General features: G+C 46.2%; 1 protein-coding gene across 2 annotated transcripts; it reads left to right on the top strand.

The window, feature by feature from the left end:
• The first annotated feature begins 1,937 nt into the window (after positions 1–1,937).
• On the top strand, positions 1,938–18,871 carry LOC106564071 (zinc finger protein 239). Of its 2 annotated transcripts, none has more exons than XM_014130055.2 (3): positions 1,938–2,220; positions 16,381–16,774; positions 16,977–18,871. In XM_014130055.2, the coding sequence occupies exons 2-3, from the start codon at positions 16,387–16,389 to the stop codon at positions 17,750–17,752; spliced, it is 1,164 nt and encodes a 387-aa protein (XP_013985530.2). In that variant the 5' UTR covers positions 1,938–2,220; positions 16,381–16,386; the 3' UTR covers positions 17,753–18,871. The 2 variants fall into 2 exon arrangements, with proteins under 2 accessions (XP_013985530.2, XP_013985528.2); XM_014130053.2 differs by having other exon boundaries at positions 1,940–2,220; positions 16,378–16,774.
• Positions 18,872–60,948: the final 42,077 nt, after the last annotated feature.

The raw sequence follows: 60,948 nt of genomic DNA, 5'->3' as shown, positions 1-60,948 counted from the left end.
ATCATTAATGCCCAAGCAATTTATACATGTACATTACTTATGTTAATAGCACAGTTCTTGTTAAGTTCTCTTGGTAGAGATGTTCCTAAAAAGGTAACAGGCTTCTCTTGTTTTAGGTCAGTGAGTTGGCTTTTATGAACCAGCTATATTGTTCATTTGACACTTTGCCAGATTAAATCTTTTCAAATGGAATAGTGTCCAAATAAAATAGCCAAAAAAGGGCGCTAAAATGTGATGCAATAGCCTGTGGAGCTGTAGACTGTGGAGAAAGGGACAATGGATGGAGTGGGATGGAAGGATGGAGAGATGGATGGATGAAGGTGTAGACTGTTGTTTTACCATGGGTCCTGGTGGTCCTGTTACACCTGGTGGTCCATTTAAACCTTGTTCCCCCTGGAGAGAGAGAGAGAGGAGACAGACAGTCATTAATTTTTTTATTTTATCTGTATTGTCATTGATGAAGTTGGTCAGTTTTGCATTCGCAGTATAGTACATCCGGCTTATGAGGTTGTGTGGTGATGAGTTGACAGGTCAGGGGTCAGGGTGTGTGTGCTCACCGCTGGGCCAGGGATCCCTCTGAGACCACTAGGACCTGGTTTATCTTCGGGCTCCACTGGGTAGAGGTGAGGCTAAATGTAAGATCAGAGCCTTTTTGATAGATTTGGAAGAGAGCGTTAGTAGGTCAACGGGGAAATGTCCTCCTGGGGATAATTCAGATTTTTTTTGGGTGTGTCTGCTGGGGCAGAAGAAGTGTGCTTTGCGCCTCAAAAAGACACTTGAATGTAATGTGTACAGATTTCCAAAGCAGGGCACCTGTCAAGGAGGTTATCTCTAGGGTGGCGCATGCAGATTATATTTTTTTATTTAACCTTTATTTAACTAGGCAAGTCAGTTAAGAACAAATTCTTATTTTCAATGACGGCCTAGGAACAGTGAGTTAACTGCCTTGTTCAGGGGAAGAACAACAGATTTTTACCTTGTCAGCTCAGGGATTTGATCTTGCAACCTTTCGGTTGCTAGTCCAAAGCTCTAACCACTAGGCTCTAACCACTAGCCTCTAACCACTAGCCTCTAACCACTAGGCTTCCTGCCTCTAACTACTAGGCTCTAACCACTAGGCTACCTGCCGAGGAAGCAGGTGAAGTGATTGGTGCACGTCAACTGACGGGTATGGCGGATGGAGTAAGGAAATTGACTTCATCCATACTACTGTTCTTCGATGAAAAGTCTCTCCCTTCTCATGTAAAGTTAGGATTTGTAAAATATCCTGTAAAAGCTTTTGTGCACAAACCCCTCTAGTGTCGTAAATGCAAAAAGATTTGGTCACGTGTCAAGTGTATGCAGACGGGAAGAATATCGTATGCCAGCTGAGGTAATGCTACAACTGTAAGTGGCGAACATGCACCTTCATTTCCCGGGATTGTCCCGTTAGGGGGAAGGAGACAGAGGTGGCAAGAGTGAGGGATGTCCAGTGTGTCTCCTATCTGGAGGCGATGAGAAGAGTGGAAGGGGCGAGTGGCGTTGAAGACGCAATGGTAATAGAGCCTGCACCAGTGAATGTTTCTCGGCAACCAAGGGATCCTGATATATTGCACGTGAAAAAGTTGGTCTTTGTAGCATTTAGTGCCTCGTCGTAAACTACGCAGCACACAACAAAGAAGAAATCAGAGAACATTTTAGTCATTGTTAGTGCATACAGAACGCTCTTTTGTGACTCTGAGTTTACAGCCGAGGCCTTGCAAGAAATCCTGTCACAGAATGTTCTGTCCTCACAGGCCGCTGAGCTTGAATTGGACTGTGACAGACGGAGTAGGATAGGTTTTTAATGTTTATTTTCCAACAATTGAGTTTTTTCCTTCTTCTATCGTTTACCACTCGTACAGTAGGTGGCGGCATGCACCTGACACTTGTTTGCGGACCGCCATAATACCGTAGAAGAAATAGAACAACAACAATGCCAGTCAAAGCGGAAGTTGATACCTTGCTAGAGAGTAGCTGAAACGTTCGTGCTTGTAGCCTACTATAAATATATCCTATTTTCAATCTCCAAAATGCAACAGCCACAGGACAACTTTGTTTGAAAGTCATAAAGGATCATTAGACAAAACTGACGAGATAAAGCTTGCTAGCTACCTCGTTTTCCACGTGGAAAAAAAGGAGGACAGGGACTTGCTAGCTGCGTTAGCTTGCTAGCTAGCTGGCTTTTCTACAAGGAATTTGGTGAGTTAAATAGCTAGCTTCTGTTCAACAACAGCTGTAGGCGGATTAATGTTTTGTGCACCTAAGAACGACGAATGTTGACAGTCTATATATGACGATATCGTCAATAATTCCAGTTTAGTGGTTCGTGAACAAACACGGCAGTGCAGGCCCGTCCGCAGGGTGAAACTCCTGGACAGCAGGTGTGGGTAGCCTGATTTTTAGGATGTAGTATTTGTTAAAATGTCATTCACACTGAATAGCTTTTTTTATTGCCTCAATTTTGTTTAGGCTATTTGATCGGAGAAGCGTGCATGCATGATGTAAAAAGTGTATGTTTCACGACATTGTCATAGCGGTGCATCTCTCCAACAGCACCCTGGAGAAGCACGGACCAGCTAAATATTTTGCGAAAATAATTAATTCGTTTGTCTGCCACCAATAAGAATCATAAATGACTTAAAATGACTCATTATAAGTCATAAAATGTATCAGTTTAACTGACAGTCAAGAGGGTTGACAACTAAGCCACATAAAACAGATCTTTGATGTCCCAATACCATGGCAACGGGTTTGTTAAACAAAACAGATGCATCAATTCTTCTTTTAAATTTAAGCTATAATATAAAATTCTCTCCAGAAATAATTCTCAGTATATATGGGGTATTGAACAGACAGACCGGTGCAGACTCTGCCATGTAGACAAATAATCAATAGCATGTCTCTTTGGTCATGTCCTTTAGGGCTGGGCAGTCTGGTTCAATAGTGTGTCTAGGGCTGGGCAGTCTGGTTCAATAATGTGTCTCTTTGGTCCTGTCCTTTAGGGCTGGGTGGTATGGCTCAATAGTGTGTCTCTTTGGTCCTGTCCTTTAGGGCTGGGTGGTATGGCTCAATAGCCTGTCTCTTTGGTATTGTCCTTTAGGGCTGGGTGGTATGGCTCAATAGCCTGTCTCTTTGGTACTGTCCTTTAGGGCTGGGTGGTATGGCTCAATAGCCTGTCTCTTTGGTATTGTCCTTTAGGGCTGGGTGGTATGGCTCAATAGCCTGTCTCTTTGGTATTGTCCTTTAGGGCTGGGTGGTATGGCTCAATAGCCTGTCTCTTTGGTATTGTCCTTTAGGGCTGGGTGGTATGGCTCAATAGCCTGTCTCTTTGGTATTGTCCTTTAGGGCTGGGTGGTATGGCTCAATAGCCTGTCTCTTTGGTATTGTCCTTTAGGGCTGGGCAGTCTGGCTCAATAGCCTGTCTCTTTGGTATTGTCCTTTAGGGCTGGGCAGTCTGGCTCAATAGCCTGTCTCTTTAGTACTGTCCTTTAGGGCTGAGCGGTATGGCTCAATAGCCTGTCTCTTTAGTACTGTCCTTTAGGGCTGAGCGGTATGGTTCAATAGTGTGTCTAGGGCTGGGCAGTCTGGTTCAATAGTGTGTCTCTTTGGTCCTGTCCTTTAGGGCTGGGTGGTATGGCTCAATAGCCTGTCTCTTTGGTACTGTCCTTTAGGGCTGGGTGGTATGGCTCAATAATGTGTCTCTTTGGTCCTGTCCTTTAGGGCTGGGTGGTATGGCTCAATAGTGTGTCTCTTTGGTATTGTCCTTTAGGGCTGGGCAGTCTGGCTCAATAGCCTGTCTCTTTGGTACTGTCCTTTTAGGTGCTGGGCGGTATGGCTCAATAGCCTGTCTCTTTGGTATTGTCCTTTTAGGTGTGGGCAGTCTGGCTCAATAGCCTGTCTCTTTGGTATTGTCCTTTAGGGCTGGGCAGTCTGGCTCAATAGCCTGTCTCTTTGGTATTGTCCTTTTAGGGCTGGGCGGTATGGCTCAATAGCCTGTCTCTTTGGTATTGTCCTTTAGGGCTGGGTGATATGGCTCAATAGCCTGTCTCTTTGGTACTGTCCTTTAGGGCTGGGCGGTATGGCTCAATAGCCTGTCTCTTTGGTACTGTCCTTTAGGGCTGGGTGATATGGCTCAATAGCCTGTCTCTTTGGTACTGTCCTTTAGGGCTGGGCAGTCAGGCTCAATAGCCTGTCTCTTTAGTACTGTCCTTTAGGGCTGGGCAGTATGGCTCAATAGCCTGTCTCTTTGGTACTGTCCTTTAGGGCTGGGTGGTATGGCTTAATACTCATATCTCCGTTTATGTTCAAATTTATGGGCGACTCATGATATATCTTGATAGTCTAAAATGTTATCCTCTAAATAAGCTTTGTTGTACAATTTTAAAGGTAAAATACACTGCATTTAAAAACGGTCAGAAATAATTGAATGAATTCAGAGCTTGTGACATTATACCAAGGCTGAATATATTCCTTCCACAACCATAAGACCCACTAATAATTTAATAAAAATAGTTTTACCTGCTTTTTTATGCTATCACTGATCTGGCTTTCAGGTCTGTCTATACAAATGCCCTTTTTGTTAAAACTTTAACCAGAACCATGCATAATGCACATTCACTAATAATGTAGCAGGCATTCTAGAACATTAACCCTGGTCTCATAAACAATCTCTCCAGCACAAGCCCACATGCTAGTGAGTAGCCAGCTCATATTTATATTTCAAGTTTAGAATATATTTGCTAGCTAACAAGGCATAACAGTTGAATTGTTATAAAAACACACCTTTCAGTCAGTCTCCAGCTGTTTGAACAGCATGCTAGCCTGTCCACTTTGTTCACATGTTGAAACCAAGTGGCCTACCTTATTTCTCAGAATGAGAAAGATTTGCCAATTCCTTATATCATTGTTTTATTCTTATTGCACATTCCTAAAACACAGACTAAACAGCCAGTATAACAGTCTTTATTTGAGTAAAATGCTGCTAGCGGTACGTGGTACTGTAATGCGCTCGCGACAAAATGAGCATTTTGGCATCTGTTTTAGTAGTGTCTGCTCGCTTGAAATGTGAGGAGTTGAAACATAAACAGGGATTGGTTCGAAAGGTTAACGTCTCCTCTATTACAGTAAAATAATGTCTCCGTGTGTTTCAGTGTCCATATGACCGAGTGTTAAGACCAAACCTCAAATGCAAATAGCGAGTTGAAACTGCTTGTCAGCGACGAAGAAGTGATCTCTCATCTTTGTTGTTGTGAGTGGTAGGGACTTGGGAGAAAGAAGCCAAGAGAGAGGTTTCACTCTCGCCAAAATAAGCCCAATGTGTTTCTATGTGCTTATTTTGAACCTAAGCTTGTTGCCTGCCTTCACTTTGGGACAACAACTCCTGTTGTTAGTGGAGGAGACATGAGCATTTTGTCATTATATACAGATATCTGATGTAAATGGAGAAAGTGCACTCAGCACAGAAGGACCAAAAAGACAAGATGAGAACAAGCGGACAAACGCTCATAAAAAATAAATAAGAAACTTGATTCTGCAATACAGGCATTTGTAATCTTTTGCAAAAACATACATTAGAATAAATCAAATGAAATTGATATCGCCCAGCCCTACTGTCCAGTAGGTGTCTAGTTTCTGGAGTCAGGTTCAGGAACAATATCAGGGTGTGGTTGGTCCTGCACACCATATTGCTGGGAGACTTGAAGGACCACCGTCAGTCAACAGGAAATATCATTGTGCTCTTGGGTTAAATGTTGATTTTTTTTGGGGGACGTTTGCAGATGGCGGGGTTGAAGTCCCTAGTGAGACACCATGGGAGAATGGAAGGATGTATTGCGAGAGGAAATGGTAGAATGATGATTTCCTGGGAAAGATGGGTTGATCTGACGCTGTGTGAAGGGTGGAATTGATGAGTGTTGGAAAAATTATAAATGCAAATGTACATTATAAATGTTTGAGGTCCTCCATTCGGGTGTGAGGGTGGGATTATTGAGGTCCTCCAATCGGGGTGAGGGTAGGAATGGGATTATTGTATGTTTTACATTTAGCTATTTATGTTTTGTGTTTTTGTTTCATGCTGTGAGCGGTCTGTCTGGTCCTGGTAGTTTCATGCTGTGAGCAGTGTGTCTGCTGGTCCTGGTAGTTTCATGCTGTGAGCGGTCTGTCTGCTGGTCCTGGTAGTTTCATGCTGTGAGCAGTGTGTCTGCTGGTCCTCTTAGATTCATGCTGTGAGACGTGTGTCTGCTGGTCCTGGTAGTTATGGGTGCGCTCACTTCCATGCCCGCCTGGGTGTTCCAAGTCCCTTGAAAAATCCCTTTGGGCCTTGTTGATGTCTCGGGGTGAGTGGGGGCATGAGCACCCACTGACCAGAACACCTTCTGACCCTCTGATGTGTCCGGCCATTTGTATTGTCTGTGTATTGTTGTTTTAAAGAAAATAAGAAAATCTATCTATATACAGTATCAGTCAAAAGTTTGGAGACACTTACCCATTCCAGGGTTTTTCTTTATTTTGACTATTTTCTACATTGTAGAATAATAGTGAAGTCATCAAAACTATGAAATAACACACATGGAATCATGTAGTAACCAAAAAAGTGTTAAACAAATAAAAATATTTTATATTTGAGATTCTTCAAATAGCCACCCTTTTCCTTGATGACAGCTTTGCACACACTTGGCATTCTCTCAACCAACTTCATGAGGTAGTCACCTGGAATGCATTTCAATTAACAGGTGTGACTTGTTAAAAGTGAATTTGTGGAATTTCTTTCTTTCCTTAACTTGTTATGGATAGGGGGCAGTATTTTCACGGCCGGATAAAAAACGTACCTGATTTAATCTGGTTATTACTCCTGCCCAGAAACTAGAATATGCATATAATTAGTAGCTTTGGATAGAAAACACTCCAAAGTTTCTAAAACTGTTTGAATGGTGTCTGTGAGTATAACAGAACTCAAATGGCAGGCCAAAACCTGGGAAGATTCTGTACAGGAAGTACCCTGTCTGACCATTTCTTGGCCTTCTTTGTCATCTCTATCCAAAACAGAGGATCTCTGCTGTAACGTGACACTTTCTAAGGCTCTCAGAAGGCGCCAGAACGTTGAATGATGACTCTGCAGTTACTGGCTGAAAAACAGTAGCGCATTTGGTAAGTGGTCGATCAGAGAACAATGAGACGGGTGCGCGCGTGCACGTGAAGAGTCCATTTTACTTTTTCAGTCTTTGAACGAAAACAACGACTCCGGGTCGGAATATTATCGCTATTTTATGAGAAAAATCGCATAAAAATTGATTTTCAACAGCGTTTGACATGCTTCGAAGTACGGTAATGGAATATTTTGAAATGTTTTGTCACGATACGCGTCCGGGCGTCACCCTTTGTTACCCTTCGGATAGGGTCTTGAACGCACGAACAAAACGCCGCTATTTGGATATAACTATGGATTATTTGGAACCAAACCAACATTTGTTGTTGAAGTAGAAGTCCTGGGAGTGCATTCTGACGAAGAACAGCAAAGGTAATCCAATTTTTCTTATAGTAAATCTGAGTTTGGTGAGTACCACACTTGGTGGGTGTCAAATTAGCTAGCCCGTGATGGCGAGCTATCTACTCAGAATATTGCAAAATGTGCTTTCACCGAAAAGCTATTTTAAAATCGGACACCGCGATTGCAAATTATTATGTTTTTTGTGAACGTTTATTGTGAGTAATTTAGTAAATTCACCGGAAGTGTTCGGTGGGAATGCTAGTTCTGAACGTCACATGCTAATGTAAAAAGCTGTTTTTTGATATAAATATGTACTTGATTTAACATAACATGCATGTATTGTATAACATAATGTCCTAGGAGTGTCATCTGATGAAGATCATCAAAGGTTAGTGCTGCATTTAGCTGTGGTTTTGGTTTTTGTGACATTATATGCTAGCTTGAAAAATGGGTGTCTGATTATTTCTGGCTGGGTACTCTGCTGACATAATCTAATGTTTTGCTTTCGTTGTAAAGCCTTTTTGAAATCGGACAGTGTGGTTAGATAAAGGAGAGTCTTGTCTTTTAAAATGGTGTAAAATAGTCATATGTTTGAAAAATTGAAGTTTTCGGATTTTCGAGGAGTTTGTATTTCACGCCACGCCCTATCATTGGATATTGGAGTGGTGTTCCGTTAGCGGAATGTCTAGATGTAAGAGGTTAATGCGTTTGAGCCATCAGTTGTGTTGTGACAAGGTGGGGTGTATACAGAAGATAGCCCTAGTTGGTAAAATAACAAGTACATATTATAGCAAGAACAGCTCAAATAAGCAAAGAGAAACGACTGTCCATCATTACTTTAACCTCTATGGGCTAGGTGGGACGCTTGCGTCCCAACTACTCAACAGCCAGTGTAATCCCGTGGCGCGATATTCAAATACCTCAAAAATGCAAAAACTTCAATTTTTCAAACATATGACTATTTTACACCATTTTAAAGACAAGACTCTCGTTAATCTAACCACACTGTCCGATTTCAAAAAGGCTTTACAACGAAAGCAAAACATTAGATTATGTCAGCAGAGTACCCAGCCAGAAATAATCAGACACCCATTTCTCAAGCTAGCATAATGTCACATAAACCAAAACCACAGCTAAATGCAGCACTAACCTTTGATCTTCATCAGATGACAACCCTAGGACATTATGTTATACAATACATGCATGTTTTGTTCAATCAAGTTCATATTTATATCAAAAAACAGCTTTTTACATTAGCATGTGACTAGCATTCCCACCGAACACTGCCGGTGAATTTACTAAATTACTCACGTTAAACGTTCACAAAAAGCATAACAATTATTTTAAGAATTATAGATACAGAACTCCTCTATGCACTCGATATGTCCGATTTTAAAATAGCTTTTTGGTGAAAGCACATTTTGCAATATTCTAAGTAGATAGCCCGGCATCACAGGGCTAGCTATTTAGACACCCAGCAAGTTTAGCATTCACCAAAGTCAGATTTACTATAAGAAAAATTGTACTACCTTTGCTGTCTTCGTCAGAATGCACTCCCAGGACTTCTACTTCAATAACAAATGTTGGTTTGGTCCCAAATAATCCATTGTTATATCCAAATAGCGGTGTTTTGTTCGTGCGTTCAAGACACTATCCGAAAGGGTAAATAAGGGTGACGAGCATGGCGCATTTCGTGACAAAAAATGTCTAAATATTCCATTACCGTACTTCGAAGCATGTCGACCGCTGTTTAAAATCAATTTTTATGCCATTTTTCTCGTAAAAAAGCGATAATATTCCGACTGGGAAATCGTTTTTTATTACAAAGAGAGTGAAAGTAAAAGCATGCTATCCCCTCATGCACGAGCCTCAGTCTAATGGCCCTCTGATAGAGCACTTGCCAAACGCGCTAATGTGTTTCAGCCTGGGGATGGAATTACATCGTTCAGCTTTTTCCCGCCTTCTGAGAGCCCATGGGAGCCGTAGGAAGTGTCACGTCATGCCAGAGATCCCCTGTATTTGTTAGAGATGATCAAGGAGGGCAAGAAATGGTCAGACAGGCCACTTCCTGTAAGGAATCTTCTCAGGTTCTGGCCTGCCAAATGAGTTCTGTTATACTCACAGACACCATCCTAAAGTTTCTAAAACTGTTTGAGTGTTTTCTATCCAAAGCCAATAATTATATGCATATTCTAGTTACTGGGCAGGAGTAGTAACCAGATTAAATCGGGTACGTTTTTTTATCCGGCCGTGCAAATACTGCCCCCTAGCCCCAACAGGTTAAGACATGAAGGTCAGTCAATACGGAAAATTTCAAGAACTTTGATGAAACTGGCTCTCAAGAGGACCACCACAGGAATGGAAGATCCAGAGTTACCTCTGCTGCAGAGGATAAGTTCATTAGTTACCAGACTCAGAAATTGCTGCCCAAACAAATGCGTCACGGAGTTACAGACGCATCTCAACATCAACTGTTCAGAGGAGACTGTGTGAATCAGGCCTTCATGGTCGAATTGCTGCAAAGAAACCACTACTAAAGGACACCAATAATAAGAAGAGACTTGCTTGGGCCAAGAAACACAAGCAATGGACATTAGACCGGTGGAAATGTTTTATTTTGGTCTGGAGTCCAAATTGGACATTTTTGGTTACAACAGCAGTGTCTTTGTGAGATGTGGTGTGGGTGAACGGATGATCTGCATGTGTATTTCCCACCGTAAAGCATGGAGGAGGAGGTGTGGGGGTGCTTGTCTGGTGACAATGTTTGTGATTTAGAATTCAACGCACACTTAACCAGCATGGCTAACACAGCATTCTGTAGCGATACGCCATCCCATTTGGTTCGGGCTTAGTGGGACAATCTTTAGTTTTTCAACAGGATAATGACCCAACACACCTCCAGGCTGTGTAAGGGCTAGTTGACCAAGAAGGAGAGTGATGGAGTGCTGCATCAGATGACCTGGCCTCCACAATCCCCCGACCTCAACCAAATTAGGATGGTTTGGGATGAGTCGGACCACGGAGTGAAGGAAAAGCAGCCAACAAGTGCTCCGCATATGTGTGAACTCCTTCAAGACTGTTGGAAAAACAATCCAGGTGAAGCTGGTTGAGAGAATGTCAAGAGTCTTCAAAGTAGCCACCCTTTGCACAATCTCAAATATTAAATATATTTAGATTTGTTTAACACTTTTTTTGGTTACTACATGATTCCATATGTGTTATTTCATAGTTTTGATGTCTTCACTATTATTCTACAATGTAGAAAATAGTAAAAATAAAGAAAAACCCTTGAATGAGTAGGTGTTCTAAAACTTTTGACCAGTAGTGTGTAACAAAAACGGGCACTGCTAATCATGGGGTGACTTCAGCGCTCACCTAAATCGCCCATATACATACTACTTGGGTGAGAGAAATTATTGTTTTTGGGCAGAATTATGTGAGCTGCTATGTGTTGTTGGAGGTGCGTCTTGTTCAGTTTAGCTCAGAAAATACCGCTGGCTACGTCCCTTCCGTCTTCAAGAGAGCGAGAGTTGCACCCCTTCTGAAAAAACCTACACTCGATCCCTCCGATGTCAACAACTACAGACCAGTATCCCTTCTTTCCTTTCTCTCCAAAACTCTTGAACGCGCCGTCCTTGGCCAGCTATCTCTCTCAGAATGACCTTCTTGATCCTAATCAGTCAGGTTTCAAGACTGGGCATTCAACTGAGACTGCTCTTCTCTGTGTCACGGAGGCTCTCCGCACTGCTAAAGCTAACTCTCTCTCCTCTGCTCTCATCCTTCTAGACCTATCTGCTGCCTTTGATACCGTGAACCATCAGATCCTCCTCTCCACCCTCTCCGAGCTGGGCATCTCCGGCGCCGCCCACGCTTGGATTGCGTCCTACCTGACAGGTCGCTCCTACCAGGTGGCGTGGCGAGAATCTGTCTCCGCACCACGTGCTCTCACCACTGGTGTCCCCCAGGGCTCTGTTCTTGGCCCACTCCTATTCTCGCTATACACCAAGTCACTTGGCTCTGTCATATCCTCACATGGTCTCTCATATCATTGCTATGCAGATGACACACAATTAATCTTCTCCTTTCCCCCTTCTGACAACCAGGTGGCGAATCGCATCTCTGCATGTCTGGCAGACATATCAGTGTGGATGACGGATCACCACCTCAAGCTGAACCTCGGCAAGACGGAGCTGCTCTTCCTCCCGGGGAAGGACTGCCCGTTCCATGATCTCGCCATCACGGTTGACAACTCCCTTGTGTCCTCCTCCCAGAGTGCTAAAGCTGGCGTGACCCTGGACAACACCCTGTCGTTCTCCACCAACATCAAGGCGGTGACCCGATCCTGTAGGTTCATGCTCTACAACATTCGCAGAGTACGACCCTGCCTCACACAGGAAGCGGCGCAGGTCCTAATCCAGGCACTTGTCATCTCCCGTCTGGATTATTGCAACTCGCTGTTGGCTGGGCTCCCTGCCTGTGCCATTAAACCCCTACAACTCATCCAGAACGCCGCAGCCCGTCTGGTGTTCAACCTTCCCAAGTTCTCTCACGTCACCCCGCTCCTCCGCTCTCTCCACTGGCTTCCAGTCGAAGCTCGCATCCGCTACAAGACCATGGTGCTTGCCTACGGAGCTGTGAGGGGAACGGCACCTCCGTACCTTCAGGCTCTGATCAGGCCCTACACCCAAACAAGGGCACTCCGTTCATCCACCTCTGGCCTGCTCGCCTCCCTACCTCTGAGGAAGCACAGTTCCCGCTCAGCCCAGTCAAAACTGTTTGCTGCTCTGGCACCCCAATGGTGGAACAAGCTCCCTCACGACGACAGGACAGCGGAGTCAATCACCACCTTCCGGAGACACCTGAAACCCCACCTCTTCAAGGAATACCTGGGATAGGATAAAGTAATCCTTCTAACCCCCCCCTTAAAAGATTTAGATGCACTATTGTAAAGTGGTTGTTCCACTGGATATTATAAGGTGAATGCACCAATTTGTAAGTCGCTCTGGATAAGAGCGTCTGCTAAATGACTTAAATGTAAATGTAAAATTAGTCACACTTGTCGGCCACCTAATCCTGCCTAATGGGCGGGGACTGACTATTACCCGAAAGTTCCCGCCCAACTATGTCGGTGAACGTTAGCTAGTCTTATAATGCCCTGTTTAAAAAGATGATCAGCTCAAATCAACCCTAGTTTTAATTTTCATGTCGCCGCCTTTAAACTACGTTCTGAATAGCTGCAAAAATAGCAGCAGATCTTTGTAATTGATTTGGTTGCGTCAATGTTGAAATTACGTCATTAGTCGAGATCTGAGTTCCCTTCTTTAGATCAGAAGACTGATAGCCCCAAGAAGCTAATGTTAAGCAAGACAAACTCATTTGCACGATTTCACTAAATATCATCAATATCATTTTGGGGGGTGATTTAGAGCTTGTTTTGTGAAAACAAATCGTATTTTGGTGGCCTCTGGTACATTTTAATGCCAGATTATATTTTCAATTTACAACTATCAGGGAATAACACTGATCACATTTTTTCACACGTTTTACAGTGTTAATTTCATCAACTGTTGTATGATATGAGATAAAACACAGTAACATTTTTATTCTGCACTGGGCCTTTTAAAGAATTTCTGTAAGAGTAGAGCAATATAGGTATGATTTGAACAATCAAAACACATTTTATTTGTCACGTGGCAATTACAACTGGTGTAGACTTTACTTTAAAAATGAAATAGTAACATGAGTAATAAAATAAAATACAGAATTGCGCTGTATACTGGGAGAACCAGTACCAGATCAATGTGGAGCTATCTACAGGGAGTACCAGTACCAGATCAATGTGGAGCTATATACAGGGAGTACCAGTACCAGATCAATGTGGAGCTATATACAGGGAGTACCAGTACAATGTGGAGCTATATACAGGGAGTACCAGTACCAGATCAATGTGGAGCTATATACAGGGGAAGTACCAGATCAATGTGGAGCTATATACAGGGAGTACCAGTACCAGATCAATGTGGAGCTATATACAGGGGAAGTACCAGATCAATGTGGAGCGATAGACAGGAAGTACCAGTACCAGATCAATGTGGAGCTATATACAGGGAGTACCAGTACCAGATCAATGTGGAGCTATATACAGGGAGTACCAGTACCAGATCAATGTGGAGCTATATACAGGGTAGTACCAGATCAATGTGGAGCTATATACAGGGAGTACCAGATCAATGTGGAGCTATATACAGGGAGTACCAGTACCAGATCAATGTGGAGCTATATACAGGGAGTACCAGTACCAGATCAATGTGGAGCTTTATACAGGGAGTACCAGATCAATGTGGAGCTATATACAGGGAGTACCAGTACCAGATCAATGTGGAGCTATATACAGGGAGTACCAGTACCAGATCAATGTGGAGCTATATACAGGGAGTACCAGTACCAGATCAATGTGGAGCTATATACAGGGAGTACCAGTACCAGATCAATGTGGAGCTATATACAGGGAGTACCAGTACCAGATCAATGTGGAGCTATATACAGGGAGTACCAGTACCAGATCGATGTGGAGCTATATACAGGGAGTACCAGTACCAGATCAATGTGGAGCTATATACAGGGAGTACCAGATCAATGTGGAGCTATATACAGGGAGTACCAGATCAATGTGGAGCTATATACAGGGAGTACCAGTACCAGATCAATGTGGAGCTATATACAGGGAGTACCAGTACCAGATCAATGTGGAGCTATATACAGGGAGAAGTACCAGATCAATGTGGAGCTATATACAGGGAGTACCAGATCAATGTGGAGCTATATACAGGGAGTACCAGATCAATGTGGAGCTATATACAGGGAGTACCAGTACCAGATCAATGTGGAGCTATATACAGGGAGTACCAGTACCAGATCAATGTGGAGCTATATACAGGGAGTACCAGTACCAGATCAATGTGGAGCTATATACAGGGAGTACCAGTACCAGATCAATGTGGAGCTATATACAGGGAGTACCAGTACCAGATCAATGTGGAGCTATATACAGGGAGTACCAGATCAATGTGGAGCTATATACAGGGAGTACCAGTACCAGATCAATGTGGAGCTATATACAGGGAGTACCAGACCAATGTGGAGCTATATACAGGGAGTACCAGTACCAGATCAATGTGGAGCTATATACAGGGAGAACCAGTACCAGATCAATGTGGAGCTATATACAGGGAGTACCAGTACCAGATCAATGTGGAGCTATATACAGGGAGAACCAGTACCAGATCAATGTGGAGCTATATACAGGGAGTACCAGTACCAGATCAATGTGGAGCTATATACAGGGAGAACCAGTACCAGATCAATGTGGAGCTATATACAGGGAGTACCAGTACCAGATCAATGTGGAGCTATATACAGGGAGTACCAGTACCAGATCAATGTGGAGCTATATACAGGGAGAACCAGTACCAGATCAATGTGGAGCTATATACAGGGAGTACCAGTACCAGATCAATGTGGAGCTATATACAGGGAGACCAGTACCAGATCAATGTGGAGCTATATACAGGGAGACCAGTACCAGATCAATGTGGAGCTATATACAGGGAGTACCAGTACCAGATCAATGTGGAGCTATATACAGGGAGTACCAGTACCAGATCAATGTGGAGCTATATACAGGGAGTACCAGTACCAGATCAATGTGGAGCTATATACAGGGAGTACCAGTACCAGATCAATGTGGAGCTATATACAGGGAGTACCAGTACCAGATCAATGTGGAGCTATATACAGGGAGTACCAGATCAATGTGGAGCTATAGACAGGGAGTACAAGTACCAGATCAATGAGCAGCTATATACAGGGAGTACCAGATCAATGTGGAGCTATATACACTGAGTACCAGTACCAGATCAATGTGGAGCTCCAGAAGACAGCTGGCGTGTGCTGTGTGGAGGCATCAACTCGTGTACTCTGCTCCAGAAGTTGTGACTCGTGGGAGCATGGTGGTGCTTGAATGAACGGCCAATCATATTGCTCAGCTACAAATAGCATGACATTTACGTGTGTAGTCTTCAATGGTAGACTGCGTCAGAGCAGGAAAATGTTGAACTGGAACGCAGAAATGCGCGGAAAAGTTACTGGCCCTGTCATGGGAGTGACTGGCGAGATCCACTGGCCTGACTGACACGTTTTTACGGGCCCAGCGTTCATGTCGGGCCGGGCACGCGAAATAAAATAAATGATTGTACCATAAAACAACAGGCTAAGTGTTAGCAGGTGGGCTACAGTCATTGGACCGTATCCCCAACGCTATAGACCATGTCTCGTTAATTAATCAGAGGTTGTAAATGTCCAAATTCATCAATATGCTGAAATAAGTTGTGATTTTGTTGAAGACCAAGACATACAAATTCCTCTCTACACACAGGTATCACACTTCTTCAGATTACTTGTATTTTGCTAAAATACTACCTTTTAAAAACTGCTCACGCGCCAATATTTACCAAGCGGCCACTCCAGACTGAAATTGATTAGTTTGTTCTACTGTAATAAATAGCGCGCATATTAATCACTCACATCGAAATCAATGAAAATGGGACAATAGCCGCGGAAACATCTGCCGTTTGTCCTCTTCTAAAAAGACCGACCACAACGAACTTGGGAATACTTCCATACCTGTTGATAGATGACAATCTGTAGTAGTTATTTATCAACTGAAGTGTATGGACTTCCTGCTGTCTTCTTCTACTACAGGTCATCTAAAGTGTATGGACTTCCTGCTGTCTTCTTCTACTACAGGTCATCTAAAGTGTATGGGCTTCCTGCTGTCTTGCCATTGACTGCATTGTCATTGTTTCCACCAGCAGGACAACATGAGTGGAGAGAAGGAAGCGTTGCTGGAAGAAATCGAACAGAGTTTACACCCTCTAACGGAGGATCATTTACGATACCTGTGTGAACGTTGTGGAATAGATGGCTCCCAAGTTAAAGGAAAGAACCATCGCTCGTTGCGACGTAAAATCATGGAGGAAATGTGGGAAAATGCAGATTCAGTCAAATCGGAGGAGCAGGGAATGTCTTGGTTACTCCGACTGAAAGATGACATCAGAAAGATACATGAAGAATCTACTGTGGCACCCATGAGTCCCAGCCAGTCTGATGATGATGATGATGATGATACAGACTGCGATGAAGAATGGAACGTGGAGGACAGCGATGGAGAGGGAGATTCAGATTCGATGTCATCAAGTAGGAACAATGGTGTGTATTAGACGACAATCTGCTTCTGTAACAGTTCATTGATTGATTAATATTTATTAATTGAGCCATATTTGCTGAATGTAACTACTCAGTGTTGTATAGCAGCTCATCTGTGTTGGATGGGGAAGATACTTCAACACTAGTTCATTGTTAATACTTTGGTACAGATGAGGAACCTTAACTTCATGTCTTTGTTTCACAGGGGACAATCCTAACGGTCGCTCGCTCAGTGGGAGGGTCTTATCATCTGGGAAGGATCGAGGGTTGAAAGAGATCCAGCGACCTTATAGCTGTGATGTATGTGAGAAAAGTTTCCCACATTTAGGAGACCTAAAGAGACACCAGAGAATACACACAGGAGAGAAACCATATGGCTGTGATCAATGTGGGAAGAGTTTTCGTCAGCCTGGGCAACTGACTAAACACAAGCTAACACACACTGGAGAGAAATCTTATCGCTGTGATCAATGTGGGAAGAGTTTTGCTCGAGCTGATTCCAGGACTGAACACAAGCGAACACACACAGGAAGGAAATCTTATGTCTGTGATCAATGTGGGAAGAGTTTCACTACCTTAGGAGCACTGACTATACACCAGAGAATTCACACAGGAGAGAAACCTTATGTTTGTGCTATATGTGAAAAGAGTTTCCGTCAGTCAGGACAACTGACTATACACAAGCGAACACACACAGGAGAGAAACCATATAACTGTGATCAATGTGAGAAGAGTTTTGCTGAAGCTGGTTCCCTGACTGAACACAAACGAACACATACAGGAGAGAAACCATATGTCTGTGATCAATGTGGGAAGAGTTTCACTACCTTAGGAACACTGACTATACACCAGAGAATTCACACAGGAGAGAAACCTTATGTTTGTGCTATATGTGGAAAGAGTTTCCGTCAAACGGTACAACTGACAAGGCACAAGAGAACACACACGGGAGAGAAATCTTATAGAAGCTTTGATCAATGAGGGGATTCGATAATCTCGCCTGGGTTGCCCCGGTGCGAAGTGTTTGCATCTGGTGAAAGGGGATTGCATTCGTTTTAGAACCAGGAAAGCCCATGGCAAAGTCGGCTCAAAACAAAAGTGACATATATTTAAGCTCGTGGAGTAATGACAAGGATTCTGTGTGTTCAAAAGCAAGAAGTGATTGCTTTTGATAAAATCATTTTATCTGCCTTCTCAATGAAAACTCATTTGAGCATACATTTTAAGGAAAATATATGTATGTTTCTGGACGATGCACCATGCTGGCTTGTTGACAACATGACCGAGCGATGCAGATTACTGTTACATTTGAGAAGGGCACTCCTCCATCACCGCTTTCGCCCGTTTACGTCACGGACCATAGACTGGGGCCGCACGGCTTACACAAGCTAACACACACTGGAGAGAAGCCTTTCCAATGCTCTGTGTGGAAAGAGTTATACCAACATAAGGCTTTTTGAAATCTCAGGAGAGAAACCATACCTCTGTGCTATATGTGGAAACAGTTTTCCATCAGGCAGTACAACTGACTAGACACATGCTAACACACAGGGGAGAGGGCTGTGATCAATGTGGGAAGAGTTTTGCTCGAGCGGATTACCTGACTGAACACACACAAACTCACAGTTGAAAATGCATCAGTGAACACACACTGGAGACATTACAGATGTGTGGTCTGCTGTGAGTAGTTTATTAGATCCCCATTAGCTACAGGATTTTGGATCCCCATTCTTCACGGTTTTGGTACTGTGAAGAAACTCAGTGGTGTGTCTGGTGGGGTATCTACAGTGTATTCGGGAAGTATTCAGACCCTGGGGGAGAAGGACTTTGGTCAGGGCGGTGACCAAGAACACGATGGTCACTCTGACAGAGCTCCACAGTTCCTCTGTGGAGATGGTTGTCCTTCTAGAAAGTTCTCCCATCTCTGCAGCACTCCACCAATCAGGCCTTTATGGCAGTGTCCAGGCGGAAGCCACTCCTCAGTAAAAGGCACATGACAGCCCGCTTAGAGTTTGCCAAAAGACACCTAAAGGACTCTTAGACCATGAGAAACAAGCATCATGCTGTGGGGATGTTTTTCAGCAACAGGGACTGGGAGACTAGTCAGGATCGAGGGAAAGATGAATGGAGCAAAGTTCAGAGAGATCCTTGATGAAAACCTGCTCCAGAGCGCTCAGGACCTCAGACTGGGGTGAAGGGTCACCTTCCAACAGGACAATGACCCTAAGCACACAGCCAAGACAACGCAGAAGTGGCTTCGGGACAAGTCTCTGAATGTCCTTGAGTGGCCCAGCCAGAGACAGGACTTGAACCTGATCGAACATCTCTGGAGAGACCTGAAAATAGCTGTGCAGCGACGCTCCCCATCCAACCTGACAGAGCTTGAGAGGATTTGCAGAGAAGAATGGGGGAAACTCTCCAAATACAGGTGTGCCAAACTTGTAGGTTCATACCCAAGAAGACTTCAGGCTGTAATCGCTGCCAAAGAGGCTTCAACAAAGTACTGAGTAAAGGGTCTGAATACTTATGTAAATGTGATGTCAGTTTTTTATTTTACTTGTATAAATTTGCAACAAACAGTTTTTTTGCTTTGTCATTATGGGGTATTGTGTGTAGATTGATGAAAACAATTTAATAAATTTTAGAATAAGGTTGTAACGTAACAAAATGTGGAATAAATCAAGGGGTCTGAATACTTTCTGAATGCACTTTGTCTGTTCTGAAGTGTATACAAATACATTATACAAGTGGTTAGGTGTTTTCAACACACAAATATTTCTTAAGACAAGAAGTAGTCAATTTCTCCTCAACTCTCAACCATAAAAGATTATCATCCATGGTGTTGATGTTAGTTATATGTGTGTAGTAAATTAAGGGGCAAGGCGTGCTGCTCTGTTTTGAGCCAGCTTTGCTCTGTCTTTCTTTTCTGCACCTGACCATATAAACAGACAGTAATCAAGATGGGACAAGACCAGAGTCTGAACAACTAGTACACTTGATCTTTGTGTCAAAAACACAGACACACCCCTCCCCATCTTCACAACAACTTAGTCAATATGACTTGACCATGATAACTTCACCCCATCTAAACAACAACTTAGTCAATATGACTTGACCATGATAACTTCACCCCATCTAAACAACAGCTTAGTCAATATGACTTGACCGTGATAACTTCACCCCATCTAAACAACGACTTAGTCAATATGACTTGACCGTGATAACTTCACCCCATCTAAACAACAACTTAGTCAATATGACTTGTATGATAACTTCACCCCATCTAAACAACAACTTAGTCAATATGACTTGACTGTGATAACTTCAACTTGTTCAATGGATACACACCCTTCACGCACAACCCCAGTTGAGGTTTAGGTCTTAAGAGAATGGTTTGAACCAAATACAATGCTTTTTAGATGTATTTAAGTCCAGTTGATTGTGTAAGTCCTTGCTAAGAGTCTCCGTGAGCTCCCTGGCTGTAGGTGCTGATGTGTAGAGTCTGCAGTTGTCAGCAATACATAGTCATTCTAGCTTGTTGTAAGACAAATGGCAAATCATTTGTAAAAATAGAGAAGAGTAAGTTGTGTGTGTTGGTTTGATGGCATGTTGAGGGTTTCACACTCTGTGGGGTTATATTTACGACCTACTGTTAGTGCTTTCATCTTAAGATGACTGAGAGACAGTCACTTTAAAAACGGGTTCATATTGTCAATTAAAATAATGTTATAATGTAGAATGTTTTGCCAATGTTATAGGTACAGTTTTCATGTTGGAATTCAATGTTATAGGTTGAGTTTATGTTGTAATTTAATAGGTAGAGTTCATGTTTTAATTCAATTTAATTAAAATTGAACGCATATGTGATTGTAGTTAATACATGCCACTGTATTTTTGTTTTTAATGAGAATAAATACTAAGCTCCTATGAACTTTGGCATTCTTTTTTTTCAACTTATTCTTCTGAGAACAACTAAAAATGCATTTTTTTTTTAACCTAAAGTAAGATTAGCTACACGAAACATCATCCGCGTAGACAAACAATAGTTTTGTAACTCCTATTGGGGAAAGACTAATGAACGGGCTGCACAGTCACTATGGGAGCTCTGTCTAGAGCGCCCGGTTAAATTGTGCATAGAAGCAATTATTTTTTTAAACTCTGCAAACGGTTAAACTCGTGAGATATAGATGTTTTCTGTAAAGTGGGTAACATAATACTATCATCCTAAATTGAAATGTTGATTTATTTGTACATATTGGATGATTTTATATTGCGCTGTCTTTCCTTGATGTTTTGATCCAAATGGACACCATACGTTTCAACTACATTATGCAAGCTCACGTTTTGATCACATCGAATTTAGGTTAATTAGACATCATTTTTACATCCAGATTGGTGCTGTTAATGTAAACGTTTATAGTTATCGCGATGACACAATCGATTGCTTAATAAAATAGATCAATATCTTTGGTTTTTGTACGCTTGGCGGTTGCAGGACTTAGAACGCTGCTGTCAGTTTCAAACTCAAATGGCATGAATAATGCGGGACACTGTATAAAAGTCACTGGCCATACACCAATAAACTATCACTCAAATACAGTGCCTTTGGAAAGTATTCAGACCCCTTGACTTTTTCCACATTTTGTTATGTTACAGCCTTATTCTAAAATTGATTAAATTGTTTTTTTCCTCATCAATCTACACACAATGCCCCATAATGACAAAGCAAAACCAGTTTTTTTGTTGACATTTTTGCTCATTTCTTTAAAAAACAACCGGAAATATCACATTTACATAAGTATTCAGACCCTTTACTCAGTACTTTTGTTGAAGCACCTTTGGCAGCGATCACAGCATCGAGTTTTGGGTGTGATGCTACAAGCTTGGCACACCTGTATTTGGGGAGTTTCTCCCATTCTTCTCTGCAGAAGGGCAATTCCTTCGACCTCATGGCTTGGTTTTTGCTCTGACTTGCACTGCCAACTGTGGGACCTTATATAGACAGGTGTGTGCCTTTCCAAATCATGTCCAATCAATTGAATTTACCACAGGTGGACTCCAATCAAGTTGTAAAAACATCTCAAGGATGATCAATGGAAACAGGATGCACCTGAGCTCAATTCTGAGTCTCATAGCAAAGGGTCTGAATACTTATGTAAATAAGATATTTCTGTTTGCAAAAATTTCTAAAAACCTGTTTTTGCTTTGTCATTATGGGGTATTGTGTGTTAGGTTGCTGATTTCAAAAAAATGTTATTTAATCCATTTTAGAATAAGGCTGTAACGTAATAAATTGTGGAAAAAGTCAATAGGTCTGAATACTTTCTGAAGGCACTGTACTTTCCCAACCCTTGTCGGTTTTGATATCTCATGTCAAATGAAACAAGTTAAATACCAAAGCAATTTATTTGTTTCTTCCCCCCCCGTTTCAGGCAGCCTTCCAGAATCTCCATCTGACATTCTAGAATTTAGATGACAGTCTTCAACTAATTATCTTCTAACCAGTGATGTAAAAGTTCTCAGATTCTGTGTGGCTTTTGAGTAGTGTTAGTTTGATTTCAAGGTGATATTGATAGGAGTGATGAACAAAAAAGTGTAGCGTTACACTTATCGTGATGTGCGACCCACTTGAATCAAAATGCAACACATTGAGATGTGTCCCCGTCTTCTGCAGGTTGCCCTCTAACCAGTGATGTAAAAAAATATCTCCAGTTTCCATGTGGGTAGGGAGGTGACCGAGAACCCAATGACCACTCTGACAGAACTACAGAATTCCTTTGCTGGGATGGGAGAACCTGACAGAAGGACAACAGCCTCTACAGCACTTCAACCAGTCTGGGCTTTATGGGAGAATGGCCAGATTGAAGCCACTCCTGAAGATGGAAGCCACTCCTGAGAAAAATGAAAAAGTTACATGACAGCAGGCCTGGAGTTTGCAAAAAGGCACTTGAAAGACTCAGAGCATAAGTCAAAATATTCTGTGGTCTGATGAGACAAACATGTAACTCTTTAGCCTGAATTCAAGCGCTATGTCTGGAGAAAACCAGGCATAGCTCATCACCTGTCTAACACCATCCATACCTTGATGCATGGTGGTGGCAGCATCATGCTATGGGGATGCTTTTCAGTAGCAGGGACTGGGAGACTGGTACGGATAGAGGGACAATGAATGGAGCCAAATACAGGCAAATCCTTGTTGAGAACTTGCTTCAGAGTGCAAACGACCTTAGGCTGGGGCGGAGATTTACGTTCCAACAGGACAATGACCCAAGCATACAGCGAAAGCAATGCTGCAATGGCTTCAGAACAAGAATGTAAAAGTCTTTGAGTAGCCCAGCCAAAGCCCAGACTTGAATCCCATTGAAAATCAGTGGAAAGACTTGAAGATTGCTGTTCACAGCGTGAACAGCAAACTTAACAGAGCTTGAGAAGATATGCAAGGAAGAAAGGGAGAAAATCCACAAATCCAAATGTGCAAAGCTGATAGACATACCCAGACAACTCAAAGCTGATACACACATACCCAAGATGACTCAAAGCTGATACACACATACCCAAGACGACTCAAAGCTGATACACACATACCCAAGATGACACAAAGCTGATATACACATACCCAAGACGACTCAGAGCTGTAATCACCACCAAAGGTGCTTCTACAAAGCATTGACTCTGGGGTGTGAATACGTATGTAAATGTGATATTTCCGTATTTAATTTTCAATAAATTAGCTAAAATTGCTAAAAACATGTTTTCACTTTGTCATGATGGGGTATTGTGTGTAGATGGGCGAGACAAGCATATATTTAATCAATTTTTAATTTAGGCTGTAAGACAACTAAATAAGTCAAAGGGTGTGAATACTTTCTGAAGGCACTGTATAAGTGTAGAATAGATAGTAGATTTTTCCCTACAATTCTAAATCGATACTCGATTGCTCTGGCCTGTGTGACTGAACGCAACAACGCCAGTCAAAGCGGAAGTTGCTACCCTGCTAAATATGGAAGCTGAACGAGTCGAGCTAGTACTAGCCTTTAAAACCTCTTGACGTTACCCTACGATAGGGGGCGCCACAGCGCATTTTGGAAAAAATTCGTGCCCATTTTCAACGGCCTACTAATCAGACTCAGAAGCTAGGATATGCATATAATTAATACCTGTGGATAGAAAACACCCTAAAGTGTCTAAAACTGTTTGAATGGTGTCTGTGAGTATAACAGAACTCATATGGCAGTCAAAACCCCCATGCATTGTGTAACATGATGTCCTAGGTGTGTCATCTGATGAAGTTTGTAAAAGGTTAGTGCTGCATTTAACTGTTTTTTGGTTATTTGTGATGCATGTGGTTGGTCGGAAAATGGCTATGTTGCTGCTTTTACGATGGACTCCTCTAACATAATCTAATGATTTGCTTTTCCTGTAAAACCTTTTTGAAATCGGACAACGTGGGTCGATTCAGGAGAGGTGTATCTATAAAACGATATGAGACAGTCCTATATTTGAATTTTTTTTAAATTAAATTTCGTTATGCTAATGTCGCTAGGAGTTTTCCCTGGATTTTGATCCCGCTGACGGGACGAGACGCTGAAGAGGTTGCAAGGTATCCTCCTCTGAATCTCCGAAATACATCAGCCTTAACTAAATAGATATAGCTAGCTACCTCCTTTTCCACGTGGAAAAAATACGTTAGCAAGCTAGCCGGGATTTTCTACAAGGAATCTGGTGAGTTGGCCAGTTTCTTTGCACTTAAGGACGACTGTTTGCAGTCTAGTTATTTATGACGATAATGTTACTAATTTGAGTTTTGTGAAGTGCAAACAAACACGGCAGTGCGACTATCACCCGAAAGTTATGTTCCCGCCCAACTAGTCGTCGGTGCATGTTAGCTAACGTTAGCCTGATACTGTTTGTTCCCTTAAGATTTCTAGCTCAAATCAACCATACGGTTTTATTTTCCAGTCAATGCCTTTAAACGACATTATGAATTCCTGCCAAAATACCAAAGAGTTTTGTAGTTGATTTGGTTGCGTCCATGTTGAAATGACGTCATTTGGCCAAAAATAAGCAAGACAAACCCGTTTAGGAGATATCTGGTTATCATGAAAATAAATAAATCACGTTTTTGGAATCATTCAGCAGTTTTTACCTGATTAAAAAGTACGTTATAAAACTTAAGTTGAAAATTATGCTGTCATTGCTTTCTGTTCACGAGACATTTTGATAAATAGCCTAATGTCATAACACAGTTTTAATGTCACTCCATAACCAACACGCAGGAACAGTTCGTGATAGTGAAAACCTAAATATACAATTTACTATCTAAAAAAATGATAATGATGGCGCCAGAGGGGATGTCTTACGTTTAGGTGCTACTAACCATTTGTAGTATTTTCTTCCGGCTTGTTTAACACATTTTGTAAATATTTGTTTCTGCCACCAGCTCTTATGACCATAAAGTGCTTATAGTTATCAGAACAGCGATTACTCACCTTGAACTGGAGGTGAGTCGTACGCAAAGGACTTACTGTTCCGCCCGGACCAGGCACAAATCCCCTTCATTCGCATGAAGAAGAGACGCCGATACACGGGCCACAGATCCGGGTGTCTTGTGAGAGTCCTTCGGCGAGTGGGTAAACCGCCTCGACCATTCGTCCTATTGACGAACGTGGAGTCATTGGAGAATAAACTGGATGCGCTCTGTTCGAGACTATCCTACCAACGGGACATTAAAAACTGTATTATCTTACGCTTCACTGAGTCATGGCTGAATGACGACATGGATAATATACAGTTGGCTGGATTTTCCATGCATCGGCAAGACAGACCAGCTACCTCCGATTTGTCAATAACAGCTGGTGCGCGATCTCTGATATTAAGGACGTCTCAAGGTTTTGCTCGACTGAGATAGAGTACCTCATGATAAGCTGTAAATGACACTGTTTACCAAGAGTTTTTATTTCAATTTTTTGTAGCTGTCTATTTACCACCACAAACCGATGCTGGCACTAAGAGCGCACTCAATGAGCTGTATAAGGCCATAAGCAAACAAGGAAATCCTCATCCAGAATTGGTGCTCCTAGTGGTCGGGGACTTTAATGCAGGGAAACTCAAATCTGTTTGACTTAATTTATACCAGCATGTCACGTGCAACCAGAGGGGGGGGAAAAAAAAAATCTAGACCATCTTTACTCCACACAGAGATGTATACAAAGTTCTGCCTTGCCCTCAATTTGGCAAATCTGACCATAATTCTATCCTACTGAAGCAGGAAGTACCCGTGACTCGCTCAATACGGAAGTGGTCAGATGAAGCATATGCAAAGCTACAGGACTGTTTTGCTAACACAGATTGGAATATGTTCCGGTATTCACCCGATGGCGTTGAGGAGTATACCACATCAGTCACCGGCTTCATCAATAAGTGCATTGTTGACGTCATCCCCATAGTGACCGTACGTACATATCCCAACCAGAAGCCATGGATTACAGGGAACAACCGCATGAGCTAAAGGCTAGAGCTGCCGCTTTCAAGGAGCTGGACACTAATCCAGACACTTATAAGAAATCCCGCTATGCCCTCCGACGAACCATCAAACAGGCAAAGCGTCTATACAGGACTAAGATTTCATCCTACTACACCGGCTCTGACGCTCGTATTACAAAGGGAAGCCCATGTGCGAGCTGCCCAGTGACACGAGCCTACCAGACGAGCTAAATGATTTCTATGTGCGCAAGCAACATTGAAGCATGCATGAGAGCACCAGCTGTTCCGGATGACTGTGTGATCACGCTCTCTGTAGCCAATATCAGTAAGACCTTTAAACAGTTCAACATTCACAAGGACGCAGGGCCAGACAAATTACCAGGACGTGTACTCAGAGCATGCGCTGACAAACTGGCAAGTGTCTTAACATTTAACACATTAACATTTAAGTCATTTAGCAGACGCTCTTATCCAGAGCGACTTACAAATTGGTGCATTCACCTTATGATATCCAGTGGAACAACCACTTTACAATAGTGCATCTACATCTTTTTAGGGGGAGGGGGGTTAGAAGGATTACTTTATCCTATCCCAGGTATTCCTTAAAGAGGTGGGGTTTCAGGTGTCTCTGGAAGGTGGTGATTGACTCCGCTGTCCTGGCGTCGTGAGGGAGCTTGTTCCACCATAGGGGTGCCAGAGCAGCGAACAGTTTTGACTGGGCTGAGCAGGAACTGTGCTTCCTCAGAGGTAGGGGGGCCAGCAACAGATCCACAGATGACGTAATCTCTATTGCACTCCACACTGCCCTTTCACACCTGGACAAAAGTAACACCTATAGCTCAGTGTTTAACACCATAGTGTCCTCAAAGCTCATTGCTAAGGACCTTGGGACTAAACACCTCCTCTGCAACTGGATCCTGAACTTCCTGACGGGCCGCCCACAGGTGGTAGGTTGTTGCTTACCCTTATCTGCCATGCTGATCCTCAACATGGTAGACCCTCAGGGTTGCGTGCTTAGTCCCCTCCTGTACTCCTTGTTCACCCACGATTGCGTGGCCAAGCACAACTCCAACACCACCATTAAGTTTTCCGACGGCACAACGGTGGTAGGCCTGATCACCGACAATGATGAGACAGCCGATTGGGATGAGGTCAGAGACCTGCATCCGACTGCAATGCGCTACAGAGGTTGCTGCACGGTAAGCGGTACCGGAGCGCCAAGTCTAGGTCCAAAAGGCTCCTTAACAGCTTCTACCCCCCCCAAGGCATTAGACTGCTGAACAGCTTCTTACCCCCCAAGGCATTAGACTGCTGAACAGCTTCTTACCCCCCCAAGGCATAAGACTTCTGAACAGCTTCTACCCCCAAGCCATAAGACTCCTGAACAGTTCATCAAATGGCTACCCGGTTATTTGCATTAACCCCCTTTTTTTGCTACTCACTGTTTTATCTATGCATTAGTCACTTTACTCCTACCTACATGTACATATTACCTCGACTAACCCGAGCAGACATTGAATATCCTTTTGAGAATGGTGAAGTTATTAATCACACTTTGGATGGTGTACTTGAATGAAACTCTAACCATTTTAGGGAGTTTAACCATTTTAACCAGGAGGTCTAGAAAGAGTTGTCATAGTGGCTACACAGCAGCCTGTGTGTTCGCCCTCCCTACAACTTTCTTTATTTTCTTCTTCTGGAGAAGGTGTCTCAAGATGACATTTTCACGATTTCACTAATATCATCAGTCTATAAATCATCGCAATTTTTTTTGTACCTGATTTAAGTAGAATCCTGTTGAAAAAAATAAGTTGACATTTTATACTAGTATTTTATACTTGCTGCTTCCTGTAATTATAGCAAAGTGTCAAAACACCGGTTTTAAATGTCCAAATTCATTGTCAGTATGCTGAAATGAGGCGTGATATGTTGAAGACCAAGACGTAGAAATTACTCCTTACAAACATGTGTCGCTCTTGTGCTCAGATTAGTTGTATTTTGTTACTACACAATTTAACAAAATACAAGTATCTTAACTACTCACGCACCAACATTTATCAAGCGGTCACTCCAGACTGAAATGTATTCGCTTTTTCTAATGTAATCTATAGTGCGCACAAATGTATCACTCACATCAATATTGTATTGAAATCAATGAAACTGGAACAATAGCCATGGCAGCACCTACCATTTGCTCTCTTCTAAAAGACAAACCAACATAATCTTGGGTATACTACATATATACCTGTTGATAGATGAGAACCTCATACCCAGCCATTTACCTGTTGATAGATGAGAACCTCATACCCAGCCATTTACCTGTTGATAGATGAGAACCTCATACCCAGCCATTTACCTGTTGATAGATCAGAACCTCATACCCAGCCATTTACCTGTTGATAGATGAGAACCTCATACCCAGCCGTACTGTGTATTAATACTGTGTTGTGATGTATCATTCTTCTATTACAGGTGTATGGACTTCCTGCTGTCTTCTTCTACTACAGGTCATCTAAAGTGTATCGACTTCCTGCTGTCTTCTACAACAGGTCATCTAAAGTGTATGGACTTCCTGCTGTCTTGCCATTGACTGCATTGTCATTGTTCCCACCAGCAGGGCAATATGAGTGGCGAGAAGGATACATTGTTGGAAGAAATCGAACAGAGTTTACACCCTCTATCCGAGGATAATTTACTTTACCTGTGTGAACGCTGTGGAATAGATGGCTCCCAAGTTAAAGGAAAGAACCATCGCTCGTTGCGCCGCAACATCATGGAGGAAATGTGGGAAAATGCAGATTCAGTCAAATCGGAGGAGCAGGGAATGTCTTGGTTACTCCGACTGAAAGATGACATCAGAAAGATACATGAAGAATCTACTGTGGCACCCATGAGTCCCAGCCAGTCTGATGATGAGGAAACGGGTAAGAAGAATGGGGTCGCGGCAGGGGTCCACGTGGGTCACGGGATGAAAATAGCAATGATAAAAAATAAAAATACATTTTATAAATAGATTTCTGGGATGGAAGAGCGCTGTCAGTGTAAACGACTGAAACCAAATAGAATATGTAGGAAAAAAAGAATGGAGATGTATGTGTATGTATGTATGTATGTATATATATTGTGTGTGTGTGTGTGTGTGTGTGTGTGAATAATAGGCTGTAATCTATGAGAACTTTGAAAGGGAAAAAGCTCCTAGACAATCAGGCCCTTTTGATAGGGTTCTAATGTTTGAGCATAGGAATACAGCATTATCCATGTCACAATGGGTAGAATTGTAGGAAATTATCTTAAACTGCAACATGTTCTTTCAGGTGTGTGTGTGTGTATTTATGTTTTCACCGCTCAAGCCTTATTGGTTGGTTGTGACTCAATACATCTGTATTGGTGGGACAAGAAGCCAAAAAAAATAGACTACAATCTGCTTCTGTAACAGTTCATTGATTAATATTTATTAATTGATCCATATTTGCTAAATGTGTTGTATAGCAGCTCATCTGTGTTGGATGGGGAAGCTACTTCAACACTAGTTCATTGTTAATACTTTGGTACATGTGAGGAACCTTAACTTCATGTCTTTGTTTCACAGGGGACAACCTTAATGGTCGCTCGCTCAGTGGGAGGGTCTTATCATCTGGGAAGGCTCCAGGATTGAAAGTGATCCAGCGACCTTACAGCTGTGATGTATGTGAGAAGAGTTTCACTCAGTCAGTAAACCTATGAAGACACCAAAGAGTACACACAGGAGAGAAACCTTACAGTTGTGATCATTGTGGGAAGAGTTTTGCTCATTCCGGACCCCTGACTATTCACAAGCGTGTACACACAGGAGAGAAACCTTACAGCTGTGGTCTGTGTGGGAAAAGCTTTTCTCGTTCGGGAGCACTGACTATTCACAAGCGTCAACACACTAGAGAGAAACCATACAGCTGTGAACAATGTGGAAGGAGCTGCAAAGATACAACAGCCCTGAATGAACACATGCGTACACACACAGGAGAGAGGCCTTACATCTGTGATCAATGTGGGAAGAGAGACACTCATGCAGGTGAATTGACAAAGCACATACGTGCCCACACCAGCAAGAAACCCTACAGCTGTGATCTAGGTGGGAAGAGATTCGCTCAGTCAGGAAACCCGACGAGTCATCAGAAAACCCACACAGGCAGAGAGAGAAACGAGGCAGGCGGCGGGAGAAGTCAGGCAGGTGGAGAGGGAACCCACACAGGAAAGATACAGGAAGAATCTACTGTGGTACCCATGAGGCACAGCCAGTCTGATGATGATGCAGGTAAGAAGAATGGTGTGTATTAGACTACAATCTGCTTCTGTAACAGTTCATTGATTGATTAATATTTATTAACTGAGGCAAATTTGCTGAACGTAACTACTCAGTGTTGTATAGCAGCTCATCTGTGTTGTATGTGGAAGATACTTCAACACTAGTTCATAGTTAAGTACTTTGGTGCATATGAGGAACCTTAACATCATGTTTGTTTCACAGGGGACAACCCTTACGGTCGCTCGCTCAGTGGGAGGGTCTTATCATCTGGGAAGGCTCGAGGGTTGAAAGAGATCCAGCGACCTTATAGCTGTGATGTGTGTGAGAAGCGTTTCCCTCATTTAGGAGACCTAAAGAGACACCAGAGAATACACACAGGAGAGAGAATACACACAGGAGAGAAACTGTATGGCTGTGATCAATGTGGGAAGAGTTTCTGTACATCAGGACAACATTATACACAAGCGAACACACACAGGAGAGAAATCTTATAGCTGTGATCAATGTGGGAAGAGTTTTGCTCGAACTGATTACCTGACTGAACACAAGTTAACACACACTGGAGAGAGATCAGTGTGGGGAGAGCTTTGCTCGTTTGGGAGCCCTGACTATTCACAAGCGTCTACACACTGGAGAGAAACCTTACAGCTGTGATCAATGTGGGAAGAGCTGCAAAGATGCCACGGCCCTGAATGAACACATGCGTACACACAGGAGAGAAACCTTTTCACTGCTATGTCTGTGGAATGAGTTTTTCTCAACGAAGCACCCTGAAAGTACACAGGCGCAGACACACAGGTGAGAAGCCTTACAGCTGTGATCAATGTGGGAAGAGATACGCTCATCCAGGTGATTTGAAAATACACATTAGAGTACACACCGGAGAGAAACCATACCGCTGTGACCAGTGTGGGAAGAGCTTCACTCAGTCAACAAACCTGACTAAGCACAGACGCATTCACTCTGGAGATAAGCCCTAAAGCTGTGATTTATGTTCTATGAACTTCATTCAGTCATGCTCTCTGGTAAGACACAATAGTAGGAGTCACACTGGAGAGAAGCATTACAGCTGTGATGTAGGTGCGATGAACTTTTGTGTATTTGTATCTTATTTCATGGGCTCATATTGTCTTGTCTTCAGCAAATTCTCTTTTAACCAGTGAAATAAAAATTATTCTCAGATTCCGTCTGTCCTTTGAATACTGTTAGTTTGATTTCAATGTGATGTCGATAGGCGTAATTAACAAAAAGATGTTGTTACACTTATCGCGCTGGTGACCCACTTGAATCAAAATGCAACACTCCAAAATGTACCTGGTCGTGTTCTACAGGTTCCCCTCAAACCAGTTAACTGGCTGTGTTCTACAGGTTCCCCTCAAACCAGTTAACTGGCTGTGATCTACAGGTTCCCCTCTAACCAGGGCTAGGTGGGACGCTAGCGTCCCACCCGTGGTGCACTCCATCAACAGCAGGTGCATTTCAAGAGTGCAAATTTGAATCCAAATAAATGTCAAAATTCAAATTTTTCAAACATACAACTATTTTACACCCTTTGAAAGATAAACATCTCCTTAATCTAACCACGTTTTACGATTTCAAAAAGGTTTTACTGCGAAAGCATAAATTTAGAGTATGTTAGGACAGTACATTTACAAGAGTTGTGTGTAATGTTTTGTCAATTCAAAGACAGGGTCACCAAAACCATAAAACCAGCTAAAATGATGCACTAACCTTTTACAATCTCCATCAGATGACACTCCTAGGACATTATGTTAGACAATGCATGCATTTTTAGTTCTATCAAGTTCATATTTATATCCAAAAACAGCGTTTTACTATGGCATTGATGTTGAGGAAATCGTTTCCCTCCAATAACCGGCAGTCAAGTCAACACCACAAATTAAATAATTAAAATTAGAAAACATTGGTAAAATATTATATTGTCATTTAAAGAATTATAGATTTACATCTCTTGAACGCAATCAACTTGCCAGATTTAAAAATAACCTTACTGGGAAATCACACTTTGCAATAATCTGAGCACTGCGCCCAGAAAAATACGCGTTGCGATACAGACTAGACGTCATGTTGGGGAGATCTAAAATCGAAAATACTATGTAAATAATCCATTACCTTTGATTCTCTTCATCAGATGTCACTTCCAGGTATCACAGGTCCATAACGAATGTAGTTTTGTTCAAAAAAGCTCATCATTTATGTCCAGAAATCTCCGTCTTGTTAGCACATGATCTAAGCCAGCCGGACTTCTCGTCATGAACGAGGGGAAAAAATATATTTACGTTCGTTCAAACATGTCAAACGTTGTATAGCATAAATCATTAGGGCCTTTTTAACCAGAACATGAATAATATTCAAGGTGGACGAATGCATACTCTTTTATAACGTATTGGAACGAGGGTACCCAACATGAACTCGGCGCCAGGTGTCTAATGGGCCATCATCGTTCCATGGCTCTTGTTCGGTCAGATCTCCCTCCAGAAGACTCAAAACACTTTGTAAAGGCTGGTGACATCTAGTGGAAGCAATAGGAAGTGCCAAAATATTCCTCAGCCCCTGTGTTTTTCAATGGGATAGGTTTAAAGGTAATACAACACATCAGGTATCCACTTCCTGTCAGAAAATGTCTCAGGGTTTTGCCTGCCAAATGAGTTCTGTTATACTCACAGACACCATTCAAACAGTTTTAGAAACTTTAGAGTGTTTTCTATCCATATATAATAAGTATATGCATATTCTAGTTACTGGGTAGGATTAGTAACCAGATTAAATCGGGTAAAAAAAAATTATCCAGCCGTGCAAATACTGCCCCCTAGCCCTAACAGGTTTAACTGGCCGTGTTCTACAGGTTCCCCTCTAACCAGTTAACTGGCCGTGTTCTACAGGTTCCCCTCTAACCAGTTAACTGGCCGTGTTCTACAGGTTCCCCTCTGACCAGTTAACTGGCCGTGTTCTACAGGTTCCCCTCTGACCAGTTAACTGGCCGTGTTCTACAGGTTCCCCTCTGACCAGTTAACTGGCCGTGTTCTACAGGTTCCCCTCTGACCAGTTAACTGGCCGTGTTCTACAGGTTCCCCTCTGACCAGTTAACTGGCCGTGTTCTACAGGTTCCCCTCTGACCAGTTAACTGGCCGTGTTCTACAGGTTCCCCTCTGACCAGTTAACTGGCCGTGTTCTACAGGTTCCCCTCTGACCAGTTAACTGGCCGTGTTCTACAGGTTCCCCTCTGACCAGTTAACTGGCCGTGTTCTACAGGTTCCCCTCTGACCAGTTAACTGGCCGTGTTCTACAGGTTCCCCTCTGACCAGTTAACTGGCCGTGTTCTACAGGTTCCCCTCTGACCAGTTAACTGGCCGTGTTCTACAGGTTCCCCTCTGACCAGTTAACTGGCCGTGTTCTACAGGTTCCCCTCTGACCAGTTAACTGGCCGTGTTCTACAGGTTCCCCTCTGACCAGTTAACTGGCCGTGTTCTACAGGTTCCCCTCTGACCAGTTAACTGGCAGTGTTCTACAGGTTCCCCTCTGACCAGTTAACTGGCCGTGTTCTACAGGTTCCCCTCTGACCAGTTAACTGGCCGTGTTCTACAGGTTCCCCTCTGACCAGTTAACTGGCCGTGTTCTACAGGTTCCCCTCTGACCAGTTAACTGGCCGTGTTCTACAGGTTCCCCTCTGACCAGTTAACTGGCCGTGTTCTACAGGTTCCCCTCTGACCAGTTAACTGGCCGTGTTCTACAGGTTCCCCTCTGACCAGTTAACTGGCCGTGTTCTACAGGTTCCCCTCTAACCAGTTAACTGGCCGTGTTCTACAGGTTCCCCTCTAACCAGTTAACTGGCCGTGTTCTACAGGTTCCCCTCTAACCAGTTAACTGGCCGTGTTCTACAGGTTCCCCTCTAACCAGTTAACTGGCCGTGTTCTACAGGTTCCCCTCTAACCAGTTAACTGGCCGTGTTCTACAGGTTCCCCTCTAACCAGTTAACTGGCCGTGTTCTACAGGTTCCCCTCTAACCAGTTAACTGGCCGTGTTCTACAGGTTCCCCTCTAACCAGTTAACTGGTCGTGTTCTACAGGTTCCCCTCTGACCAGTTAACTGGTCGTGTTCTACAGGTTCCCCTCTGACCAGTTAACTGGCCGTGTTCTACAGGTTCCCCTCTGACCAGTTAACTGGCCGTGTTCTACAGGTTCCCCTCTGACCAGTTAACTGGCCGTGTTCTACAGGTTCCCCTCTGACCAGTTAACTGGCCGTGTTCTACAGGTTCCCCTCTGACCAGTTAACTGGCCGTGTTCTACAGGTTCCCCTCTGACCAGTTAACTGGCCGTGTTCTACAGGTTCCCCTCTGACCAGTTAACTGGCCGTGTTCTACAGGTTCCCCTCTGACCAGTTAACTGGCCGTGTTCTACAGGTTCCCCTCTAACCAGTTAACTGGCCGTGTTCTACAGGTTCCCCTCTAACCAGTTAACTGGCCGTGTTCTACAGGTTCCCCTCTAACCAGTTAACTGGCCGTGTTCTACAGGTTCCCCTCTAACCAGTTAACTGGCCGTGTTCTACAGGTTCCCCTCTAACCAGTTAACTGGCCGTGTTCTACAGGTTCCCCTCTAACCAGTTAACTGGCCGTGTTCTACAGGTTCCCCTCTAACCAGTTAACTGGCCGTGTTCTACAGGTTCCCCTCTAACCAGTTAACTGGCCGTGTTCTACAGGTTCCCCTCTAACCAGTTAACTGGCCGTGTTCTACAGGTTCCCCTCTAACCAGTTAACTGGCCGTGTTCTACAGGTTCCCCTCTAACCAGTTAACTGGTTGTGTTCTACAGGTTCCCCTCTAACCAGTTAACTGGTTGTGTTCTACAGGTTCCCCTCTAACCAGTTAACTGGCCGTGTTCTACAGGTTCCCCTCTAACCAGTTAACTGGCCGTGTTCTACAGGTTCCCCTCTAACCAGTTAACTGGCCGTGTTCTACAGGTTCCCCTCTAACCAGTTAACTGGCCGTGTTCTACAGGTTCCCCTCTAACCAGTTAACTGGCCGTGTTCTACAGTTCCCCTCTAACCAGTTAACTGGCCGTGTTCTACAGGTTCCCCTCTAACCAGTTAACTGGCCGTGTTCTACAGGTTCCCCTCTAACCAGTTAACTGGCCGTGTTCTACAGGTTCCCCTCTAACCAGTTAACTGGCCGTGTTCTACAGTTCCCCTCTAACCAGTTAACTGGCCGTGTTCTACAGGTTCGCCTCTAACCAGTTAACTGGCCGTGTTCTACAGGTTCCCCTCTAACCAGTTAACTGGTTGTGTTCTACAGGTTCCCCTCTAACCAGTTAACTGGCCGTGTTCTACAGTTCCCCTCTAACCAGTTAACTGGCCGTGTTCTACAGGTTCCCCTCTAACCAGTTAACTGGCCGTGTTCTACAGGTTCCCCTCTAACCAGTTAACTGGCCGTGTTCTACAGGTTCCCCTCTAACCAGTTAACGGGCCGTGTTCTACAGGTTCCCCCTCTAACCAGTTAACTGGCCGTGTTCTACAGGTTCCCCTCTAACCAGTTAACTGGCCGTGTTCTACAGGTTCCCCTCTAACCAGTTAACTGGCCGTGTTCTACAGGTTCCCCTCTAACCAGTTAACTGGCCGTGTTCTACAGGTTCCCCTCTGACCAGTTAACTGGCCGTGTTCTACAGGTTCCCCTCTGACCAGTTAACTGGCCGTGTTCTACAGGTTCCCCTCTGACCAGTTAACTGGCCGTGTTCTACAGGTTCCCCTCTGACCAGTTAACTGGCCGTGTTCTACAGGTTCCCCTCTGACCAGTTAACTGGCCGTGTTCTACAGGTTCCCCTCTGACCAGTTAACTGGCCGTGTTCTACAGGTTCCCCTCTGACCAGTTAACTGGCCGTGTTCTACAGGTTCCCCTCTGACCAGTTAACTGGCCGTGTTCTACAGGTTCCCCTCTGACCAGTTAACTGGCCGTGTTCTACAGGTTCCCCTCTGACCAGTTAACTGGCCGTGTTCTACAGGTTCCCCTCTGACCAGTTAACTGGCCGTGTTCTACAGGTTCCCCTCTGACCAGTTAACTGGCCGTGTTCTACAGGTTCCCCTCTGACCAGTTAACTGGCCGTGTTCTACAGGTTCCCCTCTGACCAGTTAACTGGCCGTGTTCTACAGGTTCCCCTCTGACCAGTTAACTGGCCGTGTTCTACAGGTTCCCCTCTGACCAGTTAACTGGCCGTGTTCTACAGGTTCCCCTCTGACCAGTTAACTGGCCGTGTTCTACAGGTTCCCCTCTGACCAGTTAACTGGCCGTGTTCTACAGGTTCCCCCTCTGACCAGTTAACTGGCCGTGTTCTACAGGTTCCCCTCTGACCAGTTAACTGGCCGTGTTCTACAGGTTCCCCTCTGACCAGTTAACTGGCCGTGTTCTACAGGTTCCCCTCTGACCAGTTAACTGGCCGTGTTCTACAGGTTCCCCTCTGACCAGTTAACTGGCCGTGTTCTACAGGTTCCCCTCTGACCAGTTAACTGGCCGTGTTCTACAGGTTCCCCTCTGACCAGTTAACTGGCCGTGTTCTACAGGTTCCCCTCTGACCAGTTAACTGGCCGTGTTCTACAGGTTCCCCTCTGACCAGTTAACTGGCCGTGTTCTACAGGTTCCCCTCTGACCAGTTAACTGGCCGTGTTCTACAGGTTCCCCTCTGACCAGTTAACTGGCCGTGTTCTACAGGTTCCCCTCTGACCAGTTAACTGGCCGTGTTCTACAGGTTCCCCTCTGACCAGTTAACTGGCCGTGTTCTACAGGTTCCCCTCTGACCAGTTAACTGGCCGTGTTCTACAGGTTCCCCTCTGACCAGTTAACTGGCCGTGTTCTACAGGTTCCCCTCTGACCAGTTAACTGGCCGTGTTCTACAGGTTCCCCTCTGACCAGTTAACTGGCCGTGTTCTACAGGTTCCCCTCTGACCAGTTAACTGGCCGTGTTCTACAGGTTCCCCTCTGACCAGTTAACTGGCCGTGTTCTACAGGTTCCCCTCTGACCAGTTAACTGGCCGTGTTCTACAGGTTCCCCTCTGACCAGTTAACTGGCCGTGTTCTACAGGTTCCCCTCTGACCAGTTAACTGGCCGTGTTCTACAGGTTCCCCTCTGACCAGTTAACTGGCCGTGTTCTACAGGTTCCCCTCTGACCAGTTAACTGGCCGTGTTCTACAGGTTCCCCTCTGACCAGTTAACTGGCCGTGTTCTACAGGTTCCCCTCTGACCAGTTAACTGGCCGTGTTCTACAGGTTCCCCTCTGACCAGTTAACTGGCCGTGTTCTACAGGTTCCCCTCTGACCAGTTAACTGGCCGTGTTCTACAGGTTCCCCTCTGACCAGTTAACTGGCCGTGTTCTACAGGTTCCCCTCTGACCAGTTAACTGGCCGTGTTCTACAGGTTCCCCTCTGACCAGTTAACTGGCCGTGTTCTACAGGTTCCCCTCTGACCAGTTAACTGGCCGTGTTCTACAGGTTCCCCTCTGACCAGTTAACTGGCCGTGTTCTACAGGTTCCCCTCTGACCAGTTAACTGGCCGTGTTCTACAGGTTCCCCTCTGACCAGTTAACTGGCCGTGTTCTACAGGTTCCCCTCTGACCAGTTAACTGGCCGTGTTCTACAGGTTCCCCTCTGACCAGTTAACTGGCCGTGTTCTACAGGTTCCCCTCTGACCAGTTAACTGGCCGTGTTCTACAGGTTCCCCTCTGACCAGTTAACTGGCCGCGTTCTACAGGTTCCCCTCTGACCAGTTAACTGGCCGCGTTCTACAGGTTCCCCTCTGACCAGTTAACTGGCCGCGTTCTACAGGTTCCCCTCTGACCAGTTAACTGGCCGCGTTCTACAGGTTCCCCTCTAACCAGTTAACTGGCCGCGTTCTACAGGTTCCCCTCTAACCAGTTAACTGGCCGCGTTCTACAGGTTCCCCTCTAACCAGTTAACTGGCCGCGTTCTACAGGTTCCCCTCTAACCAGTTAACTGGCCGCGTTCTACAGGTTCCCCTCTAACCAGTTAACTGGCCGCGTTCTACAGGTTCCCCTCTAACCAGTTAACTGGCCGCGTTCTACAGGTTCCCCTCTAACCAGTTAACTGGCCGCGTTCTACAGGTTCCCCTCTAACCAGTTAACTGGCCGCGTTCTACAGGTTCCCCTCTAACCAGTTAACTGGCCGCGTTCTACAGGTTCCCCTCTAACCAGTTAACTGGCCGCGTTCTACAGGTTCCCCTCTAACCAGTTAACTGGCCGCGTTCTACAGGTTCCCCTCTAACCAGTTAACTGGCCGCGTTCTACAGGTTCCCCTCTAACCAGTTAACTGGCCGCGTTCTACAGGTTCCCCTCTAACCAGTTAACTGGCCGTGTTCTACAGGTTCCCCTCTAACCAGTTAACTGGCCGCGTTCTACAGGTTCCCCTCTAACCAGTTAACTGGCCGTGTTCTACAGGTTCCCCTCTAACCAGTTAACTGGCCGTGTTCTACAGGTTCCCCTCTAACCAGTTAACTGGCCGTGTTCTACAGGTTCCCCTCTAACCAGTTAACTGGCCGTGTTCTACAGGTTCCCCTCTAACCAGTTAACTGGCCGTGTTCTACAGGTTCCCCTCTAACCAGTTAACTGGCCGTGTTCTACAGGTTCCCCTCTAACCAGTTAACTGGCCGTGTTCTACAGGTTCCCCTCTAACCAGTTAACTGGCCGTGTTCTACAGGTTCCCCTCTAACCAGTTAACTGGCCGTGTTCTACAGGTTCCCCTCTAACCAGTTAACTGGCCGTGTTCTACAGGTTCCCCTCTAACCAGTTAACTGGCCGTGTTCTACAGGTTCCCCTCTAACCAGTTAACTGGCCGTGTTCTACAGGTTCCCCTCTAACCAGTTAACTGGCCGTGTTCTACAGGTTCCCCTCTGACCAGTTAACTGGCCGTGTTCTACAGGTTCCCCTCTAACCAGTTAACTGGCCGTGTTCTACAGGTTCCCCTCTAACCAGTTAACTGGCCGTGTTCTACAGGTTCCCCTCTAACCAGTTAACTGGCCGTGTTCTACAGGTTCCCCTCTGACCAGTTAACTGGCCGTGTTCTACAGGTTCCCCTCTAACCAGTTAACTGGCCGTGTTCTACAGGTTCCCCTCTAACCAGTTAACTGGCCGTGTTCTACAGGTTCCCCTCTAACCAGTTAACTGGCCGTGTTCTACAGGTTCCCCTCTAACCAGTTAACTGGCCGTGTTCTACAGGTTCCCCTCTGACCAGTTAACTGGCCGTGTTCTACAGGTTCCCCTCTGACCAGTTAACTGGCCGTGTTCTACAGGTTCCCCTCTAACCAGTTAACTGGTTGTGTTCTACAGGTTCCCCTCTGACCAGTTAACTGGCCGTGTTCTACAGGTTCCCCTCTGACCAGTTAACTGGCCGTGTTCTACAGGTTCCCCTCTGACCAGTTAACTGGCCGTGTTCTACAGGTTCCCCTCTGACCAGTTAACTGGCCGTGTTCTACAGGTTCCCCTCTGACCAGTTAACTGGCCGTGTTCTACAGGTTCCCCTCTGACCAGTTAACTGGCCGTGTTCTACAGGTTCCCCTCTGACCAGTTAACTGGCCGTGTTCTACAGGTTCCCCTCTGACCAGTTAACTGGCCGTGTTCTACAGGTTCCCCTCTAACCAGTTAACTGGCCGTGTTCTACAGGTTCCCCTCTGACCAGTTAACTGGCCGTGTTCTACAGGTTCCCCTCTGACCAGTTAACTGGCCGTGTTCTACAGGTTCCCCTCTGACCAGTTAACTGGCCGTGTTCTACAGGTTCCCCTCTGACCAGTTAACTGGCCGTGTTCTACAGGTTCCCCTCTAACCAGTTAACTGGCCGTGTTCTACAGGTTCCCCTCTGACCAGTTAACTGGCCGTGTTCTACAGGTTCCCCTCTGACCAGTTAACTGGCCGTGTTCTACAGGTTCCCCTCTAACCAGTTAACTGGCCGTGTTCTACAGGTTCCCCTCTAACCAGTTAACTGGCCGTGTTCTACAGGTTCCCCTCTAACCAGTTAACTGGCCGTGTTCTACAGGTTCCCCTCTGACCAGTTAACTGGCCGTGTTCTACAGGTTCCCCTCTAACCAGTTAACTGGCCGTGTTCTACAGGTTCCCCTCTAACCAGTTAACTGGCCGTGTTCTACAGGTTCCCCTCTAACCAGTTAACTGGCCGTGTTCTACAGGTTCCCCTCTAACCAGTTAACTGGCCGTGTTCTACAGGTTCCCCTCTAACCAGTTAACTGGCCGTGTTCTACAGGTTCCCCTCTAACCAGTTAACTGGCCGTGTTCTACAGGTTCCCCTCTAACCAGTTAACTGGCCGTGTTCTACAGGTTCCCCTCTAACCAGTTAACTGGCCGTGTTCTACAGGTTCCCCTCTAACCAGTTAACTGGCCGTGTTCTACAGGTTCCCCTCTAACCAGTTAACTGGCCGTGTTCTACAGGTTCCCCTCTAACCAGTTAACTGGCCGTGTTCTACAGGTTCCCCTCTAACCAGTTAACTGGCCGTGTTCTACAGGTTCCCCTCTAACCAGTTAACTGGCCGTGTTCTACAGGTTCCCCTCTAACCAGTTAACTGGCCGTGTTCTACAGGTTCCCCTCTAACCAGTTAACTGGCCGTGTTCTACAGGTTCCCCTCTAACCAGTTAACTGGCCGTGTTCTACAGGTTCCCCTCTAACCAGTTAACTGGCCGTGTTCTACAGGTTCCCCTCTAACCAGTTAACTGGCCGTGTTCTACAGGTTCCCCTCTAACCAGTTAACTGGCCGTGTTCTACAGGTTCCCCTCTAACCAGTTAACTGGCCGTGTTCTACAGGTTCCCCTCTAACCAGTTAACTGGCCGTGTTCTACAGGTTCCCCTCTAACCAGTTAACTGGCCGTGTTCTACAGGTTCCCCTCTAACCAGTTAACTGGCCGTGTTCTACAGGTTCCCCTCTAACCAGTTAACTGGCCGTGTTCTACAGGTTCCCCTCTAACCAGTTAACTGGCCGTGTTCTACAGGTTCCCCTCTAACCAGTTAACTGGCCGTGTTCTACAGGTTCCCCTCTAACCAGTTAACTGGCCGTGTTCTACAGGTTCCCCTCTAACCAGTTAACTGGCCGTGTTCTACAGGTTCCCCTCTAACCAGTTAACTGGCCGTGTTCTACAGGTTCCCCTCTAACCAGTTAACTGGCCGTGTTCTACAGGTTCCCCTCTAACCAGTTAACTGGCCGTGTTCTACAGGTTCCCCTCTAACCAGTTAACTGGCCGTGTTCTACAGGTTCCCCTCTAACCAGTTAACTGGCCGTGTTCTACAGGTTCCCCTCTAACCAGTTAACTGGCCGTGTTCTACAGGTTCCCCTCTAACCAGTTAACTGGCCGTGTTCTACAGGTTCCCCTCTAACCAGTTAACTGGCCGTGTTCTACAGGTTCCCCTCTAACCAGTTAACTGGCCGTGTTCTACAGGTTCCCCTCTAACCAGTTAACTGGCCGTGTTCTACAGGTTCCCCTCTAACCAGTTAACTGGCCGTGTTCTACAGGTTCCCCTCTAACCAGTTAACTGGCCGTGTTCTACAGGTTCCCCTCTAACCAGTTAACTGGCCGTGTTCTACAGGTTCCCCTCTAACCAGTTAACTGGCCGTGTTCTACAGGTTCCCCTCTAACCAGTTAACTGGTCGTGTTCTACAGGTTCCCCTCTAACCAGTTAACTGGCCGTGTTCTACAGGTTCCCCTCTAACCAGTTAACTGGCCGTGTTCTACAGGTTCCCCTCTAACCAGTTAACTGGCCGTGTTCTACAGGTTCCCCTCTAACCAGTTAACTGGCCGTGTTCTACAGGTTCCCCTCTAACCAGTTAACTGGCCGTGTTCTACAGGTTCCCCTCTAACCAGTTAACTGGCCGTGTTCTACAGGTTCCCCTCTAACCAGTTAACTGGCCGTGTTCTACAGGTTCCCCTCTAACCAGTTAACTGGCCGTGTTCTACAGGTTCCCCTCTAACCAGTTAACTGGCCGTGTTCTACAGGTTCCCCTCTAACCAGTTAACTGGCCGTGTTCTACAGGTTCCCCTCTAACCAGTTAACTGGCCGTGTTCTACAGGTTCCCCTCTAACCAGTTAACTGGCCGTGTTCTACAGGTTCCCCTCTAACCAGTTAACTGGCCGTGTTCTACAGGTTCCCCTCTAACCAGTTAACTGGCCGTGTTCTACAGGTTCCCCTCTAACCAGTTAACTGGTCGTGTTCTACAGGTTCCCCTCTAACCAGTTAACTGGCCGTGTTCTACAGGTTCCCCTCTAACCAGTTAACTGGCCGTGTTCTACAGGTTCCCCTCTAACCAGTTAACTGGCCGTGTTCTACAGGTTCCCCTCTAACCAGTTAACTGGCCGTGTTCTACAGGTTCCCCTCTAACCAGTTAACTGGCCGTGTTCTACAGGTTCCCCTCTAACCAGTTAACTGGCCGTGTTCTACAGGTTCCCCTCTAACCAGTTAACTGGCCGTGTTCTACAGGTTCCCCTCTAACCAGTTAACTGGCCGTGTTCTACAGGTTCCCCTCTAACCAGTTAACTGGCCGTGTTCTACAGGTTCCCCTCTAACCAGTTAACTGGTCGTGTTCTACAGGTTCCCCTCTAACCAGTTAACTGGCCGTGTTCTACAGGTTCCCCTCTAACCAGTTAACTGGCCGTGTTCTACAGGTTCCCCTCTAACCAGTTAACTGGCCGTGTTCTACAGGTTCCCCTCTAACCAGTTAACTGGCCGTGTTCTACAGGTTCCCCTCTAACCAGTTAACTGGCCGTGTTCTACAGGTTCCCCTCTAACCAGTTAACTGGCCGTGTTCTACAGGTTCCCCTCTAACCAGTTAACTGGCCGTGTTCTACAGGTTCCCCTCTAACCAGTTAACTGGCCGTGTTCTACAGGTTCCCCTCTAACCAGTTAACTGGCCGTGTTCTACAGGTTCCCCTCTAACCAGTTAACTGGCCGTGTTCTACAGGTTCCCCTCTAACCAGTTAACTGGCCGTGTTCTACAGGTTCCCCTCTAACCAGTTAACTGGCCGTGTTCTACAGGTTCCCCCTCTAACCAGTTAACTGGCCGTGTTCTACAGGTTCCCCTCTAACCAGTTAACTGGCCGTGTTCTACAGGTTCCCCTCTAACCAGTTAACTGGCCGTGTTCTACAGGTTCCCCTCTAACCAGTTAACTGGCCGTGTTCTACAGGTTCCCCTCTAACCAGTTAACTGGCCGTGTTCTACAGGTTCCCCTCTAACCAGTTAACTGGCCGTGTTCTACAGGTTCCCCTCTAACCAGTTAACTGGCCGTGTTCTACAGGTTCCCCTCTAACCAGTTAACTGGCCGTGTTCTACAGGTTCCCCTCTAACCAGTTAACTGGCCGTGTTCTACAGGTTCCCCTCTAACCAGTTAACTGGCCGTGTTCTACAGGTTCCCCTCTAACCAGTTAACTGGCCGTGTTCTACAGGTTCCCCTCTAACCAGTTAACTGGCCGTGTTCTACAGGTTCCCCTCTAACCAGTTAACTGGCCGTGTTCTACAGGTTCCCCTCTAACCAGTTAACTGGCCGTGTTCTACAGGTTCCCCTCTAACCAGTTAACTGGCCGTGTTCTACAGGTTCCCCTCTAACCAGTTAACTGGCCGTGTTCTACAGGTTCCCCTCTAACCAGTTAACTGGCCGTGTTCTACAGGTTCCCCTCTAACCAGTTAACTGGCCGTGTTCTACAGGTTCCCCTCTAACCAGTTAACTGGCCGTGTTCTACAGGTTCCCCTCTAACCAGTTAACTGGCCGTGTTCTACAGGTTCCCCTCTAACCAGTTAACTGGCCGTGTTCTACAGGTTCCCCTCTAACCAGTTAACTGGCCGTGTTCTACAGGTTCCCCTCTAACCAGTTAACTGGCCGTGTTCTACAGGTTCCCCTCTAACCAGTTAACTGGCCGTGTTCTACAGGTTCCCCTCTAACCAGTTAACTGGCCGTGTTCTACAGGTTCCCCTCTAACCAGTTAACTGGCCGTGTTCTACAGGTTCCCCTCTAACCAGTTAACTGGCCGTGTTCTACAGGTTCCCCTCTAACCAGTTAACTGGCCGTGTTCTACAGGTTCCCCTCTAACCAGTTAACTGGCCGTGTTCTACAGGTTCCCCTCTAACCAGTTAACTGGCCGTGTTCTACAGGTTCCCCTCTAACCAGTTAACTGGCCGTGTTCTACAGGTTCCCCTCTAACCAGTTAACTGGCCGTGTTCTACAGGTTTCCCCTCTAACCAGTTAACTGGCCGTGTTCTACAGGTTCCCCTCTAACCAGTTAACTGGCCGTGTTCTACAGGTTCCCCTCTAACCAGTTAACTGGCCGTGTTCTACAGGTTCCCCTCTAACCAGTTAACTGGCCGTGTTCTACAGGTTCCCCTCTAACCAGTTAACTGGCCGTGTTCTACAGGTTCCCCTCTAACCAGTTAACTGGCCGTGTTCTACAGGTTCCCCTCTAACCAGTTAACTGGCCGTGTTCTACAGGTTCCCCTCTAACCAGTTAACTGGCCGTGTTCTACAGGTTCCCCTCTAACCAGTTAACTGGCCGTGTTCTACAGGTTCCCCTCTAACCAGTTAACTGGCCGTGTTCTACAGGTTCCCCTCTAACCAGTTAACTGGTCGTGTTCTACAGGTTCCCCTCTAACCAGTTAACTGGTCGTGTTCTACAGGTTCCCCTCTAACCAGTTAACTGGCCGTGTTCTACAGGTTCCCCTCTAACCAGTTAACTGGCCGTGTTCTACAGGTTCCCCTCTAACCAGTTAACTGGCCGTGTTCTACAGGTTCCCCTCTAACCAGTTAACTGGCCGTGTTCTACAGGTTCCCCTCTAACCAGTTAACTGGCCGTGTTCTACAGGTTCCCCTCTAACCAGTTAACTGGCCGTGTTCTACAGGTTCCCCTCTAACCAGTTAACTGGCCGTGTTCTACAGGTTCCCCTCTAACCAGTTAACTGGCCGTGTTCTACAGGTTCCCCTCTAACCAGTTAACTGGCCGTGTTCTACAGGTTCCCCTCTAACCAGTTAACTGGCCGTGTTCTACAGGTTCCCCTCTAACCAGTTAACTGGCCGTGTTCTACAGGTTCCCCTCTAACCAGTTAACTGGCCGTGTTCTACAGGTTCCCCTCTAACCAGTTAACTGGCCGTGTTCTACAGGTTCCCCCTCTAACCAGTTAACTGGCCGTGTTCTACAGGTTCCCCTCTAACCAGTTAACTGGTCGTGTTCTACAGGTTCCCCTCTAACCAGTTAACTGGCCGTGTTCTACAGGTTCCCCTCTAACCAGTTAACTGGCCGTGTTCTACAGGTTCCCCTCTAACCAGTTAACTGGCCGTGTTCTACAGGTTCCCCTCTAACCAGTTAACTGGCCGTGTTCTACAGGTTCCCCTCTAACCAGTTAACTGGCCGTGTTCTACAGGTTCCCCTCTAACCAGTTAACTGGCCGTGTTCTACAGGTTCCCCTCTAACCAGTTAACTGGCCGTGTTCTACAGGTTCCCCTCTAACCAGTTAACTGGCCGTGTTCTACAGGTTCCCCTCTAACCAGTTAACTGGCCGTGTTCTACAGGTTCCCCTCTAACCAGTTAACTGGCCGTGTTCTACAGGTTCCCCTCTAACCAGTTAACTGGCCGTGTTCTACAGGTTCCCCTCTAACCAGTTAACTGGTTCGTGTTCTACAGGTTCCCCTCTAACCAGTTAACTGGCCGTGTTCTACAGGTTTCCCCTCTAACCAGTTAACTGGCCGTGTTCTACAGGTTCCCCTCTAACCAGTTAACTGGCCGTGTTCTACAGGTTCCCCTCTAACCAGTTAACTGGCCGTGTTCTACAGGTTCCCCTCTAACCAGTTAACTGGCCGTGTTCTACAGGTTCCCCTCTAACCAGTTAACTGGCCGTGTTCTACAGGTTCCCCTCTAACCAGTTAACTGGCCGTGTTCTACAGGTTCCCCTCTAACCAGTTAACTGGCCGTGTTCTACAGGTTCCCCTCTAACCAGTTAACTGGCCGTGTTCTACAGGTTCCCCTCTAACCAGTTAACTGGCCGTGTTCTACAGGTTCCCCTCTAACCAGTTAACTGGCCGTGTTCTACAGGTTCCCCTCTAACCAGTTAACTGGCCGTGTTCTACAGGTTCCCCTCTAACCAGTTAACTGGCCGTGTTCTACAGGTTCCCCTCTAACCAGTTAACTGGCCGTGTTCTACAGGTTCCCCTCTAACCAGTTAACTGGCCGTGTTCTACAGGTTCCCCTCTAACCAGTTAACTGGCCGTGTTCTACAGGTTCCCCTCTAACCAGTTAACTGGCCGTGTTCTACAGGTTCCCCTCTAACCAGTTAACTGGCCGTGTTCTACAGGTTCCCCTCTAACCAGTTAACTGGCCGTGTTCTACAGGTTCCCCTCTAACCAGTTAACTGGCCGTGTTCTACAGGTTCCCCTCTAACCAGTTAACTGGCCGTGTTCTACAGGTTCCCCTCTAACCAGTTAACTGGCCGTGTTCTACAGGTTCCCCTCTAACCAGTTAACTGGCCGTGTTCTACAGGTTCCCCTCTAACCAGTTAACTGGCCGTGTTCTACAGGTTCCCCTCTAACCAGTTAACTGGCCGTGTTCTACAGGTTCCCCTCTAACCAGTTAACTGGCCGTGTTCTACAGGTTCCCCTCTAACCAGTTAACTGGCCGTGTTCTACAGGTTCCCCTCTAACCAGTTAACTGGCCGTGTTCTACAGGTTCCCCTCTAACCAGTTAACTGGCCGTGTTCTACAGGTTCCCCTCTAACCAGTTAACTGGCCGTGTTCTACAGGTTCCCCTCTAACCAGTTAACTGGCCGTGTTCTACAGGTTCCCCTCTAACCAGTTAACTGGTTGTGTTCTACAGGTTCCCCTCTAACCAGTTAACTGGCCGTGTTCTACAGGTTCCCCTCTAACCAGTTAACTGGCCGTGTTCTACAGGTTCCCCTCTAACCAGTTAACTGGCCGTGTTCTACAGGTTCCCCTCTAACCAGTTAACTGGCCGTGTTCTACAGGTTCCCCTCTAACCAGTTAACTGGCCGTGTTCTACAGGTTCCCCTCTAACCAGTTAACTGGTCGTGTTCTACAGGTTCCCCTCTAACCAGTTAACTGGCCGTGTTCTACAGGTTCCCCTCTAACCAGTTAACTGGCCGTGTTCTACAGGTTCCCCTCTAACCAGTTAACTGGCCGTGTTCTACAGGTTCCCCTCTAACCAGTTAACTGGCCGTGTTCTACAGGTTCCCCTCTAACCAGTTAACTGGCCGTGTTCTACAGGTTCCCCTCTAACCAGTTAACTGGCCGTGTTCTACAGGTTCCCCTCTAACCAGTTAACTGGCCGTGTTCTACAGGTTCCCCTCTAACCAGTTAACTGGCCGTGTTCTACAGGTTCCCCTCTAACCAGTTAACTGGCCGTGTTCTACAGGTTCCCCTCTAACCAGTTAACTGGCCGTGTTCTACAGGTTCCCCTCTAACCAGTTAACTGGCCGTGTTCTACAGGTTCCCCTCTAACCAGTTAACTGGCCGTGTTCTACAGGTTCCCCTCTAACCAGTTAACTGGTCGTGTTCTACAGGTTCCCCTCTAACCAGTTAACTGGTTGTGTTCTACAGGTTCCCCTCTAACCAGTTAACTGGTCGTGTTCTACAGGTTCCCCTCTAACCAGTTAACTGGCCGTGTTCTACAGGTTCCCCTCTAACCAGTTAACTGGCCGTGTTCTACAGGTTCCCCTCTAACCAGTTAACTGGCCGTGTTCTACAGGTTCCCCTCTAACCAGTTAACTGGCCGTGTTCTACAGGTTCCCCTCTAACCAGTTAACTGGCCGTGTTCTACAGGTTCCCCTCTAACCAGTTAACTGGCCGTGTTCTACAGGTTCCCCTCTAACCAGTTAACTGGCCGTGTTCTACAGGTTCCCCTCTAACCAGTTAACTGGCCGTGTTCTACAGGTTCCCCTCTAACCAGTTAACTGGCCGTGTTCTACAGGTTCCCCTCTAACCAGTTAACTGGCCGTGTTCTACAGGTTCCCCTCTAACCAGTTAACTGGCCGTGTTCTACAGGTTCCCCTCTAACCAGTTAACTGGCCGTGTTCTACAGGTTCCCCTCTAACCAGTTAACTGGCCGTGTTCTACAGGTTCCCCTCTAACCAGTTAACTGGCCGTGTTCTACAGGTTCCCCTCTAACCAGTTAACTGGCCGTGTTCTACAGGTTCCCCTCTAACCAGTTAACTGGCCGTGTTCTACAGGTTCCCCTCTAACCAGTTAACTGGCCGTGTTCTACAGGTTCCCCTCTAACCAGTTAACTGGCCGTGTTCTACAGGTTTCCCCTCTAACCAGTTAACTGGCCGTGTTCTACAGGTTCCCCTCTAACCAGTTAACTGGCCGTGTTCTACAGGTTCCCCTCTAACCAGTTAACTGGCCGTGTTCTACAGGTTCCCCTCTAACCAGTTAACTGGCCGTGTTCTACAGGTTCCCCTCTAACCAGTTAACTGGCCGTGTTCTACAGGTTCCCCTCTAACCAGTTAACTGGCCGTGTTCTACAGGTTCCCCTCTAACCAGTTAACTGGCCGTGTTCTACAGGTTCCCCTCTAACCAGTTAACTGGCCGTGTTCTACAGGTTCCCCTCTAACCAGTTAACTGGCCGTGTTCTACAGGTTCCCCTCTAACCAGTTAACTGGCCGTGTTCTACAGGTTCCCCTCTAACCAGTTAACTGGCCGTGTTCTACAGGTTCCCCTCTAACCAGTTAACTGGCCGTGTTCTACAGGTTCCCCTCTAACCAGTTAACTGGCCGTGTTCTACAGGTTCCCCTCTAACCAGTTAACTGGCCGTGTTCTACAGGTTCCCCTCTAACCAGTTAACTGGTCGTGTTCTACAGGTTCCCCTCTAACCAGTTAACTGGCCGTGTTCTACAGGTTCCCCTCTAACCAGTTAACTGGCCGTGTTCTACAGGTTCCCCTCTAACCAGTTAACTGGCCGTGTTCTACAGGTTCCCCTCTAACCAGTTAACTGGCCGTGTTCTACAGGTTCCCCTCTAACCAGTTAACTGGCCGTGTTCTACAGGTTCCCCTCTAACCAGTTAACTGGCCGTGTTCTACAGGTTCCCCTCTAACCAGTTAACTGGCCGTGTTCTACAGGTTCCCCTCTAACCAGTTAACTGGCCGTGTTCTACAGGTTCCCCTCTAACCAGTTAACTGGCCGTGTTCTACAGGTTCCCCTCTAACCAGTTAACTGGCCGTGTTCTACAGGTTCCCCTCTAACCAGTTAACTGGCCGTGTTCTACAGGTTCCCCTCTAACCAGTTAACTGGCCGTGTTCTACAGGTTCCCCTCTAACCAGTTAACTGGTCGTGTTCTACAGGTTCCCCTCTAACCAGTTAACTGGCCGTGTTCTACAGGTTCCCCTCTAACCAGTTAACTGGCCGTGTTCTACAGGTTCCCCTCTAACCAGTTAACTGGCCGTGTTCTACAGGTTCCCCTCTAACCAGTTAACTGGCCGTGTTCTACAGGTTCCCCTCTAACCAGTTAACTGGCCGTGTTCTACAGGTTCCCCTCTAACCAGTTAACTGGCCGTGTTCTACAGGTTCCCCTCTAACCAGTTAACTGGCCGTGTTCTACAGGTTCCCCTCTAACCAGTTAACTGGCCGTGTTCTACAGGTTCCCCTCTAACCAGTTAACTGGCCGTGTTCTACAGGTTCCCCTCTAACCAGTTAACTGGCCGTGTTCTACAGGTTCCCCTCTAACCAGTTAACTGGCCGTGTTCTACAGGTTCCCCTCTAACCAGTTAACTGGCCGTGTTCTACAGGTTCCCCTCTAACCAGTTAACTGGCCGTGTTCTACAGGTTCCCCTCTAACCAGTTAACTGGCCGTGTTCTACAGGTTCCCCTCTAACCAGTTAACTGGCCGTGTTCTACAGGTTCCCCTCTAACCAGTTAACTGGCCGTGTTCTACAGGTTCCCCTCTAACCAGTTAACTGGCCGTGTTCTACAGGTTCCCCTCTAACCAGTTAACTGGCCGTGTTCTACAGGTTCCCCTCTAACCAGTTAACTGGCCGTGTTCTACAGGTTCCCCTCTAACCAGTTAACTGGCCGTGTTCTACAGGTTCCCCTCTAACCAGTTAACTGGCCGTGTTCTACAGGTTCCCCTCTAACCAGTTAACTGGCCGTGTTCTACAGGTTCCCCTCTAACCAGTTAACTGGCCGTGTTCTACAGGTTCCCCTCTAACCAGTTAACTGGCCGTGTTCTACAGGTTCCCCTCTAACCAGTTAACTGGCCGTGTTCTACAGGTTCCCCTCTAACCAGTTAACTGGCCGTGTTCTACAGGTTCCCCTCTAACCAGTTAACTGGCCGTGTTCTACAGGTTCCCCTCTAACCAGTTAACTGGCCGTGTTCTACAGGTTCCCCTCTAACCAGTTAACTGGCCGTGTTCTACAGGTTCCCCTCTAACCAGTTAACTGGCCGTGTTCTACAGGTTCCCCTCTAACCAGTTAACTGGCCGTGTTCTACAGGTTCCCCTCTAACCAGTTAACTGGCCGTGTTCTACAGGTTCCCCTCTAACCAGTTAACTGGCCGTGTTCTACAGGTTCCCCTCTAACCAGTTAACTGGCCGTGTTCTACAGGTTCCCCTCTAACCAGTTAACTGGCCGTGTTCTACAGGTTCCCCTCTAACCAGTTAACTGGCCGTGTTCTACAGGTTCCCCTCTAACCAGTTAACTGGCCGTGTTCTACAGGTTCCCCTCTAACCAGTTAACTGGCCGTGTTCTACAGGTTCCCCTCTAACCAGTTAACTGGCCGTGTTCTACAGGTTCCCCTCTAACCAGTTAACTGGCCGTGTTCTACAGGTTCCCCTCTAACCAGTTAACTGGCCGTGTTCTACAGGTTCCCCTCTAACCAGTTAACTGGTCGTGTTCTACAGGTTCCCCTCTAACCAGTTAACTGGCCGTGTTCTACAGGTTCCCCTCTAACCAGTTAACTGGCCGTGTTCTACAGGTTCCCCTCTAACCAGTTAACTGGCCGTGTTCTACAGGTTCCCCTCTAACCAGTTAACTGGCCGTGTTCTACAGGTTCCCCTCTAACCAGTTAACTGGCCGTGTTCTACAGGTTCCCCTCTAACCAGTTAACTGGCCGTGTTCTACAGGTTCCCCTCTAACCAGTTAACTGGCCGTGTTCTACAGGTTCCCCTCTAACCAGTTAACTGGCCGTGTTCTACAGGTTCCCCTCTAACCAGTTAACTGGCCGTGTTCTACAGGTTCCCCTCTAACCAGTTAACTGGCCGTGTTCTACAGGTTCCCCTCTAACCAGTTAACTGGCCGTGTTCTACAGGTTCCCCTCTAACCAGTTAACTGGCCGTGTTCTACAGGTTCCCCTCTAACCAGTTAACTGGCCGTGTTCTACAGGTTCCCCTCTAACCAGTTAACTGGCCGTGTTCTACAGGTTCCCCTCTAACCAGTTAACTGGCCGTGTTCTACAGGTTCCCCTCTAACCAGTTAACTGGCCGTGTTCTACAGGTTCCCCTCTAACCAGTTAACTGGCCGTGTTCTACAGGTTCCCCCTCTAACCAGTTAACTGGCCGTGTTCTACAGGTTCCCCTCTAACCAGTTAACTGGCCGTGTTCTACAGGTTCCCCTCTAACCAGTTAACTGGCCGTGTTCTACAGGTTCCCCTCTAACCAGTTAACTGGCCGTGTTCTACAGGTTCCCCTCTAACCAGTTAACTGGTCGTGTTCTACAGGTTCCCCTCTAACCAGTTAACTGGCCGTGTTCTACAGGTTCCCCTCTAACCAGTTAACTGGCCGTGTTCTACAGGTTCCCCTCTAACCAGTTAACTGGCCGTGTTCTACAGGTTCCCCTCTAACCAGTTAACTGGCCGTGTTCTACAGGTTCCCCTCTAACCAGTTAACTGGCCGTGTTCTACAGGTTCCCCTCTAACCAGTTAACTGGCCGTGTTCTACAGGTTCCCCTCTAACCAGTTAACTGGCCGTGTTCTACAGGTTCCCCTCTAACCAGTTAACTGGCCGTGTTCTACAGGTTCCCCTCTAACCAGTTAACTGGCCGTGTTCTACAGGTTCCCCTCTAACCAGTTAACTGGCCGTGTTCTACAGGTTCCCCTCTAACCAGTTAACTGGCCGTGTTCTACAGGTTCCCCTCTAACCAGTTAACTGGCCGTGTTCTACAGGTTCCCCTCTAACCAGTTAACTGGCCGTGTTCTACAGGTTCCCCTCTAACCAGTTAACTGGCCGTGTTCTACAGGTTCCCCTCTAACCAGTTAACTGGCCGTGTTCTACAGGTTCCCCTCTAACCAGTTAACTGGCCGTGTTCTACAGGTTCCCCTCTAACCAGTTAACTGGCCGTGTTCTACAGGTTCCCCTCTAACCAGTTAACTGGTCGTGTTCTACAGGTTCCCCTCTAACCAGTTAACTGGCCGTGTTCTACAGGTTCCCCTCTAACCAGTTAACTGGCCGTGTTCTACAGGTTCCCCTCTAACCAGTTAACTGGCCGTGTTCTACAGGTTCCCCTCTAACCAGTTAACTGGTCGTGTTCTACAGGTTCCCCTCTAACCAGTTAACTGGCCGTGTTCTACAGGTTCCCCTCTAACCAGTTAACTGGCCGTGTTCTACAGGTTCCCCTCTAACCAGTTAACTGGCCGTGTTCTACAGGTTCCCCTCTAACCAGTTAACTGGCCGTGTTCTACAGGTTCCCCTCTAACCAGTTAACTGGCCGTGTTCTACAGGTTCCCCTCTAACCAGTTAACTGGCCGTGTTCTACAGGTTCCCCTCTAACCAGTTAACTGGCCGTGTTCTACAGGTTCCCCTCTAACCAGTTAACTGGCCGTGTTCTACAGGTTCCCCTCTAACCAGTTAACTGGCCGTGTTCTACAGGTTCCCCTCTAACCAGTTAACTGGTCGTGTTCTACAGGTTCCCCTCTAACCAGTTAACTGGCCGTGTTCTACAGGTTCCCCTCTAACCAGTTAACTGGCCGTGTTCTACAGGTTCCCCTCTAACCAGTTAACTGGCCGTGTTCTACAGGTTCCCCTCTAACCAGTTAACTGGTCGTGTTCTACAGGTTCCCCTCTAACCAGTTAACTGGCCGTGTTCTACAGGTTCCCCTCTAACCAGTTAACTGGCCGTGTTCTACAGGTTCCCCTCTAACCAGTTAACTGGCCGTGTTCTACAGGTTCCCCTCTAACCAGTTAACTGGCCGTGTTCTACAGGTTCCCCTCTAACCAGTTAACTGGCCGTGTTCTACAGGTTCCCCTCTAACCAGTTAACTGGCCGTGTTCTACAGGTTCCCCTCTAACCAGTTAACTGGCCGTGTTCTACAGGTTCCCCTCTAACCAGTTAACTGGCCGTGTTCTACAGGTTCCCCTCTAACCAGTTAACTGGCCGTGTTCTACAGGTTCCCCTCTAACCAGTTAACTGGCCGTGTTCTACAGGTTCCCCTCTAACCAGTTAACTGGTCGTGTTCTACAGGTTCCCCTCTAACCAGTTAACTGGCCGTGTTCTACAGGTTCCCCTCTAACCAGTTAACTGGCCGTGTTCTACAGGTTCCCCTCTAACCAGTTAACTGGCCGTGTTCTACAGGTTCCCCTCTAACCAGTTAACTGGCCGTGTTCTACAGGTTCCCCTCTAACCAGTTAACTGGCCGTGTTCTACAGGTTCCCCTCTAACCAGTTAACTGGCCGTGTTCTACAGGTTCCCCTCTAACCAGTTAACTGGCCGTGTTCTACAGGTTCCCCTCTAACCAGTTAACTGGCCGTGTTCTACAGGTTCCCCCTCTAACCAGTTAACTGGCCGTGTTCTACAGGTTCCCCTCTAACCAGTTAACTGGCCGTGTTCTACAGGTTCCCCTCTAACCAGTTAACTGGCCGTGTTCTACAGGTTCCCCTCTAACCAGTTAACTGGCCGTGTTCTACAGGTTCCCCTCTAACCAGTTAACTGGCCGTGTTCTACAGGTTCCCCTCTAACCAGTTAACTGGCCGTGTTCTACAGGTTCCCCTCTAACCAGTTAACTGGCCGTGTTCTACAGGTTCCCCTCTAACCAGTTAACTGGCCGTGTTCTACAGGTTCCCCTCTAACCAGTTAACTGGCCGTGTTCTACAGGTTCCCCTCTAACCAGTTAACTGGCCGTGTTCTACAGGTTCCCCTCTAACCAGTTAACTGGCCGTGTTCTACAGGTTCCCCTCTAACCAGTTAACTGGCCGTGTTCTACAGGTTCCCCTCTAACCAGTTAACTGGCCGTGTTCTACAGGTTCCCCTCTAACCAGTTAACTGGCCGTGTTCTACAGGTTCCCCTCTAACCAGTTAACTGGCCGTGTTCTACAGGTTCCCCTCTAACCAGTTAACTGGCCGTGTTCTACAGGTTCCCCTCTAACCAGTTAACTGGCCGTGTTCTACAGGTTCCCCTCTAACCAGTTAACTGGCCGTGTTCTACAGGTTCCCCCTCTAACCAGTTAACTGGCCGTGTTCTACAGGTTCCCCTCTAACCAGTTAACTGGTCGTGTTCTACAGGTTCCCCTCTAACCAGTTAACTGGCCGTGTTCTACAGGTTCCCCTCTAACCAGTTAACTGGCCGTGTTCTACAGGTTCCCCTCTAACCAGTTAACTGGCCGTGTTCTACAGGTTCCCCTCTAACCAGTTAACTGGCCGTGTTCTACAGGTTCCCCTCTAACCAGTTAACTGGCCGTGTTCTACAGGTTCCCCTCTAACCAGTTAACTGGCCGTGTTCTACAGGTTCCCCTCTAACCAGTTAACTGGCCGTGTTCTACAGGTTCCCCTCTAACCAGTTAACTGGCCGTGTTCTACAGGTTCCCCTCTAACCAGTTAACTGGTCGTGTTCTACAGGTTCCCCTCTAACCAGTTAACTGGTCGTGTTCTACAGGTTCCCCTCTAACCAGTTAACTGGCCGTGTTCTACAGGTTCCCCTCTAACCAGTTAACTGGCCGTGTTCTACAGGTTCCCCTCTAACCAGTTAACTGGCCGTGTTCTACAGGTTCCCCTCTAACCAGTTAACTGGCCGTGTTCTACAGGTTCCCCTCTAACCAGTTAACTGGCCGTGTTCTACAGGTTCCCCTCTAACCAGTTAACTGGCCGTGTTCTACAGGTTCCCCTCTAACCAGTTAACTGGCCGTGTTCTACAGGTTCCCCTCTAACCAGTTAACTGGCCGTGTTCTACAGGTTCCCCTCTAACCAGTTAACTGGCCGTGTTCTACAGGTTCCCCTCTAACCAGTTAACTGGCCGTGTTCTACAGGTTCCCCTCTAACCAGTTAACTGGCCGTGTTCTACAGGTTCCCCTCTAACCAGTTAACTGGCCGTGTTCTACAGGTTCCCCTCTAACCAGTTAACTGGCCGTGTTCTACAGGTTCCCCTCTAACCAGTTAACTGGCCGTGTTCTACAGGTTCCCCTCTAACCAGTTAACTGGCCGTGTTCTACAGGTTCCCCTCTAACCAGTTAACTGGCCGTGTTCTACAGGTTCCCCTCTAACCAGTTAACTGGCCGTGTTCTACAGGTTCCCCTCTAACCAGTTAACTGGCCGTGTTCTACAGGTTCCCCTCTAACCAGTTAACTGGCCGTGTTCTACAGGTTCCCCTCTAACCAGTTAACTGGCCGTGTTCTACAGGTTCCCCTCTAACCAGTTAACTGGTTGTGTTCTACAGGTTCCCCTCTAACCAGTTATTGTGATAAGAAATATTCCCAGATTCCATGTGGTTTTTGAGCTGTAAGTTTTATTAACAGGACATATGCAACCTGATATCCCCCCCCCCTGCTCTATTGATTTCAGCATATCGATATGAGAGGTTGAAAAAACACTGTTGCATTTCCTTTTCTGTTATGGTGCCCCCCGTATCAAAATCAAACACTCTGAAATGTGTCTGGCTGTCTTATGCAGCTTGTCCTCTAACCAGTGATGTAAAAATATATATATAAATCTCCAGTTTTCATGTGGTTTTTGAGTTGTGTTCATTTCAACAGTGCATACAGTCTGATTTCCCCTTTAATTCATATGAACCCACCAAGGCTACTCCTGACTCCAGTGGTTGATCTAGAAGTGTTGGAGTAGGCATAGACAGAGCGGGTCAACCCCCCCCTCCTCTCTATCTGAGCTGTTTAACAGACAGCTGGATATTATGAATGAAGATTTCCTGTCCATCTGTACAGAAGAATCAAAAAGATCCAAGAACAGGGATCAGCATTTATAGTGAAAGAATGTGGGGTGGAAGTCTGCAGAGCTGATGACAGTACTGTAGGCCTTGCCTGGCTGTATGCAGAGCTGATGACAGTACTGTAGGCCTTGCCTGGCTGTATGCAGAGCTGATGACAGTACTGTAGGCCTTGCCTGGCTGTATGCAGAGCTGATGACAGTACTGTAGGCCTTGCCTGGCTGTATGCAGAGCTGATGACAGTACTGTAGGCCTTGCCTGGCTGTATGCAGAGCTGATGACAGTACTGTAGGCCTTGCCTGGCTGTATGCAGAGCTGATGACAGTACTGTAGGCCTTGCCTGGCTGTATGCAGAGCTGATGACAGTACTGTAGGCCTTGCCTGGCTGTATGCACAGCTGATGACAGTACTGTAGGCCTTGCCTGGCTGTATGCAGAGCAGAGCTGATGACAGTACTGTAGGCCTTGCCTGGCTGTATGCACAGCTGATGACAGTACTGTAGGCCTTGCCTGGCTGTATGCACAGCAGAGCTGATGACAGTACTGTAGGCCTTGCCTGGCTGTATGCAGAGCTGATGACAGTACTGTAGGCCTTGCCTGGCTGTATGCACACAGCTGATGACAGTACTGTAGGCCTTGCCTGGCTGTATGCACAGCAGAGCTGATGACAGTACTGTAGGCCTTGCCTGGCTGTATGCAGAGCTGATGACAGTACTGTAGGCCTTGCCTGGCTGTATGCAGAGCTGATGACAGTACTGTAGGCCTTGCCTGGCTGTATGCAGAGCTGATGACAGTACTGTAGGCCTTGCCTGGCTGTATGCAGAGCTGATGACAGTACTGTAGGCCTTGCCTGGCTGTATGCAGAGCTGATGACAGTACTGTAGGCCTTGCCTGGCTGTATGCAGAGCTGATGACAGTACTGTAGGCCTTGCCTGGCTGTATGCAGAGCTGATGACAGTACTGTAGGCCTTGCCTGGCTGTATGCACAGCTGATGACAGTACTGTAGGCCTTGCCTGGCTGTATGCACAGCTGATGACAGTACTGTAGGCCTTGCCTGGCTGTATGCAGAGCAGCTGATGACAGTACTGTAGGCCTTGCCTGGCTGTATGCACAGCTGATGACAGTACTGTAGGCCTTGCCTGGCTGTATGCACAGCTGATGACAGTACTGTAGGCCTTGCCTGGCTGTATGCAGAGCAGAGCTGATGACAGTACTGTAGGCCTTGCCTGGCTGTATGCAGAGCTGATGACAGTACTGTAGGCCTTGCCTGGCTGTATGCACAGCAGAGCTGATGACAGTACTGTAGGCCTTGCCTGGCTGTATGCACAGCAGAGCTGATGACAGTACTGTAGGCCTTGCCTGGCTGTATGCACAGCAGAGCTGATGACAGTACTGTAGGCCTTGCCTGGCTGTATGCAGAGCTGATGACAGTACTGTAGGCCTTGCCTGGCTGTATGCACAGCAGAGCTGATGACAGTACTGTAGGCCTTGCCTGGCTGTATGCACAGCAGAGCTGATGACAGTACTGTAGGGACAGAGCAGGGATGCAAACTAGTCACCTTTCGGCGAAATTCGCTGTTTTTGAATCCAAAATAGATGACCTACGTGATTCGTGTAGATCTGATGACAAAAGTGGGGGTGGTGGGGGGTTTAGATCACTACTGGCTGTAAGCTGGGGTTCACTACTGGCTGTAAGCTGGAGGCTTTGGATCACTACTGGCTGTAAGCTGGGGGCTTTGGATCACTACTGGCTGTAAGCTGGGGGCTTTGGATCACTACTGGCTGTAAGCTGGGGGCTTTGGATCACTACTGGCTTGTAAGCTGGGGGCTTTGGATCACTACTGGCTGTAAGATGGGGACTTTGGATCACTACTGGCTGTAAGCTGGGGACTTTGGATCACTACTGGCTGTAAGCTGGGGGCTTTGGATCACTACTGGCTGTAAGCTGGGGGCTTTGGATCACTACTGGCTTGTAAGCTGGGGGCTTTGGATCACTACTGGCTGTAAGCTGGGGACTTTGGATCACTACTGAATGTAAAATGGGGTTCACTACTGGCTGTAAGCTGGAGGCTTTGGATCACTACTGGCTGTAAGCTGGGGACTTTGGATCACTACTGGCTGTAAGCTGGGGGCTTTGGATGACTACTGGCTGTAAGCTGGGGACTTTGGATCACTACTGGCTGTAAGCGAACAAGTGATGCGTGTTTGGAGCAATACTGTCTGTATCCAAGGCTCAGCCAATCGTTCACATAACAACAGAATGCAACACGCGCCTGAAGAGAGAAGAGACAACCAATGTGCTAGTTACAGCATCATCGGCTCTCTGGAAAGACATCGGGAGAGTAGAAAGGCAGTTTGTCAGTTACAGCAGCGCATCCCCTGAATGATAACGAAGAGGTACTGTAGGTGAGAAGGTGATGAAAGCGTACTTCATGAGCTGCAACCGAAAAACAACTGGCATTTGGAAAGTTTGAGGTGAGGGAGAAAGTGTGGTGGAACAGGTATTGTTAGCATTGTTAAGTTTCTTGCTAGCTGGATCGAATTCCCGTTAGCTAGCCAGAGAAATGTTGAGCAACATTAGCCAACGTAACTGATCAATTAATTGAGTTGGTGTGAAAAATTAGCTGGCTAATGAAGTCAGACAGCTCATGTGATGTTGTAACGTTAGCTAGCTAACGTTAGTAACCTAACCAATTCGCTATAGTAACTGGTATACGAATCCTTGCCGTTACTCAAGTTATAACGCCTTGTTGATTACTGGACCCTGGCAATCTGTGAAATGTTAGTTCGTTAGCTGTGTACTGATGTTTTCCCTCAAGTTTGTAGTTAATTTTCAGAATGAGAGAATTAGGTGAAAATGAGGCGTTGCTTGTGTTGGGTTTTATTTCACTTATTAGATGTGATGTAGGCCTAAGTATGAACGGACTGTAATGCACTAAGAGGTTTATATTGTATTAACATAGATTGAGCAACATATAATAGACATGACTAACGGGAGGGGCTGGTAGAATGGAAGATAGCTGTAGCATAAAAACAGGCACTGTCCTTGAGTGTCTGACTCTCGGTTACACACACGAAGATAAGCTAGAAGACAACTATGCTTGGCAACAAAGATGGGTCTAGAGGCTGGGACCAGCCTGCACGCCAACGATAGGCTGGAGTAAGTCTAAACCACACCCAAGCCTCTACTATGACAGGCCCTCAGGGAAAGGGAACTACGTCTGTCAAGAAGGATTTAAGGAAGAACTTATGTCATTTCAATTCTCTGTTTGCCCTGCGAGGTGTTACAGAGAGCCCGTGTATACGAACCACCTATTTACCATTCAAGTGTTTGCATTAATTAAAGTACAAAGAAATCAGAAGTTACTATGTGCTGACTATTTTGTTCTGATACCAGATTTGAATTGACGCAACCTAACACTTGTTAAACAACTGGATCCAGGGATGAAGTGTAGCTGGGCTTGGTTTAAACTGGATGCCACCATAGAGGTGAAAGGAACACCACACGCTTTCCCTCTCTCACTTTTCCAATACAGTGGATAAAAAGGGGTATGCCAGGTGTACTCTCTGCCTGAAAGAGATCAATTATGCCAACAAAGGGTCTCATGTTCGGCTGCTGGAACATTGTAGAACAGATGTCCACAGGCAGAAAGTGTACAATGTAATAATGTGTAGCCAAAAGATATTGCTTTTGTTGTGTTGAACTTGACAGTACCACTTGTGTGAGTGAGGGGGGATTATTTAATGTTTTACTCGGTGAGCGTTATTTTTTCACGTGTAGCCTTGTGCACTTGATCAATGTCTACTATAGTGGCCACTATAATAGAGCAGAAATAGAATGCCTGATTGTTTCATTCTATTTCTACTTTAAGATGGGGGAAGAAAACAAGTCCAATATTTAGATGTGTGTGTGTGTGGTCACAAGCATATATTATAAAGGCTGTCATGGTAACTGTAATATTAGTGTATTGTTTTTTTTCTCAAGACTTGGGAGTGCCATTTGCAGTAAAGTCCAGGCAACAAATAACATTGGATTGCTTTCTTTAGGTTCACATGAACCACTTTTTATTTGACACACAGAGACTGATCATGTAGATCATATTCTTTGTTGTTTAATTAGTTAAAACCTGTATTTCTCCCTAGCAGGGATTTTTAGCATGTTTCAGTGCAAAAACAAAGTGTCACCTTTTTGGGCCCTCAACAGTTTGCATCCCTGACAGAGGTTAGTGGGACTAGAGGCTAGAGGGAGTGATTTTAAGAGTAGAGGTACAGAGAAACA

This window comes from Salmo salar, chromosome ssa12 (genome assembly GCF_905237065.1).
Source record: "Salmo salar chromosome ssa12, Ssal_v3.1, whole genome shotgun sequence".
Lineage (NCBI taxonomy): Eukaryota > Metazoa > Chordata > Actinopteri > Salmoniformes > Salmonidae > Salmo > Salmo salar.
The sequence above is the reverse complement of the archived record's forward strand: the minus strand, read 5'-3'. Positions and strand labels throughout refer to the sequence as shown.

Coding starts and splice junctions, on each gene's coding strand:
- LOC106564071 (XM_014130055.2), top strand. CDS start 16,387: ATGAGTGGAGAGAAGGAAGCGTTGCTGGAAGAAATCGAACAGAGTTTA. Junction 16,775..16,976: donor GTCATCAAGTAGGAACAATG/GTGTGTATTAGA, acceptor TTTGTTTCACAG/GGGACAATCCTAACGGTCGC.